A 72,089-nucleotide genomic window follows, 5' to 3' on the forward strand; every position below is an offset into this window, starting at 1 on the left:
ACATGCAATAAAATAAAAATCTTTTTGTATAAATTGAATAATAAGGAGTTTGTGTGTTGTGGTAAACTGGTGAGCATGATAACCAAAAGCAACAGGCTGCAAATCATGAATACAGAAATATGTCATTATATTTTTATATTATTAATACTGGGACTCAAATATAATGTATACAATTACTTAGAGGCATTGTAGTTCTTAAATCGCAATCACATTTTAACAGCATACAAATATTTGACACAATAAAGCAATGTTTTTTTTTAACAAAACAAACTGGTCAAAGCAATACTCTGACCTCTTAAACCACAAAATCGAATCAGAAATGATCTTTTTTTTTCAACAAATAACATAATCTTTCGCCAATCTGGCACTTATGATCCAATAAATTTGGTATGGATTGCACCTGTACACGTTTTGTCATGTCAATTTTTAAAAACAAAATATTTATTCCATTCATCCACTCCTTTCTGGCTTCCCCTTAGGGTTAGCTCCATGGTGTGGTGAATTGTGCATGTGTATTAGCATGCTAGTGTTAACCATTGCTGCTCAGGTTTGCAGACCGTAGTCTGGACTCCAGAATCCAGAGGCTTCTGGAGATCTTTGTATAACCCCACCAAAGAGAAATACACAGCGAACAAGCACCAAAGCAAAAACAACCATGTTGCAGCTATTATAGACCCAAGGGCAAAGAGTCATTGTCTGTTTTGTTGTCATGAACAAATTCAGCAGCTCCTTTGGCTCAGCTGTCTCAGTTTTACGTTTTCTTTTTGCTGCACCCTTTGGTTGAAGTTTTAGGGGAACTCGTACAGCACAAACCGTTATTTTTCACCAAAGTCCCAATCCAATTGTATATTTTGGTAAATCTCCAAAATAATAGGAATGGTATCTACAGTTATATTCATATTTTGACATCTTATAGTTGGTATGTTAAAAGTAAAATGTAGATTTTCCTTAATGACATGATTAATCTGCTTTTATTTGGGCTATGCAAGTATTACGTATATGTACAGTAATAGATTAATTTCTTGTTTTATTGACGAATCCATGTCATTTTCATGTAGTACTAATATGCCATATGTTACGTATTCATGACGTTGTTTGCAATTGATCAACAATGTTATCATTTAGGGGAAATATTGAATTTTTTTCCCCGTCACACACAGCACCAGAAGTTGGGCTCTGGGTTTTAAAGCTAATTGTCAGTCCTAAAATATATTTTTTCGAAAAATGTCAATATTTAGATTTGCAGGTGGCATAGCCATTTTCATTCCATTTCATTTTATTTCATCACACTCCTCGTACGATATATGACTTTAAGAAAGGCATGTCATGGTTGGGCTTATTGAAATCAAGCATGGCAAGGCAAAAAAACCATGGAGGATCCAAGTGCAGGGAAGCAAAGCAGGAGTCTCAAAATGATATTTATGAACAAGAAAAGGAATAAAAAATAACACACAAAGCGACAACTAGAAACAACAGATGGCTGGTGAGATAAATAACCTGACACAGACATGTACAAACAATGGACTGACAAGAACTGAAAGAAACCAGGGAGGTAAATACACAGAGATTGATGAGACAATGAGGAACACCTGGACAAGACACGAGTGGCTGGAGGGAGTAGATTGGTCAACACAAGGTAGAGGCTAAACGCAAACATGTGGATACAACCAACAAAATGAGCCCACGAAACATGGAAAACATGTGGAACAAAGGAAAACGTGAAAAAAAAACCAAGCCAACCAAAACGTAGACCATGACAAAGTAGACACATTAAAAGTGTATGTTTAAAACTGCTTCATTGGTTGGCTGGTTCTTGAGGTAACTAGAAAAGTGGACATTAGCAGCACACAAAAAAACAAGAAAATCACAAATACCCAACAAGAGTACATATAATACAATGCAAGGCAGCAAGAATACACAGCAGCATTGCATGTGTACGACAGCGATGCATGAAAGAATTAAAGTATGTGTACCGTATAAATATAAAGTTAAGCCTGTATGCATCAATTTCTCTATAACGATTACACACGTGGAAAAAGTTCTTGGTACTGCTCTGTTAAAGAGTTTGCCATGTCTAATTTCTAACACAAATTATACTATCTAGATGAAAATATATGTTCAACTGTACAATAAAATGCATATCTGGTTCAATGTATTTACCAAAAAATATAAGTGCTTTTGAATTAAAGTCTGCACACTTTGGTCTAGTTTCCCATGTCTGAAAAACGGCTTCTTTCAGATCCATCGTGCTGTACAATGAATGGCCGGGTAGTCTCATACCTATTTACTCAATACATGGCGTTTGCATAATTTTAAAACAAGATTGAAAACTTTGTATATACATTCTGGATATCGAAGCCTTTACTATTTATCAGTTTATGACTAACTAAACCAAACAAGAACTTCACAATTGCTTACTAGTCTTTGTTTCCAACACGAGGCATATCCTGGTCCATGCTCGGCACTTCCTTTATACCCAGACATTTCATCTACATTCGAACGTGTAAGCTGTCTAACTGGCTCAAATTGATAACCTTTAACGCCTTTATAAACCTCATATTCTTCAAACGTCTTCGTGGAACCCATCAGAATAGTGTTCATCGCTCGAAGTATCAGAAAATTCATCGTGATTTTTAAAATGTATTCCAATGCTCGCCTTTATTGTTGCTGGGTCTGACGTCATGTTCCTTCTCGGGCTTTTCCGCTTCGTTTCCATCTTTTTCTGGCGAATCCAGCAATGTGGCAAAAATTTTGCTGCTAATCAAAAAATTAAAATGATTCCTTCATAACGGATTTCGGATTCGAATTCTGCATAAAAAACTATATTAGCAAAAAGCTGCATTGAGGACCTTCCATACCCTTTGATAAAAGAAAAACCCACAGTGGTCAGAAAGAACTTCAGTTTCATGATAGCAATAATAGATTAAAAATTAAAATTAACCCATAAATATCAGACTGGCTTTTCAAGAGATTTAAAAAAATCTATATATTTTATGAAACAGCCCTGCACAAAAATGATGGCATCTGTAGAAATGATTGAAAATAATTTGACCATAGGGACATGTTTAAACGATGTTCTGTCCTTTAATTATCGTCAAGGTGTCTTCAAATTTATTATCAGTGAGTCGGCCTATTTCAAGGGTGACATGTAATCACAGTGGGAATTCGTGACATGGTTTGTACCACACTAAAAATGAACCAAATGTAGTGGAGGGTGTGTGAAAATAAATGTGAACTCCAAGCCCTAGGTAGATCAATGTTAGATTGCAGCATCTGCTGTTGTTTGAGCCAAAATGAATTTCATAGGACACGGTCAAAGAGGCCACTACTATTAGAAAAAATAATAATAAAAATCAAGACTGGAATTTGTCAAAGTGCATGTTTATGAACCTCAAAGCTTCTGGTGTTTATTCACAGATGCAAAAATGAAGCATACCAAGAAAAGAACACAATGTCTACTGTGAAACATGGAGGGGGGTCTGGTTTTTCAGGGGCTGGCAGAGAGTGTCTTGAATTTGTGCACGGTACAATGAAATCTCAAGACATTCAAGGTATTTGAGAGAGAAATGCGCTGACTCACAGTATCAAAAAGCTGAAGCTCAGTGGCAGGTCACGGATCATGCCACAGGATAATGAGCCAAAACACCCAACAATGGCTATGGGCAAAACATTGGACAATTCTGAAGTGCCCTTCTATGAGCCCTAAAGCCTAGTTAACATCTGTGGAAGGAACTAAGATGTGCCATTTGTAGAAAGCACCTGTCAAACCTGAGACAACTGAAGCACTTTACTTCACTTTGGTCCAGAGTAGGCCAAAATACCCACTCAAAGGTGCAGAAACCTCATTAAAAGTTCTAAAAATCATTTGATTTCAGTGATTGCCTCAAAAGGCTGTGCAACAAAATACTAAGGTTACCATTATTTTTGTCCAGGCCTTTTTCATGAGTTTGTATTTTTAAAATAATTCTGTTGGACTACAATTAACAATTGTCTGATTTTCATTGATTAATTAGCATTACATTTTTTATTCATTATTACTTTCACTTAAGATTAAATTTACAAGTTAAGTTGGCCTGTGACCACTATCATTAACAGAGTGGTATCAATAATTTAATCCAAGGTTGTTTGTTTCCTTAAGTAATTTAAGGACTTTCTTCCTTGCACTACTTCCAAACTTGAATTACTTGAAATTTGAATTAGCATCGTATCCATTTGCACCACACGATACCAAGAAATATAGTTATTAGTGCCTGAACTGAACATCTTTTTGTCATCCCATAACTTTGATCCCTATGGCAACCCAGGCTACACCGATTTTTGCCATCACTGTTCGAAGACCATGTCATTGCTTGAAGCGGTGTAAATTCAAAGTAGATTATCTCTGTTCATGACTAAAAGGCTTGCCTCTTAAGCCATTCCACCTGCAGTACTCTGCGTTTAAACTGACTCAGCTCCTCGTTTCCTGTCTCTCATTTTAGGGGGACGGATAATCCCATGTCACCCTGTGGAAGTTCCCTCACATTTTTTAAGCGACCTCTCCTCAATGTGAAATGAAAGAAAGGAGACATCAAACTTGACCCCCTGTCGGCATCAGAGTGACGGACGTGCAGCCTGTTGGGCTATTGAAGAATAGAGGCTTACATATACAAAAAGCAAAATCCAAGTGGTACATTAGCTACCTGGGAACTTCCGTTCTATTAGCACAAAGAATCAACGAGAGGGCACAACCGCTGTGCTGTGTCCTCATTAACAATGTGGTGTTTTTCAGGCAACCACCTGTAAATATGTACACCAAACTGTCCCGTTCGCCACTCACACTCGTGCCATCGCTCTTTTGCAATTTCCATCTGTTTAGATGCAATATATTTGGCATCTGGAGAATGCCCCTTAGCAATGAGAGACCATATATCTTTCAAATATCAGACATCCAAGCGTGGCTCATGTAATATTTATAAAAAAGAACGTGGCAGTGGGTGTTGTCAACAATGCTTACTGTGAGCAGGTTGAGCATCCAGGTTGCACCAGCTGCACATTCTGTGACAGACGAGGTGCTCAGCCAATGCTGACGCTCATTTACATGTTAGCTAACCACTGCACCTGACCTGAGCACATCTGGCGTGCTTGTCCAATCCATTAATTACGGGTTGTTGAGGCCAAAATCAGGGTTTGATCACACCTGCCATATTGTTTTAAAGCGAAGTTGCGTGGGGAGGGGCCTCGGCTGTCAAGGGGCCAGATGGACAGGTAGGGATTGTGATGGATTTATTGTTTAACATTTTAGATGTTTTAAATAACCGATTGTCACTAGTTGTCACCCATGGACCTCCATTTTCCAATTGTTGCTTCGTTGCGACCCACTTTTATAGATGTGAAGAATCGGAAAGGAAACATTTTGTTAAAAAAATAACCTCTGAAATAATATGGACAGCTAATGATCTTAAACATACAGTAATTATACGTGCTTACCATACTTGTTCAGTGTATTTCAAATCACCTTATAAAGAAGCAGAGGATAAACATTTGCACGTTCAAATAAAGGTGTAAAGAATGCAAATATATTTAACATAACGCCCCAAGAAATATGGTTTGACACATTTGTCTCAATATTCCAAAAGAAAACAGCAGTGTGTGTTCCAGTGTGGGCTTATAGTCAAAATGATTTTGACAAATTAGCATGTAATAATTCTAGTTACGATAATGCTCAAGGGTATATTAGTCGACAAGTGAGACAGTCTGCCCCTGTTGGCAGCCTGTGGAGGCAGATGAACTTTTAACCTTCACTGTTTATTACATCATTGTCTCCACGAATAAATATTTATTAACTTTAATGCTAATATTTTACAGCCTTTTTCTAGTCATTTGTGACAGGGACACTCAAAACATGCATTCTCCCAACCCAGAGGCTAACTGTGGGCTATTCGCTTTGTGTTGTAAGGTCAGCTTTATTTGCAAGCAAAATATAAATGCTTCAGAAATAACCAGAGGGTTTATTTTGAGTCCTCGGTGCAGATGGCTTGTCCCAAATGGCTGTCACTGTTATTTCGGCTTCCCTCTTCGCTCACAGGCTTCTTAATGGTTTGTTGTCCAGCAGCCCCATTTCTGCTAGGCTGCCTCCTCAACTGACATTATACTTCTATACCGTGAAATATTCTCATCTCCAACTTTGGAAACATCGCACTTGTAGTACTTGTCAGAAAAAGCCCTCAGAGAGGGCATCAGAGAAAATCAAAGAATCGTATTCTTTTCCTTTCGCTTGCTCCAGTTAGGGATCCCCACAGCGTCATCCTTTTCCATGTAAGAACATCTCCACTACCTTCCACTCTAAGACCACCTGCCCTCATGTCTTCCCTCAACCTTCTCTTTGGTCTTCTTCTAGCTCTCTTGCCTGGCAGCTCCATCATCATTACGCTTATACCAATGGACTCACTCTCTCTCTCCTCTGGGTGTTTCCAAACCATCTAAGTGTGCTCTCTCTAACCTTGACTCCAAAACGTCCAACTTTGGCTGTTCCTCTAATGAGCTCATTTCTAATCCTATCAAGCTTGGATACCAAGCAAAAACCTCAACATCTTCATTCCCGCTACCTCCAGGTCTGCTTCCTGTTGTCTCTTTAGTGGCAATGTCCCTAATCTGTTCATAATGCCTGGCCACACCACTGCTTTACAAACGGTGGCCTTCATCCCATCAGAAATTCTTCCATCACAAAACACACCAGACACCTTCCTCCACCTGTTTTGGCCTGCTTGGACTCATTTCTTCACTTCCTTACCAGACTCACCATTCCTCTGACCTGTTGACCCCAAGTATTTCCAATCCTCTTCCCTTCCACCCCTCTCATTCATGCACATATACTCTGTTTTACTTCAGCTAATATTAATTCCTCCATTTTCCAGTCCATACCTCCACCTTTCTAAAATGTTCTTCCACCTGCTCCCTGCTTTCACTACAGATGGCAAGTCATCTGCGAACATCATGGTCATGGGGATTCCAATCTAACCTCTTCTGTCAGCCTTTCCATCACCACTGTCATGATCCTGCCGCTCCAGCCCGGGCTGTGCGGGTGTCGGCGGTTGCTCTGATTGGGAGGTGCAGCAGCGGTAGTTGGGACGTCGGGCGAAGAGAGCAGGTGAGCGGGCAGGCAGGAGTCGGTATACAGGAGAACGATCAAAGCAGGCAGAAGTATCAAAGGAGTCAGGCTTACAAGGTTGGTCGGAGAACAGGCGAAGGTCGGTACACACAGGTTGTCGATCAGGGATACGAGTGTGCTGGAACGGCACATGAAGCTCAACGAACTGGCCCCGGCCAGTCGTCATCGGGGTCATATAAATACATAGCATAATCAGGCTCCGTGAGGCGCAGGTGTGCACCTCCCAATCAGAGCAACCGCAGACACCCGCACAGCCCGGGCTGGAGCGGCAGGATCATGACAACCACTGAAAACAGCGAGAGGCTTGGGGCTAATCTCTGAGGCATCTCCATCTTAAAGTGCCACTGTCATAAAATGCATGATTTTTAGTATGTTATCAATGAAAAAACGGCAGCCGTCATGGACCCATGCGTTTTTTCACCACAAAACATGTGTTTGACGTAAAGAGCTTTTGTAACTCCCGCCATGAAAATCCTCCCGAGGGATTTGTTTTCGAGAAGAAGCAGGAAGTGACGTAAAGGACAGACCCGCCCTCAAGTGGACTGCTTTGTTTCCATTAGTTTTACCTCTGGGAAGGTAGATCGTTGTTCCTTTTTGTTAGCCAAAATGTTGGCTTGTTGCATTGCTGGACATTGCTTGAACACTCGGGAGGATGGATTTACCCTTCCTTCATAAATTTGCAAGAGACCCGGTTTGTCGTGAAAAACAGATTTCTCGGGTGCAGAGGACAAGTGGGTTCCAAATGAAAGGTAGGTGTGTATACAGCTACTAAAAAAAATAATAGTTTGGGGCGGACCACGTAATCCGTCTCTCATAATGTAACAAAACATCCGCGTACGAAATGTGTTGATGTGCGCGACAGATTGCCCCGGTAACTTCACTCGGTTGTGTGATGTTCTCGTTTTTGAAAAGGGCTTCCGTGTCAGAAGGGGCGTGTTCGTCTCCCATAGTTAAGTTGCACCGCATGTTTTCATTGGCGAATGTCCAGGTGACGTCACGTACAGAGGATGCAGCCAATATGGCGATCACTTGGATATCGTAAAAGGACACTTCTGCAACTTTGCGCTTGGATGACGTGCTCTCCTCCCACATTTATTTTTTCGTATGGACATTGAAGTGAAAATAGTTATGTGTATTTTTCATTACAATATCTATAGGGATGACACTTAGCCTTTAAACTCCTCTGTCACACCTACTGCGCACCTCAGCACTGTTCTGCTCCTTCTGGATGAAAATGTTCACTACAGCCATTTCCATCCTTTTTACAAAATCAACCACCATCTGCCCCTTGTTGAAGTTCTGTTAGAGGCGTGGCCAGGCCACTGCCCTGGGTGGAGCTGCCTCCGGCAGCAGCTACATACCTGGACCGTATTGACACTCATTAGGGCAGGCATATAAGCCTTGAGTTTGTCATTGTCAGTTGCCAGTTCACTGGGTTTGAGACTGCATTATTCTGCTGAGTATACGAGCCTCTTGTTGTGTTTTCACCTCATTGTCACAACCAGCGTTCCTGTGCCACCACAGCTAAGTCAAGTCTTGTTTTTTGCCTAGTAGTAATTCGACCTCATTTTCATGTTTTCGGACCTTGTCTGTTGCCACGTGTTTTTGTGCTTCCGCCTTTTTGGACTGCTTATCTGTGTGTGACCTCTGCCTGGAATAAAACACCCTCAACATCATGTCCTTGCCTTGGAGTCCTTCATTTGGGTCCGACCCCATGCCCATGACAGAATGAACTGGCGAATGGGAGTGACAAACTCAAGGCTTATATGCCTGGCCTAATTTGTGTCAATACAGTGCAGGGGTGGAGGTGCTGCCAGAGGCACCTCCGCCCAAAGCAGTGGCTGGCCACGCCCCTGACAGGTTCCTTACCTGGATACCAAACTTACCCATCACTTCTTCATCAACATGTCCACTACAATCTGCACCAATCACAACTCTCTCTCAGTCTGGTATGCTAAGAACTACTTCGTCAAGCTTCTTCCAGAATTTCTATTTCATCTCTAGGTCACATCCTACCTGTTGGGCATAACCACTAACTACATTGTACACAACTCCCTCAATTTCAAATTTCACTCTCGTCACCCAATCTGATACTCTTTTCACCCCCAAGATATTCTTAGTTTATTCTTCCTCTAAAATCACCCTGAACTCCATTTCTCTTCCCATATATATTACAGTAAAAATAATTAATCCCTGCCCCTAAAGTTCTAACTTTGCAGCCATTCCACCTTCTCTCCAAGACAAACAATATATAGCATCTAGCTTTTTCCAACCAACCGACCAACCTCTGAGCTTTTCCTGTCATAGTCCCAATATTGAAAGTACACATTCAGTTCTAGGCTCTGTGCTTTCCTCTTCTCTTTCGACCTAAGAACTGACTTTCCACGTCACCTTTGTGTTCAACCCACAGTAGGTGAATTTTGGATAAAACTTAAACGTATGAAAAAATCTTCAGACATTCCCAACAAATTGAAGTGAATTTATTCCAAGTAAAAATAACCCATTAACAACATGTTTTACATTTAAAAAAAAAACACATACACAAATCTCGGTTTTGGAATTTTTTCCTTGATGAAAAAACTATTTACTGTGCTACCTTGTCACATCCAAGCGGTGCGGAGGCGGACCCAAATGCAGGACTTCCAGGCAAAGGCATAATGTTCAGTGGGTTTTATTCTTAACTAAAGAGATGCACAATTACACAGTCAAAGAAACCCAGATCCAAAAAATGAGAAACAGGGTTCAATGACTATGAAGCTAAGTAGCGAAGTAACCCGGGATGAACCATACTTACAAACACAAAGCAACGAACTGGCAAATTTCAGTGACAAAACTCCAACTTAAATACTTGCTCCAATCACAGTGCCTCATGCAAAACAGCTTTGACCGGTAACAGCTGTTAGAGATGACACTGCCCAGAGGAGCGGCCCGTCCACGCCCCTCCTGGTAGTGGCCAAGCCTTGCTCATGAATTCGTTTCTGGGGTAGTTTGTATGAAATATGAAACACTATAGCGTATTAGAAAATATTTGACCTCGAAAGTGCAGGTAAAGGACTTGAATTTGAAGCAGGAAAAGATGTTGAACAGTGCGCCAGGAGTGTGATTATTTTCATTAAAATTATTTTCAGTCGGCAGCTTTCATCATACATGACCGATAGCGGTGATGAATAATCCAACAACAATGACCAGAGTTGCTGTCAGTAGCCACCACTGTCTTCTGAGTGAGCATCACGTTAGAAGCTTTTTCTTCTTCAGGCAACAAAACGATGCCATTTGTGTGTGGTGCATTTCACTGGGCAACAAAGACATTTTGTGCGTTGCATGCTGCAACCTCCACATTGCTTTCCTCCTCTTAAATACACTTGTGCTTTTGACCCAGGGCATTACAGAGATGGTTTTGGCAAGCTTGTGTTTCAGTTTCTAACGTACATGTCACACTCTGAACATATTGATGCTCGGTGGATCGAATGTTTCTCATCTCTTTGGCCTCTCATTCCTTATTTTTGCTCTCTCATCCTTTCTTTTACTTAAGAAATGCTCTTTTCCTGCTTTGTGTTTGTCACAATGTACTAATTTCCCCCACTTAGCTTTCCTGGTAATATTCACAGAGGTTGTCTATATACAGTATTGTGCATCTTGCATTCTCTTCTCCTCCTTGCCCTTTTATATTCACAGTGTGTAGAAGATTAAAGCGGGGAGCATCCCAAATTAGTTTCATGCCTCCTTGAAATAACAGAAGGTTGTGGGGGGAAATCAGAATTATGAATACCATTTAGTAACTGTATTAGATAAAACTAAAATACCATATCATGAATTGGGAAGGGAGTCAAGTGTGAATTTCATTTTAATTTTATTTTTTTTATCATACACAGTTGCAAGTAGGTGCAGTGTACGATAAGACTGCAGAGGACAATCTCAAATAATCTAATATTTGCTGATATTCCGGGAGTCCCAAAAATCACTGTACAGTTCCTTTATTCTATTTCATTTCAGGTATAATTCAGACAGATGTGAGATCATCAGCATAAAACTCTATTACTTTCGTGTTCTGAAAGGACATCCCATTTGTATGGCTGCATTGGGGTCCTGTGTTATGTGTGTGTTTTCAGCTATCTGACACTCGACACGACCTGTTAAAGCTGGTGACAGTGCAATTTTTAGTGTGGCCTATAGGTTCTATTTAATAAAGAAAAAATTTCTACAGTGGTGTGAATACACACAATTTCAACATGTAATATACATGGAAATATACAATGCACCGTGTAGAGAGAAGATTAATACATAGCAGGATTCACAACCACTTTATTATCGTTTGTTGTTGCTGCATCCTATGAACCCATTTAGTAGAGTGTTGAATGTTTTACGTGCAAAACAATGTGGAAAACCGACAGTGCATTTCCTCGCTGTCTGCGGTAATAAATGAAATGTATTTCAACAGCATTTCACATGTGTCGTATGTTTCTTTGTTCATATAAGAATGGTTATCTTCACCTATACATAAATTAATGTAATATCAAATTGTAAGAGTTAAATGCAGCATCGGTCAGCCAGTTATGCCTGGAGAGTGACCTGCGAGGACAACCTGGAAAGAGGTGACGTTGTTATGAGGAACATTTATGAGTTTGTTTTCATACTTTACATATTTTTTCTTTCCAGACAAAATCTATGTAATATAATCTTACTATTTACATAAAGTACATTTCTATCAAGACCTGTTTTCTTTTTACTTCAACAAAGACGTTTAAGTGCTTGTCACGTTTGAGCAGACATTAAATTACGCACAAAGGATGACATCATCACAGCATGACTGTGTTTATTTTGGTGCGATACACGTCTGCTAAATGATAACTCTATTATGTGGCATATGGGATTCCTTAATTAGAAATTGTAATTGAAACTCAGTGGGATGGTAATTTTCAAGGATATTCAAATCGAGATATGCTGTGAGAAGAATGATTAAGAATCACAATGCAAAAATGTAACTAACAGGGTAATTACACCAGTTTACAATTTGACAGAATCCATAAGATGAGAAATATTTTGAAATATAATGCTGGTGATTCTGAGTTCACTTTAGCTATCATATGCAATTCTCATTGTTTTTTTTTGAAACAAAACAAAAAAATATATATGTAGCCCATAAAACAACGGCTGGTTTATTGGAACTGTCCCACATCATTTTTGACTTTAAATAATTAACACACACAATGTTGCCCCACAGTTAATATCAACTTTTACAGCTTGTATCAATAGTAAATATTGTGATTTTTTTTTTTTTTTGTCTTTGTCTGGAATTGGAAAATCCAGTGCCAGTGTGCCAGTAAGAAATCCAGGTCCAGTTAAACACATTTGTGGAAATGATCTTTCATTGCATTTCTCATTCACTGGCAAGCGTTAATTACTGTACAAGCTCAAGTATTCCAAGTACAGATAATTGCACCATTTGTGGGAGAACAAGGCAGTAAGAAAAGTAAGAACATTTTCTGACAACTAGAAGGAATGGTTAAAGCATGAATATAATAAGACTCATTAATTCATTTCCATTCTACTCTCCAAAAATTGCAAGTTCAGCTGTGTAGAATAGTGGATTGCACATGGATAGTATACTTTTTACATGTTGGACTGTTATTTGGGGCATCATAGAGCGCATAGAAGAATAACAAAAGTCTAAATATAGCAGTGTTAGTTGCAGTAAAAGGTTATGAGTTTGTGAGCTAGTGTGTTAAACTTGTCTGCAGTTTTTGAATGTGACTTGAATTTAAAAATGATTCTTACCATGTGAAAAAAAGTGCAAACAATTTTACGTTTCATCTTTAGTTCCGCTAAAAACATTTTATAGAGTGGCTCCAAATACTTACAAACAGCAGTCCTCTTTTCATGACTGTCAAAAATAATGGCAATTTGATGAGACCAAACATTCAATCTGTTTTGTTCACTCCTATCTTTGGGCACAAGCAGGTCTTTGTGCGCATTGTTCTTTGTCGTTTTCACTGCTTTCTTCTTCAGGGACGGCAGACTGTAGGGATCTTAACTTGGAACCAAAAATAATGATAATTTGAAAGATTCTGGTTTAACCTTAATGTTAGTCCCTGTTCCAACCGGTTCTTGATTCTTGATGCCCAACCCTAGTGATTAGTGACAACTATTCAGTGATCTTACGGAACCTCGAGGAACAAACAGTCAGGTTTTGGTAATCATTTTGATGAATTAGGAATACCAGAATGATTCATCACTGTTGATGGCATATTTTACAGCAATGCTTTAAATGAATGGTAGTCATCAGAACAAGCCTTTCTTTGTTACATTACATGAATCTTTTCAATGACAAGTCATTAATTTTCAAAATTGATGTGAAATGATTTAATTGTCAGTGTGTGTTTCCAGCTTTTGGATTGCCAATTCAAATTGTTTGGATAAACAATTGAATAATTTAATGCTAAACAGTTTGTGTACTGGACTGATTACAGAATTCAAAAGGTTTACAAGGACCATTTTTTTGATTATTGGTACAAGAAAGAAAGAAAGAACATCCAAAATAGTTGTAATAGTTTGCTGTGAAAAAATTAATTTGACCTAAATTTTGATTTATTTTGCAGATAGATATTTTTTTCCTGTGATGGTTTCCTCTTTTGAGCCACACAAGTTTGACATTTTATAAAAACATTTGCATGGAGCAATGCAACACAGTAAATTAAGAATTAATCCTCCCTTTACCTACAAATTCCTTTTTGCCCTATGGATTTGTAGTATGATTTCCATCATATGTGTGTAGATTATATTATACAAATAAATTTACCCTCTTCATATCAGCTACAAAACTAAGCAACATCAACTTTGTTGCTACACGAAAGCAACAACATTCAGAACACTCTGCTAGCTTACTGCTATTTTCAACCTTCTAAATGCAAATACAAAGGGAATACTTGGGTTTATGGGCACCTGGATCTGGGGAAGAAGAAAAACGGAGGCAGGGAGAAGAAAACATTAAATTAATCCTCTAAAAGCCTTTTAGCAATATTGCTCTCCCACGGAGATCTGGTAGCACACGTCGAGCCCACTTCCCATCATTTAATTCAAGCTGAAATTTAATTTAGTCCGAGAGCTATTCATTTTGCTAAATGAATGTACCACCCACCACCCCCAAAACTCATACATATGCAGCGCATACACACCTGTACATGCACACATGCACGCACCTCTTGTACATTGCACATTAATATTTTGGGGGCATTCTGTATCTAACACAATAAATCAAATATAGTTGTGTGTGACTGTAACACCCTTCACATACACACACACACACGCAATGAACTACACTTTACACAATCTGGATTTATGGGGCTGATCAATCATCAGGGACTTTAAAAAAAAAAACATAACCGAGCATGATCCAATGGCAAGATGGAACAATGGCCCTATTTACCATATTTTCCCAACCATAAAGCACACCAGTTTATAAAGCAGAGTCTCAATCATGGGGTCTGTTTCTGTACTTGTATATACAGTCCATATACTGTATATTCTGTAGGCGGCACGGTGGCGTAGCTGTCAAGGGTTAGCCTCACAGTTCTGAGGACCCTGGTTGCAATCATGAAAGATCAAATTTGTCTTTTACTCTGATCCATGCATTACGTATTATCTGTCTCACCCCACCCATTTTTTTTTTTTAAATAACTTTATTGGTTGTCGGATATCTACAGTACTACACCAAAAGTCATGCGACACGGTTTAAAAAAAAGATATCTTTTGGATTCGGATATACTATACATGATGGCGAAGCGGAGTAAATGCCTTTTGTAGAGCCGATCAATGACTTCATTGATCAGATCAGTGAATTATGACATAATAACCGAGTGGCCAATCATCATAAAATGCTAATTATCATCTTATACCGATCGAATCGATCAGATTGGTGTAAAGTCTAGAATGACGATATGCACTGTGTTAATCAGAAAGACATTGTTCTGAGTCATTCTGCATTTTTGCAAAAGTGCACATCCAGGAAAGCTTTCCACATTTTCCCACACAGGTCCATTTGAACTCTATTAACTATTCCATGCGTAATACCACAGATATGTTCCCCTTTTACTCCAATAAGCAGAATGTTTTGATGTTTGCTAATAAGTCCTGACAGTTAAATAATTTATATATCCATCTACACACAAAACGGTGACCAAGTATGTTGACAAGAATGGGGTCCAAAGTGCTGGGCACAGTCCTATTGGTCGACGTTGACATCAAGGTACAGCGTCAGAGAGTTGTTGTTGATATGTTACGCTAGTTGGAAGATACCCAAAAAATGTTTATTTCAAATGGACTTTTCATTTCTTTTCAATGCATCATTGGGCTATGGTAGGGCCAAGTCATTGGTCGTGGATTATCCAGCTCTCCCATGACCCTTGTGAGGATAAGCGGCAAAGCAAATGGATGGATGGGTGGATATTTCAATAATATTTCAATATCTACCGTGATGACTTGAGCTAAATCGAATGCTATGCAATCAAACGTTTGGTAAATTTTAAAATGACATGCATTGGACATGACTTGAGCAAATTCAGTCTCCATATTGTGCTGCTACCATGAATAGGTTTCCAAGCCAAAATGAATTTGAGCTGAGCTTATGCAATACAGTATACTGTATGGCCTATTGCCATGCCCCCCTTTTTGGAAATGAAATTTTCAGTGACCCCCACTAACCCCTCTCCACTTGTCAATGTTCATATCGCCCCCGAGTTCGAAACCCACTGGCATATTGAATGACTAAGTTATGCGCTTACCGGTCATGTGGTCACAGCAGTGCCTGAAAATGCTTGAAGGTCATCAGCCCAACTGACTTGCCCCACAGTTGGTGTGGTGCCAGGCCCTGTGTTGGCTGGGATGCTTAAAATGCACACTAACCCACTCAACCGGCCTGCCCATTAGGGCGGGGCATTACAAAGGTGTGATTGCTGTAGGCAACATGCCCCCTTTCCCCTCCACGGTTTGTCATAGCATGTCTCAGGAAGGGTCAGAGAGTGTAAACATTTTTCTGACGGTACAGGGGAGTGCTAGACTGTGCTGTGCGAGTTGATGTTGATGTCTGCGTGAGCTGGATTCCTGATTGTTTTGGACTTACCTTATTTTCCTATTTTATGTACGAGTATGTATGTCTCAATTGAATTGTTTTTTTAACGTACCTTTCTCCTCTTGGACTTCATCTTAAAATGCCTGATGGTGAGTCTCATGTAAGACTTGCTAGTATGTCGATGTTAAGTGAATCTATTTATCCATCCATTTTCTTAGCCGCTTATCCTCACAAGGATCACGGGAGTACTGGAGCCTATCCCAGCTGTCAACGGGCAGGAGGCGGCGTACACCCTCAACTGGTTGCCAGCCAATCGCAGGGCACATGGAGACAAACATTCACACTCACAATCACACCTAGGGGGAATTTAGAGTGTCCAATTAATGTTATATGTTTTTAGGATGTGGGAGGAAACCGGAGTGCCCGGAGAAAACTCATGCAGGCATGGGGAGAACATGTAAACTCTACATAGGCAGGCCCGGGATCGAACCCTGGACCTCAGAACTGTGAGGCCAACACTTTATAGCTGAACCACCATGCTGCCAAATCTATTTATTAAATAGATAGATAGATAGATAGATAGATAGATAGATAGATAGATAGATAGATAGATAGATAGATAGATAGATAGATAGATAGATAGATAGATAGATAGATAGATAGATAGATAGATAGATAGATAGATAGATTTAGCTTTTTAAAATATACATTTACATTTCTCCAGGTACACTAAACAGCATATTTTGTTTTTGTTTTTTTTACTATCTTAATAATTTTACTATTGTCAGTGTGGAATATATTTTATGCTAGGAAGGCTCAGTGAATTGTACCATCGGATTTTGAACTTCTGTCGCTCATTGTGTGCTATTTAAATTTGTGTGCAATATTTTTTAACTTGAAAAATAAAGTATAAAATAGAAATGTTTCAAGTTTTTATATTTTTTAGTGTTTACATTATTTTTATGGGTACATAGGAAATACCCAAATAAACTCATAACTACCAGCCCTTTGCCTGGCAGTGACCCCATATGCATTATATATATATATATATATATATATATATATTTTTTTTTTTTTTTTTTTGGGGGGGTTTATACACAGTATAATTGCATATTGAAATAGTGAAGATTCTAACAAAATGTTTTCCCTCCTGTCAACTATTTAGAAGAGCTGTTCATGCTATCAAACTGTGACTGTGCCATGACTCTCAGCAACATTGCGGGGATAATTGTTTTCCACGCAATCTTGCCTTGGTGAGAGCGCGAGCAAAATTCGGCTCTACCGCTGTGCTAAGTCACAGCGACTGATCAGTTTGGGTGGACACAACAATGTCTCAGCCATTGATATTAGGCCTTAAGGTTTGTACACCTGTCAATTTCACTGGGTTCCACTCTTTGGAAACATAGTATTTTCTCTACATATCACTCCCCCATGAATGTTAGTCCCCTAAGCCTTTCAGTGGCGCTTGTAAGTTATAAGCTAGCTATCATTAGATCTGCCACTTTCTTGCTTCCATTAAAAGACCAAAACCTATACAGAAAATGCAAGAAGTGCAAGGAAAATGGAAAACACATACAAGGTTAAATCAGCAGTTTAAATTTTGCATGCGGTTTTTACTTTTCAAATGGTCTCGTATGTACAGCAAATGGACAGATTGATCCACAATTCCAAATACAAATGTGATGGGCCCTACTCACAGCGTAGTACAGGTCCTCACCGTGATGGTTTGACACTAATGAAGACCAAAACATTTTGTGGTAATGTGTGCAATAATTGTATGGAAAACTATGATGACCACTGTGACATAAATCTTGTCAATGTCATGATTTGAGATTACATTTGTTCTCAATATATCTGAGAGAATGTGTATTTGTGCGTTGGAGCTTTGGGGGGTTTGGAGTAACATGAATATTTTACGTTGCCTCTATGTCCAGACTGTTCACATTAATTCTTTGCTCACACGCACGGTCGAGTCAAGCCTCATTTTGCAGAACAGACACATCGACAAGGGTATGTTCTTTAGTTTAACCTTGTCATACTACCTAGACAAAAGCTTTGCAGTGCTGGCAGGGGCCAATTCCAACATCATTGTTTTCTTTGGCAAGATGGCTTTCAGACTAGCTCAACAATACTTCTTAAAATAGTTTAAAACACGCTCTGAAGATAAACACATGGAATACAACACAACTTGACTATGAAATGTGGATATTATATGAGCATCTATACCAATGGCACTCTGTAGCCTATGTATCTTGCTTATCCTCCATCAGTTAGTATACGTGGGAAAACACATCTAAACTGTTTTATTTTTTGCAAACATTTGACCTTTTTCCTTAGTCAGTCCATGTAAACTGCCTGGCCAGTTATGGTCATCATTAAAGAGGTTCACTTGAGCTTTAAATTAGCTAATTAGGTGCCTAATTGGACAAATTAGAGCACCGATCAGGAATGCGTTGTCTTTCAGAGGAACTGTTAGGTGCCTTTTAAATCGCCTGTCGTCTCAGTTGGCGATATGGGACAAATTTGCCAAGTGAAGCGAATAATTGCTTCAATTGAGCAGTAAGGAGAGGTGGCAAACAAAAGGCTCATGCATCCAGCTACCAGGCAAGACTGTGCACAATCCCTAGGCCTTGAGAAGAGTGATGATTCAGTGATTGATTCGGTTGTCTTCCATTCAAATAATTCAGCTTTTCTTTCAGTTCCATCAGATCACAGGAGATAAAAAAAATGGAAAAACAGAAATAAGAGAAATCTATCCTTGTGAGTCTGATATGCGCAAAGCCAATCTTGTGCATGATGTTAATCAAAACATACGTTTTATTTGATATCATCCATCCATTTTTTAAACCGCTTATCCTCACGAGGGTTGCAGGAGTTCTGTTGCCAATCCCAGCTTTCAACGGGCAAGAGGCGGGGTACACCCTGAACTGGTTGCCAGCCAATCGCAGGGCACATTGCGACAGACAACAGTCACAGTCGCAATCACACCTAGGTACAATTTAGAGTCCAATTAATGTTGCATGTTTTGGTGATGTGGGAGGAAACCGGAGTGCCCAAAGAAAACCCACGCAGATACGGGAGAACATACAAACCACACACAGGTTGTTCCACCGTGATGGCTTTTATATTATAGTTATTATATTATTTATATATCTTATATTTTAACAATAGCAATTCATCAAACAGCCAAAGTATTAAGCTTTTTGTGTAAGAGTTGTCCATCTTGTTGGAGGATGTAAAAATACCTAATCAACAGCGGCAGACTTTGCAAACATGGCAATACCAATAAAACACAAGCGAAACAATCAGAAAAAAAACACTGTTCTAAGGCTTTATGAAAGTCCTTTCCTGAATTTTTTTGTATTTTTTCTTCAATGAAAAATTACCAGGAAATTTCTTTTCGCTAAAGTTCCCATGGTAGCAGGGATCTCATTTGATATGCCTCATGTTTCTGAGGAGCACAGAAATGTGCAGCGAACCATAAAGTACAAGCAATCTGCATCTTCTGATGCAGAGCTATGCCTATGGCTTAATATATTCCCATGGGACTCACCTAGTCTCAAGTGTAAAGTGATCATAAGAAAACATAAAATTCTTTCCAAATTTCCTAGGTGAAAAATAATAATATATCCATCTATCCATCCATCCATCCATCTCCTTAGCCGCTTATCCTCACAAGGGCCACAGGAGTGCTGGAGCCTTTCCCATCTGCCAACGGACAGGAGGTAGTGTACACCCTGAACTGGATGCCAGCTAATTGCAGGGCACATCGAGATAAACAGTCGCACTCACAATCACACCTAGGGGCAATTTAGAGGGTCCAATTAATGTTGCATGTTTTTGGGATGTGGGAGGAAACCGGAGTGCCCGGAGAAAACCCATGAAGGCACGTGGAGAACATGCAAACTCCACACAGGGAGGACTGGGATTGAACTTGGGTCCTCAGAACTGTGAGGCCACTTTCCTGCTGACCCACCTTGCCGCCAATATAAATACATACTGTAAAATATAAAACTACTGTATTTACTGTACAGTATTTTATAATATTTCTCTTCCCTAATATAAACAGTCAAGAATCATAAATGCATTAAACTCACCAGCTTTACAATGTCCATTGAGTTCAACTGCGCAGTTCTTGCCTTTGTTCAGAGGCAAAATGTCAAGCTTAAAGCATTTATGCATCAAGAAATTGGACTCAGTGCTTGCTCATATCAGCTACTCTACAAGTAATTTCCTCTCTGGGGACATGGTCGTTCTGTGAATGAATAGATGCCAGCAATTAATGGGAATTATTCATGACTAAGCGAGTTGAATACAGTATAGTGTTCTTTTTTTTTTTACCTCCTGAAGAAGAAATAATTCCCTGCAGTGCATCTTAGTGAGTGTGCAACCGGACTTACTGGGACGCTCAAAGTTCAAACAGGAAGGCATTCTCAGCTAAGGTGATAGAGCTGTCAACCAATTCCATGAATTATATTGGACGCCCACATAACTGTTGTTCGGTATTCGAGCATTTACCTATTTGCATATTCATTAATTCATTGATTTTCTGTGCCACTTATCCTCACAAGGGTCATGCGCATGCTGGAGCCGGTAACAGCTGTCTTTGGTAAGGGGGGGGGGTAAACCCTGAACTGATCACCACCCAATCGCAGGGCACATGTAAATAAACAACCATTTGCACTCACCTACAGGCAACTTAAACTCTTCAGTAAAGCTACCATGCAAGCTTTTTAACCCATCCAGGCACAGGGAGAACATCCAAACTCTACAAAGGTGAGCCCAGATTTGAACCTGCTTTTACCTGTATTTTCCTGCTTATTTTCGCCTCCTCAAGCCTTATTGTGGTGGAGGAGTTTGTGTGTCCCGATGATCCTAGGAGCTAAGTTGTCTGGGGCTTCATGCCCCCGGTAGGGTCACCCATGGCAAACTGGTCCTATGTAAGGGTAAAATGGGTCCCCCTTCCCATGGACTTACCACCTGTGAAAGGGGCCATTGGGGTTGGGTGCAATGTGACCTGGGCGGTGGCCAAAGGCGGGGACCTTAGTGATCCGATCCCCGGCAACAGAAACTAGCTCTAGGTACATGGAATGTCACCTCTTTGGGGGGGAAGGAGCCCGAGTTGATGCGTGACGTGAAGAAGGTATGTGGGACTCACGAGGTAGCTGGTAGGTACTGGCTGGCCAAACGGAATGCAGCTTCGGTGGTCGCTGAGGCAAAAGCCCGGGCGTGGGAAGAGTTCGGTGAGGCCATGGAGAACGAGAACAGCTTTGAGGAAATTCTAGTCCACCATCTGGCATCTCAGGAGGGGGAAGCATTGCACCGTCAACACTGTGTGTAGTGGGGACGGGGCGCTGCTGACCTCAACTCGGGATGTTGTGTGTCGGTGGGGGAGTACTTCTAAGACCTCCTCAATTCCACCAACACACCTTCCCACGAGGAAGCTGAGTCTGGGTGCTCTGAGGCGGGCTCTTCTAGTTCTGGGGTTGAGGTCACCGAAGTGGTTAAAAAGCTCCTTGGTGGCAGGGCCCCGGGGGTGGATAAGATTTCCCAGGAGTTCCTAAAGGCTCTGGATGTTGTGGGGCTGTCCTGCCTGACACACCTCTGCAACATCGCGTGGACATTTGGGACAGTCCCTCTGGATTGGCAGACTGAGGTGGTGGTCCCCCTTTTCAAGAAGGGTGACACGAGGGTGTGTTCCAACTATACAGGGATCACACTCCTCTGCCTCCCTGGTAAGGTCTACTCAAGGGTATTGGAGAGGAGGGTCCATCGCGAATTCGAGCCTCTGACTCAGGAGGAGCAATGTGGTTTTCGTCCTGGCCGTGGAACAGTGGACCAGCTCTACACTCTCGGCAGGATCCTCGAGGGTGCATGGGAGTTCTCCCAACCAGTCTACATGTGTTTTGTGGACTTGGAGAAGGCATTTGACCGTGTCCCTTCTTCAGGAGTATGGGGTACCGAGTCCCCTGATACGAGCTGTTCGGTCCCTGTATGACCGCTGTCAGAGTTTGGTCCACATTGCCGGCAATACGTCAGACTCGTTTCCGGTGAGAGTTGGACTCCGCCAAGGCTGCCCTTTGTCACCGATTTTTTTCATAACTTTTATGGACAGAATTTCTAGTCGCAGCCAAGGCATAGAGGGTGTCCAGTTATGTGGCCTCAGCATCGCATCTCTGCTCTTTGCAGATGATGTGGTTCTGTTGGCTTCATCAAGCCATCATCTCCAGCTTTCAATGGAGCGATTCGCAGCTGAGTGTGGGATGAGAATCACTACCTCCAAATCTGAGACTAAAGTCCTCAGTCGGAAAAGGGTGGAGGGCATGCCACCAGGTCAGGGATGAGATCCTTCCCCAAGTGGAGGAGTTCAAGTATCATGGGGTCTTGTTTACAAGTGAGGGAAGAATGGAGCGTGAGATCAACAGACGGATCGGTGCAGCGTCTGCAGTGATGCGGACTTTGCATCGGTCCGTTGTGGTAAAGGGGGAGCTAAGTCGAAAGGCGAAGCTCTTAATTTACCAGTCGATCTACGTTCCAACCCTCACATTTGGGCATGAGCTGCGGGTCGTGACCAAAAGAACAAGATCTCGGATTGGCCTCCTCCGCAGGGTGTCCGGGCTCTCCCTTGGAGATAGGGTGAGAAGCTCGGTCATCCGGAAGTGGCTCAGTGTTGAGCTGCTACTCCTCGGTATTGAGAGGAGCCAGATGAGGTGGCTGGGGCATCTGATTCGGATGCCTCTTGGACGCCTCCCTGGTGAGGTGTTCCGGGCATGTCCCACTAGAAAGAGACCCCGAGGACGACCCAGGACATGCTGCAGAGACTATGTCTCTCGGCTGGCTTGGGAACGCCTCAAGATCCCTCCGGAAGAGCTGGAAGAACTGGCTGGGGAAAGGGAAGTCTGGGTAACTCTGCTGAAGCTACATCCCCTGTGACCTGACCCAGAAAAGAGGTAAATAATGGATGGATTGACATTTGCTTCCTTAGATTTATTTCTTTTCTTGAAAATTAGAATGGCTGTCAGTTGTTCACATTTAGGCCCAGTCCACATCCCACTGTGCTTGTTCTGATCTCTCCAACTTTGTGTATCCTTCAGAATGGTACTTTTTCAAATTCCTGATAACTGATTTTCATATGTGTACCAGGAAAATGCAACACCATAATTCCCAAGAAATGGTGCTATGAAATCAGAGGGGAAACAACTTTCCAGCCCAGAACCTATTTGCTATTACACAATATTTTTATATACAGACACTGCACCACTGTACCACGCAACAAATGTGTTTTCAGTTATAGCCTGACAAATGCCAATAATTACAGACTTGTGCTGCCAAAAGTTGTGAAGGCAACGAAAATAACAAACCCATATCATATCACCTTGTGTAAAGGAGATATGTATGTACAGCAGGCACCTTGTGCAGGGTTCCTGGCACATGAAGCTTAAATGCAAAGACTCAAAATAAAAGAGGTTTTTGAGAAAATGTGAATATTCAATCTAGAAAATATAGGGTTGTCATCTGATTTCTGTGACATGAAGCCTACCCTTTTTTTTATGTCTTGCAACCATTCAGACCCAATTGGGCTTAGCAGAAATACAGTATATAATACAGTGGAGTTCGAATGTCTGAACGACTCGGGGGGTCGTACAAAACGGACTTTGATTAAAAAAAATAAAAAAGTCTGTGCAAAAAAATTAATTGGTGTTCGACCCAATTCTTGGTGTCCGAACACACAAGCAAAGCTGAACCCATGTTGACCGGGTAGCCGAGTCAAGCTGAGCGATGCCGAACGCACACAGGGCGGTGTCGAGACAAGCCACTGCCACTTTGAGTCAAGCAGGCTATCATAGTGTAAGCATGGATATTTGCAAGTGCTTCTCAATGTTGTTTTTTATTATTTTTCCAGTGTTTCCTTTGCTATGGGCTCAAAGAAAGACAGCGGTGCTGCCAGCAGCAAAGGAAAAGGAAAGTTGTGCGTACCACAGTGGATTTAGGAAGGAGATAATCGCTAAGTGCAAACATGGGGGACGAAGGGGACTATTTTGACTACCCTAAAGAATAAAGATGTAATAAACGGCAGGTAGTGTTGCCAAAGGAGTGACTAGTATTACAGAGCAAAGGACACAGAAAATTAAGGAAATGGAGAAGCTACTGGAAAATTACAAATCATGGAGGGTGACTTTTTCTCTCTCCATCCATCCACAGATGCCATCCCACTGCGAGCAAAAAAGTAAATGATACACATTTAAGTTGCTTTCAGTTTATGCATTGATATATTGTTTTAATACCAGCTGTACATGTTTTTACATAAATTAAAATAGGAATGAACTATTTGGAGATTGGGAACCGATTAAACTCATTTACATTATTTCATATGGAAAAATATTTCGGAGGATGAACAAATCAGACTTTGAACACTTTACAAGAATGAATTATGTTCAAACTCTGAGGCTTCAACGACACTGGAACCGCAGAGCTCTGTGTCAAAGGTCAAGGTGACTGCAAGATCAGGTTTCGCATGCACAAAAAGGGACTTTTTTTCAAATTTAAATCTAGTTATCTGCAGCCATGGTGGACACATTATGTCACTGTGATGAGGGAAGATCCCCCATGAATGAATTGTTGTTTTATCATTTCAAGCGAATGTGTAAATGTATTTATATTAGCCACTAACAATGACATACAGATAAAGAATCAACAGAATAAAAATAAGAAAGACAGTTGATCATTTGCATATGGGCATGTTACATCCTGTCGAAGTACTATATACCACGTCTATAACGTGGATTGCCAAACCAAGTTTTAAGTGAGTTGATACACCAGGCCGCAGCGATGATCACCCTCAGGCCTACGCAGGCCACAGCAGTACAAAGTAAGCAGTGGCCAACCCACTGGGTCCGGCACCAGCAGCTAGCGCCACCAGTGACTAACACTAGGTCACAGCTAATCAGCAGTTCTTTAGTGGCAGTCCCGACTAAGACCATTTAGCGCCGGCAGAAAGCAAACGATGATGAATATGCAAGCTTTGACAAACTGGGTTTTCAGAACATTGGCGCACAAGCCCCCCAAAATAGAAGGCCCAGTTGGTTCAGGTGGCATTTAAGAGGTATAATGCCCACTTTCACTGCCTCAGTTCTTGTAAAACTAAGACATATTTAATTTAGCCAATGCATCCCTGTATGTTGTGTGTGCGAGGACATTCATTTGAGAATTCCCCCTCGCCTCCCCTCTTATGAAGACCTTTCAGTCCATACATTGGAAAAAAAATCTTGAATATGTCACCCAACTAATCCACTTACTACTAACATAAATGAAAAAAAAAATCATCTGATATTCAAAGTATGGGTCTTAATTATTCCATTTTTTTGTTTGTTGGAGAGTCTTCCAGTCACATGACTGTTTCCCCAATCCAATTTATCTCTTAATGACCCATGACTCTATTTATCTAATCAAACACAGCTAGGCAGTGACATGACCACACATATACTACGCAACACTACACAGAACCAACGTTTTCTGACAGAGTCATTTGCATGAACCCTACCAGAAATCGATATTTACCTTACAGCTCATTCCTAACCCGGGTGCGGATAAGCAGAAAAATGAATATATATTTTTTATTTATTTGGGCTACATGAATATTATTTTGCACCTTTTACCTCTCTCATCTTGTTTCTAACTTGCAAAAACTCAATATATTTGTCTAAGAAGCATTTTAATAATCAGAGGAGAGCCATTTCTCCCTATTCTAACGCCCTGTCCGAGAGGTATGGATGGTTAGGTCCTTCCCATGCCTATGTAGTGCCATCTGTTTATATTATGATGTCATTTATAGTTTTATAAAAAACATCCATTATTAAGCATAACCTTATAGTGTTTTAATTGCTTTGATATGTGAGGAACGCGGACTTGGTGGGCTGAGGAATTGATGATCATGGCGGAGAGAGTGAACCGGTCAAAAGTGTGGTTGCATGATATAAAGGTCGATGGTGACCAGGCACGTTGCCACCAGCGCAATCAATCATTTCAATGTAAGCTAGTAAAACCCACATTCACATGGATAAATGCACCATTTTCTACTCCCGAACCACTAGTTCTGCTGGACTGGTGTAGTATTGCTCTACAACAGTGTTTTCTTTTCATTATTTCTATAATCTTTAAAATATTTTTCAAGACATTTTTCTGTAAATTATTTTTTACATATTTATTTTACACAAATGTATTTGCAGCTGCAAAAGAAATTAACTTATATATGAAAAATAAAGCAGTGTTAAATCTGACATTTGTCGTGATGTTTTTTTTTTTTCTAAAAAAGTAAAAACTAACAAAAAAAAATAAAGCAAGACTTAAGTGTGTGGCATGGACAAAGAAATTGATCTTTATTGTTTGGTCCAGGTTCAGCTATTATTATTTTGTTTCTGGTTATAAAAATTACTCAAACTCATCTCCAACATTCACACGTACAGTAGTATATGAAGCTGATTTATATCTATAAAGTTTGGGCTCGGGGAAGGTGTGTACACCACTATTATATATACCGTAACTACTTTTTCCATTTAATCTCCTGTGCAATAATGAAACAGGACCTTTTCCAAATTAGGGTGGCCACTCATTAGCACTGCACTTGTACCTCACAAAAGAGTCAGACTACAAAGAACAAATCTCTCTCTATTGAGAATAATGCCACTAGGTATCCAATGCCAATGATAAAGCTTTACATAAATCCTCCACCTTTATCTTTGGCTTCTTATGGAGTAGGCAACACACAAACTCATTAAGAGAATGATAACTCCCCCTTATATTTAGATCGGGAAAGATTGGATGGCTGGTGAGCCACTGGGCAGACCCACTTATGACATAATCACTTTCCCTACCACGGAGGGGCGTCTTGTGCATTGTCAATTAACATAGGTGATAATACTGTAGTTAGCTGGGTTTCTGCTTTTGTCGGTCTTGACAAATAATTGAATGTAATTTGCCTCTGGTGGAAATTGTGAGCCAAAGTCTGGATGGTACTACGGCTTTACTGGTGGGCTCGCATTTGGAAAGAGCCTCTCTTAACCCTCCCTTTGCTTATAAATTGAAGTATGTGGTTGTGATTGTTAAATCAAGGCAAATATCTGACAATCTATTTCCCTTTTGCAGAAATTCCACAAATCTATTTATGTGAAAGTCGCTGATCTCATTACTGGGAGAATGGCAGGGACTCAAATTACACGTAAATGTAAGACATAAAATGTAATTCACAATGAAATGTTACATCTACACAAAGCAGTCTATTGAGTTTTCTTCTAGAAAAAAAGGACTTCTAATGACACTGGCCTGAGAAAATACTCGCTATTCACTTCCTCCTAACAAAAATTATATTGGTATCTGTAAATCTGCTGTAAAATGCTGCGAGCACACCACCATACAATCCAATCCTATTGAATTAAAAAAACAAACAGTGAAGCCTTTAGATTGGAGATACAATGCTGCTCCTGCCAGTTTTCACATTTCAACCTGGTGCTCACGGTAGGTAGAATTGATCGATGAAAGTCAAAAGAGTAAAGTCATGCTGAGGCTTAACTCCAGGACAGAGAACAAATGCGGGTGAGTACAGTTGTAAATTCTATTGTTATTGACATGTTTGTTCAAAAGTAAGTTTAAGTGCTACTTTGTAATAGTATACCATTGTACGTTACTATTAGGGTAGTTTCCTAATGTTATGCGAATAATAATGGAGATGGTGGTGTGTTGAAAGTCCTTAAATTAACATTTTTGATGAGAAATATAAAGCTTCAAGCAAGAACACTTTGCCACTCATTTGGAAATATTTTTGCTATCTGCTGAACTAAAGACTGCACAATTGTGCACCAATTGCCGATGGTTTAGTGGTACGCTTGCCTGGGTTAAGTTTCCACTCAGTGACGGTGTCTCTATCTGCCCCCTGACTGACTGGTGACCAGGTCAGGATCCAGTCCATCTTTTGCCCAAAGTCAGCTGGCATAGCCATCGGCGTCCCAGGACCCTAACCAAGGATAAGTGGCATTAAAATGTATGGATGAATCGAATCATTAAATCTGTATGTGTGGGGGTGTGGGGTTTGGATATGGTGGAAAGTGTATATCCTTTTATTTAAGTTGGATTCTGCCAGGGCAGACATTTGGGTGACCTCAAAGACTTGGGACGTCTAATGGATTCAGGATGTGTTCCTGAAGCCAGAGAGTATTAAGTGTTCTTGTCTTTCTCCACACCCTCACTTTTGTTTCTTGCTCAGTTATTGATGAGCCATTTAGAAACAACTGTCAACCAGACGGATGAAGAACGAAGGGGTCGTGATGCCAGAGATAATAATGGCAGTATCAACAACGAGTATATGACACATAATGCATAGTGTAGGTCTCAGGGTCCAGCCTGTTCTTAAAGTGATCTATCTTCAGTAGCCATGACATCTTCACGTTGAGCTTTTCTTTCTGGAAAAGGCATCAGGCACACTTGCTTCCTTGATGACCAGTTTGAATTATGTTAGCAGCTGGAATGCATCGAGGGAATGTATCCATTTAATTGTACTTCATGAAGAAGCATTATGAAGTTCTCAGACCATTTGATTTCTGATTAAGATCCAGTAAGCAAGCAAGTGGTTACATTTGAAAATAATCACTAAAAGGTAAAATGAAGCTGACAAACATGTTTTTTTTTTTTCATTTGAGTTGTTATTATTATTAAAACATGATAAATTGGCTAATCAACTTTTATGGTATGTGTGCAATTTATTTCAAATAAATGTAGCTTTAGAATCCATGGTAAAATAAATCCTGACAGAGAGAGAGAGATGAACTAACCACTCAATTAAGTAGTTGATCCACGTTAGCATAAAGTAGTGGAACCTTGCCAAGATGCCCTTCAGCCTTGAGTCGTGTTCTGTCTTGGGCTTTTTTTTTTTTTTTTTTTGTAACCCACCAGTTTACAATGATTTTTCCATACCAGTGACCAATATAGTAACTTCATCCAAAATGTCCCACAATAGATATGCCGCACTAATTAACAGGACTAAACTAATAGAAAAGATGTTTTTTTTTGTGGCATTATTACAACTGACTACTATACTGGTTCCAGTACAGCTCTTGCGAATGTTTACATTCCAGACTCATCCATCTTCACCCTGAACTCTCGTTTTTCCTCTAGCTGTACTATTAAGTTGAAGGCAATCTGATTTCAATATTTTGTGGAATACATTTTTATGCATTCCATTTTACACATCTCTATTTATTTATTTTTACCTTGCTTTTATGTATGCTACGATAAAGGAAAAGTTCTCGTATCTCATTGTACGGTGGTATGATGACTGTAAATGGCATTAATTCATTTATCCTATTACATTGTTTTGTGGATCTTTAGTATTTCATGCTGGTGCTCTTCATCCCATCATGCGAGCGCTATCAGATTAGCAAATGTAATAGTGTAATGTAATGGTACTCCAGCCATAGATTGAACCCCAATTGACCAAAGCATTGAGATGTGGCCCATTCCCCCAGTGCATCATGGTGCTGGTTATTGAAACCACAAGTACCCACCAACAGCAAAATGCTTTCCCTTTGTATCAGTTGGTGTTTATTTTTAGAGCAGCTAAATCTCTGACTGTATACCATGTCCACCTTTTTATCTTCGGCCATCCAACCCCTTTCTAAACAACAGTAAAACACATGCTATTTATTTTTCTTTGACAGTTAAAGTGTATATAGTAGGTGTAAAGTGTATATAATTAAAGTGTGTAAGTGCAAGATAGGATTTAGATTGATAGTGTTTAAGGCCCCATTCATGTATTGATTAAAGTATTTATACTGGTTAAAGTGTATGTAATGTCTAATTTCAGACAAAAATTATCTTATCTAGATGAAGATATATGTTCAATTTTACCATAAAATGCAAAACCTTTTGGATGTTTTTACCCAAAAATATAAGTGTTAATGAATTAAAGGCCGCGAACCTTGACCTAGTTTCCGGTGTCTGAAAAACGACTCATTTGGGGGCGGAGCCTCGTACGTCACCACAGGTGCTCATGGCATCAGTTTACCACGTGAAATTATATTTATGGTGAAGCAAGATATCACCAGGTATTGCTCTCAAATTAACGTGGCAAAATTTTAAACTGATTTAGTCCATTAAAATGCTTATTTGTGAAAATATAACAACTTAGACTGTGCACTACGTTATCATCTTCTGTTTGTTTTGGTGCAATAATAAACGAAACTTGCACACCTTTTACCTTTTATGAGTCTAATCTAAAGTAAATTTGCAAAATATTGATAGGAATCTCATTGACATACAATTGCAAAGTTCTGTATGCTGCTAATCTAATTTCTCAGTACATTTTTCAATTGAACAATTGAATTCAGTGGAAAGCTGAATGATGCTGCCAAACACTTTTAAGATTAATGTTATGTTGCCTTTAAAATACAGAATTTGTTTTTTGTGCACTGTATTGTCTGTGCCTTCATCCTCGATCAGGCTGTGCCAAGGTGAAATTTTAACATTATACATCTCATCCTGTATTTTCTACTTTGGCTTCAGACCAGACCTTTTTTAGAGAAAATGTCGTCCAGTTTCTATTATTCACATTCCCCGGCATTCATTAAAGCAACAGCACTTTTTTTTTTTTTTTTTTTTTTTTTTTTTTTTTTACTGTTACCATTATTATAGAGAGTAAACATAGGTAGCATGTCTAACTCTCTTTGCACTACGTTGTCAGATTGTGTCGCTAACTAAAGCACTGGTGATGGGCGATGTTTGTAATTATGAGTGTCCCCCTTTAAGAGCGGAAGGGGGCGGTGTCAGCTAAACTAGGAAGTAGAAGTAGGCTGAGCAGTAGGTCGTCGTTAGAGCCTATGGGCTTCTGTGTTAAAAAAAAAAAAAAGACATCAAACTGTGGTTCACTGCACTGGATCGGTTTTCATGTGCGCTGAGAGTGTGCGACAAATGCGCAATTGCGCAGTGGCACAGCGTAGAGGGAACATTGGTCAAGACTACACAAAATAAGTGGCGTCTTTCAATGTCTATGTATTTCTACTTGTAACAAATTTTACACGCGTGATTTTTCGCTCTTGACTGTGCAGATTTGCGAGTGAGATGGCGCACCGGCACATACGCGCCCGTCAAATCACAGTGACTGATGCTCTAATTTGGTGTTGGTGTACTGGGAGAAGACCCTTCCCATTCTTTTACATTCAAATTCCCCAAAATCATTTGTGCATTATCATTCAAACATGTATGTTAATTATTATCCAATGCATAAACTAAAGAAAGATTTTACTTTTTTTTTTTTTAACAGAGCATGTTAACAATGAAACAGAGTTTAAGGCTTCAGAAAGTTCTTTAATTAGCACCTCCAGCCAAGGGAATTACACAGTACTTTTATAATTGCATGGAGGTAATTGCTTTAGTTTGTTTCACACGTAGGTGTATACATTCAGAATGGATAAAAATATGACCTGACAATCACAACTTTTTCTTCATTGACACATCTGAGCAGAGAAGTACAATACACATCGAGTTAGCAGTGTGTCAAGGAAAATTGTTTGAAAATAAATATGTATATATCTGTTCATAATGAAACACAATTAACACCTTTACTGACATTTGTATACATGATGGGATGAGGCTAGTAAGGAGTAGGAGGTTAAAAAAAAGTGGACATTTTATGAAACAATATATTTAGACTTGCACTCATTTCAAGTTTGTTTAAATGTTACTCTCAATTACTTTGCCGACCTTTCAGCTAAAGCAAATACTAGGTGTGCATTTAATATTAAGATATTTTTCTTGTTGCTGGTGGACACTTAACAAAAGGGAAGGAAGAAAGATGTAGAATGGAGACTTGTGTGTAGGTACAAGTGGCTGATATTCTGTTTGTAGTTTGATCATTTTCTTATGAAAAGGAGCCGTTCTGAGGACGCCACGACCCAGGAGAAGCTGCATAATAGCTGGATAAAATTCCAAGAACGTTTTTTTAAAGATAGCAATGACCCAAAAATAAACCAAACCTTCATAATAACATTTTTGTCTTCTCATTGATTATTTACAAAAGCATAATGAGTGTTTGCTTGTTATTAATACCAGTGTTTTTGTCACTTTATTAGGATATATATTGTAAATGACATTTTTTCCACAATGCATTAAAGCAATCAGAACTGGATTGTCCTGTTTGTCTTGTTTGACAGCTCAAGTCCTACTTTTTTATTACATTGTAGGAAAATTGTTTTGCAATGTGGGATCTGTTAGCCATTATCGGTCTAGCTGTATTCATGGACAATGTAAACAATGCTGTCAACTGACTCCTCGCGATCACACCGTTCCAGGTCTCAAAGTCTTTGACCAGAGGCACAAACAAGAGTCACGACAAAGGTGGACATAGGCTTCCCCTCCTATCCATTTGGGTGAAATCCTGACACAATCACGCACAGCAAGACAGCTATGTCCACCTCTGTTAGTAAGGCATGTCCACCTATTTAAGAGATGCTCCAACACTTTTCTCCAAATAGATCTTCCATTGTCGATCTTGTTTACCACTTCTTGCATGCATCTTTATTCTTACAAGAATCCCCTCAGTCTTCTGCACTAGACCATAAATTCTGCCTTAGCTTGTTTCCATGCCCACGTGGGGTTGTGCTACTACTAAATGTGATATTTCCCATCCTCCTAACTGTTGATTATGGAGCATTGCATGATCCTTCAAAGACCCACTTCCTTCTTCTTCTTCTTCTTTTCCTTTCGGCTTGTCCCGTTAGGGGTCGCCACAGCGTGTCATCTTTTGCCATCTTAGCCTATCTCCTGCATCTTCCTCCCTAACCCCAACTGCCCTCATGTCTTCCCTCACCACATCCATAAACCTTCTCTTTGGTCTTCCTCTCGCTCTTTTGCCTGGGAGATCCATCCTCAGCATCCTTCTACCAATATACTCACTCTCTCGCCTCTGAACATGTCCAAACCATCGAAGTCTGCTCTCTCGAATCTTGTCTCCAAAACATCCAGCTTTGGCTGTCCCTCTAATGAGCTCATTTCTAATCCTATCCAACCTGGTCACTCCGAGCGAGAACCCCAACATCTTCATTTCTGCGACCTCCAGTTCAGCTTCCTGTTGTTTCTTCAGTGCCACCGTCTCTAATCTGTACATCATGGGCGGCCTCACCACTGTTTTGTAAACTTTGCCCTTCATCCTAGCAGACACTCTTCTGTCACATAACACACCAGACACCTTTCGCCAGCTGTTCCAACCTGCTTGGACCCGTTTCTTCACTTCCTGACCACACTCTCCATTGCTCTGTATTGTTGACCCCAAGTATTTGAAGTCGTCCACCCTCGCTATCTCTTCTCCCTGTAGCCTCACTCTTCCCCCTCTACTTTTCTCATTCACGCACATATATTCTGTTTTACTTCGGCTAATCTTCATTCCTCTCCTTTCCAGTGCATGTCTCCATCTTTCCAATTGTTCCTCTGCATGCTCCCTGCTTTCACTGCATATGACAATATCATCTGCGAACATCATGGTCCAAGGGGATTCCAGTCTAACCTCATCTGTCAGCCTATCCATTACCACTGCAAACAGGAAGGGGCTCAGAGCTGATCCCTGATGCAGTCCCACCTCCACCTTAAATTCCTCTGTCACACCTAAGGCACACCTCACCATTGCTCTGCTGCCATCATACATGTCCTGTACTATTTTAACATACTTCTCTGCCACACCAGACTTACGCATGCAGTACCACAGTTCCTCTCTTGGTACTCTGTCATAGGCTTTCTCTAGATCCACAAAGACACAATGTAGCTCCTTCTGACCTTCTCTGTACTTTTCCACGAGCATCCTCAAGGCAAATAATGCATCTGTGGTACTCTTTGTAGGCTTGAAACCATACTGTTGCTCGCAGATATTTACTTCTGTCCTGAGTCTAGCCTCCACTACTCTTTCCCATAACTTCATTGTGTGGCTCATCAACTTTATTCCTCTATAGTTCCCACAGCTCTGAACATCCCCTTTGTTCTTAAAAATGGGAACTAGAACACTTTTCCTCCATTCTTCAGGCATCTTTTCGCCCGCTAGTATTCTGTTGAATAAGTTGGTCAAAAACTCCACAGCCATCTCTCCAAATTGCTTCCATACCTCTACCGGTATGTCATCAGGACCAACTGCCTTCCCATTTTTCATCCTTTGTAGTGCCTTTCTGACTTCCCCCTTAGTAATCATTTCCACTTCCTGGTCCTTCACTCTTGCCTCTTCAACTCTTCCTTCTCTCTCATTTTCTTCATTCATCAACTTCTCAAAGTATTCTTTCCATCTATTTAGTACACTACCGACACCAGTCAACACATTTCCATCTCTATCCTTAATCACCCTGACCTTCTGCACATCCTTCCCATCTCTATCCCTCTGTCTGTCCAACCTGTAGAGATCCTTTTCTCCTTCTTTCGTGTCCAACCTGGTGTACATGTCTTCATATGCCTCTTGTTTAGCCTTTGCCACCTCTACCTTTGCCCTACGTCGCATCTCGATGTACTCCTTTCGCCTCTCCTCAGTCCTCTCAGTATCCCACTTCTTCTTCGCTAATCTCTTTCCTTGTATGACTCCCTGTATTTTGGGGTTCCACCACCAAGTCTCCTTCTCCCCTTTCCTACCAGATGACACACCAAGTACTCTCCTGCCTGTCTCTCTGATCACCTTGGCTGTCGTCGTCCAGTCTTCCGGGAGCTTCGGTTGTCCATCGAGAGCCTGTCTCACCTCTTTCCGGAAGGCCGCACAACATTCTTCCTTTCTCAGCTTCCACCACATGGTTCTCTGCTCTACCTTTGTCTTCTTAATCTTCCTACCCACCACCAGAATCATCCTACATACTACCATCCTATGCTGTCGAGCTACACTCTCCCCTACCACTACTTTACAGTCAGTAACCTCCTTCAGATTACATCGTCTGCACAAAATATAATCTACCTGCGTGGTTCTACCTCCGCTCTTGTAGGTCACTATATGTTCCTCCCTCTTCTGGAAATAAGTGTTCACTACAGCCATCTCCATCCTTTTTGCAAAGTCCACCACCATCTGCCCTTCAAAGTTCCTTTCCTGGATGCCGTACTTACCCATCACTTCTTCATGTCAAGTACTCTTGAAAGGCTCTAAAGTTAACAACTTCATATCTGGACTTGTTCACTCTGTGATTCGTCACCCATTTGTCACGTGACTTGAAACAGTTAATTTTAAAAGTCATGACTAACTATCACTCTGGTTACGGGCACTGGACTTAGGTCCTATGCATGCCTATGTCACTTTTGTGTACCACACTGGAATTCAACACATGCCTGTGACAACCCCAATAAACAGGCGCCAAGCTTGGAAGCCGTAAGTATGCCAACACCTTACAGGGGGATACTCTAGAATGGAATAGAGTCAACCTATGTAGGGCGGCAAGCAAGCAACCCCTCAACCTCACACACCAGCTCTCTCTCTCCTCACACACCAGTTCAGAACTAAGGCTTCATGGTCTTGAAAATGAACGTGAAATATGGTCCACCCAAGCAACATCCTCCGGTGATTCTTGCCAATCAGCTTGGCTACATCTATCAGTTGGCATCTGCCAAAAGCAACCAGTTAATTTAGTATGTACATCAGTGGAGCAAGGACATGGCTACAGGTTTTGATACCTAAGTTTAAAATATGCTTATTATCTTGACTCTGAAGCAATAAGTTGTAGGAGGGAAAGACAGCAGTGGAATGGTAGTTGTTATCGACCTTTGAAAAAAACAGTATGAGAAATTGGTTACTCATCCAAATTGGTTCATAACAAAGCATTATATTTCAACTTAAAATGTATTCCATCACTGAGCTAATTTGGGCAAGAGATAAGTGATAGTGTAATTGTTTTCAAAGTCAGATGAACCTGAAGAATGATCTTGCTTATCTAAGGTGGGTCAAATCCCAGCAGAGACAGTTTTAGTGCAGCCCACTGGCTTTCTCTCATCAACCACTGATTAGTTTCTAATGAAATTACTGCTGTGGTGTCATAACTGTCTCATCACAAAGTAACAAAAGTAATTCAGACAATTATATTTTTACACCTGAGCAGTTGAGCGCCATGGTGGTGAGAAAATCAAGTCTCTTAGTACAGCTAATATTTTCAAGTTTTTGCACCTTTCGGTGGAGCATTTGAATTAGGCCTTTGAAATCTCCACACTAACCTGTTTTCCCCTTGGATACTGTTTATTGATTTAAAACATATCTAATATCCTTTATAATTGATTTAACTTTTGATTTAAACATTTCTAACATGTAAGAATTTCTTCGGTACATTTACAAGTGGGTGCAACGGCTGTAGAGCGTTGGCCTCACAGTTCTGAGGTCCGGGGTTCAAATCCCGGGCTCTGTCTGTGTGGAGTTTGAATGGTATACTCTACCTCCTGCCCAATGACAGCTGGGATTGGCTCCAGTGCGACTGTGACCCTTGTGAGGATAAGCGGTTCAGAAAATGGATGGATGGATGGATTTACAGTGGATTTACAATGGATTGTGGCAGCAAGGTAGATGACTTGTACTCCCATCTGCCTTATGTTTGTAAGGACCCAACTTCATACCCGACCTCATCTGTGTGGAGTTTGAAAAAAACATGCATGGTAGAATAATTGAAAACTCCAAATTGATCATACGTGTGAATATGAGTGCAAAAGGGTTGTTTGCTTACATGAGCCCTGCAATTGGCTGGCGACCAGTTCAGGGTTTACCCAGGCTTTTCCCCAGTCACCCTATAGTGAGAATAACTGGTATGAAAAATGGCCGGATGGATAGAAAATGTATTGTGGCATCCCCCGAGCTAGGTACCCTGCTAGACGGGTTTGCTGACTCACCCTGACTTGATGTGCCGGCTGAACAACTCCATATACCAGTTGACCAACATGCACGTGATCAAGTGTATATTCACTAATAAGTTTGATCGACACACTTTAGGATTTAATTACTTGCACTGATCCCATGAACAACAACACAAGGTATACTAACAGGTCCTTACAGATGTTTAGACACTAAAAAAGGGACCCAGTCTTCAGTGGTACTGCCGTGCTCATTTCCTACATCTTGTCCTGCCCTTTACTGTCCTCTCTTATCTTGTTCTCTTGGTTAGTTATTGAATGTACTCAACGAGTGTTCCCCAAACTCTACAAATGACTGTTGTAATGTTACTTGTGTTCAAATGTCTAAACTTTCTCACAATTGTTCTGTTGTGGTTCTCAACCCTTGTTGACACCAGCAACGCCATCAAGGCTTGTTCACTCCATCCTTCTGTCTGGTTACCATTTACATAGAGATCAAAATAATGAGAACATTTAAAAATAAGGAGAGGGAGTACTGTATTTCTAACTCCTCTGTTGCAAAACTGTTCCAGCACAAAGGCTTATTTTGCCATGTTAATAAACCTAAAATCTGTTATGAGGTATTTTTAAACAAGTGACTCAGATGACTGAGGGAAGAACGAAAGATCGACAGGCGGATCGGTGATGTGTCTGCAGTCACGTGGAGTTTGTAGTGGCCATTGTGGTAAAGAAGGAGGTAAGTTGAAAGGCAAAGCTCTCAATTTACCAGTCGATCTAAGTTCCTACCCTCACCTTTGGCCACAAGCCATGAGTCATGACCGAAAGAACAGGATCCCTGATACAAGCAGCTGAAATAAATTTCCTCTGCTTTGTGTCTGTGCTCTCTCTTAGAGATAGGGTGAGAAGCTTGGTCATCCTGGAGGTTCTCTGCTCCTCTGCATTGAGAGGAGCCAGATGAGGTGGCTGGGACATCTGATTCGGATGCCTCCCCGGTGAGGTGTTCCAGGCACTTCTCACCGGAAGGAGACGCAAAAGATGACCCAGGACGGATGGATGAATCTGCCTTTAGTTCACATCACATTTCTTTACTGATCAGCCATTATTTTGTGCACATAAAATATAAGATTTTTTTTTTTTATGCATTGTGAAATTGGATCAGTAGCTCCACTTTTGAAAATCAACCAAAGGTCTTTAAATCTTATGGGAAGAAGAATACTTGTAGATCTGCAACGCTAATCCAGTGGAGCAATTGTGTGGATACATGAGTCTTTGCTTGAGCTAGCACTTCACTGCAGGCTAAAGCGTAAAACAAACGCATAGATGAGGCAACCCTTCCTGGATTGTGTGACAGGCTGCAGTAGTGGAGAGATCCCATCACTCTGACAGGCGCCTTCTTGCAGGGGAAGAGTTAATTGCTGTGGGACCAATGTAGCCTTCAACATCCGTCAACAAACCTTCCAGCTCGGTGGGGTTTGAGGTTTAGAGGAAGCATTGAGATGGCATGCAACCACGGAGGGCCGTGGAGGGCAAAGAGATGTGGGACAGCTCTGATTTCCTTTGACATCTTGCAAATAACCTTCAAAATAAAATACTGGGGTTGAGCTGCTTCTCAGAGTGAAGTGGCACTTTCTCTCCACATTGAAGATAAATATTTCAGCATTTAAATCACACAGCAACAAGGAAAGCACACCTAAGTTGTTGAATATTTTCAGGACTCATGTATCTGATAGTGGCCACCTACTTTTTACACGACTGTCTTTCCTGTAATTTACAGAATACCATTTCATGAATCTACTTCACGACTGCAGGATAGAGAAGGCTTATACAGCAGTTTTACAGCATATAGTCTATGATGTCACCTGTGTGGATTGTTTAACGACCTTGTTCAAAGAAAATGGGAACATATCCATCCAAGAGTGAAATCCAGCATTCTGACTTGTGTCAACATCTAACTGACTACTGCTTCACTTTTGCTTTTTCACATTTCGCTCTAAAATTCAAAGCATTTTGAAACATGCAAACCTCTGAAGACCTTTTGTACGGTGACAGATTTAGAAATGTTGACATTTTTTTGTCATCTGTTGAAAAACATAATAGTTTTAAAGCATTTGAAGTATTAACACTTTAGTAGGCTATAAAATGAGACAGATTGTGTATTTCTTACCATTTAAGATAGTTCTTTAGTATGCTTTGGTCAAATTTGACTTCCTGAATAAAGCATCACAGCAATTTTATCACTCTTTTAACAACCCCCTTGAAGATTTTGGAGGGTAGAATTATTTAATGCAAATGAGAGACTACTCAAGCTGCCTCATCTACTTCGGGGTTTTCCAACAGCAGTATGGTATTGCATGACACTGACAACTAGTGGATTACATTTTCTGAGCATCTGACATTTTATTTTTGAAGACAAGTAACCTACATGTCTCCAGAGGGATAAAGCTTGATTGTGTTTTCACTCACAGAGATGCCACATTTTCATTAACAAGTCCTTAGATAGCACCTGTCAGTTTCTCTTGTGACATGCAGTGCTCTAAAAGTCTGTGTGATGCTAGTGTTATTTAAATGCCCGTACCAACGTCGGAACAAACACATTTTTGGAAATAAACAGCCCAAAAATTTCTTAGTGTTTGCATAAAAACAAAAATGGCATAATTTCCATTTTTTTGGTGTCAAAATTTGGGTACAGATAGTAATTGATCCAATTTTAGATGTATTTTTCTTGGCAAAGGTTTGAGAGTGACACCTCACTCTTCCCTGTGGCCCCATTAGTGCAGGTAAATGCATCTTTTTTTTTCTTTCAAAATATATTCTTACTCCGATTTCAGTGTATCTTATGTAATACTTAAAAATGGCATCTACAAGTTTGTTTACTGTAACCATACAGTATGGTAGGAGCTTGGATAAATATTGTTTTTCCTGAGTTGAACACTACTTGTTGGACTATGCCAATGCAACCTACCAGTATGCTACTTTGTAGAGCTGATGCTATTTTATTCTGTCTCACAGGACAATAACAACCTTAAGGTGAAATGACATAAATCGCTGCAGTGCACTTTGCAACCTTATTGGAGTTCAAGGGTGACAACATGTGAAAATATTTTATTTCTTTCTCAATTCCCACTTTACCACTCTTACCTCATCTTACCTCCGCCCACACATGCAAGGCACAGAAGCATCTTGAAGGTCTGTAGGTGCTGTCTCCTTGTTTTAGCGGGTCCGGAGAGTAGGTAAGCCACTTAAACTGTCATTTCAAATTATGTTCACAGGAGCAGATAGGAGTGGGTCCTCTATTGGCTTAGAACAGAGCGGAGCACTCAGGCTGTGTAGAATCAGTGTTGATGAGGGCCATAGGGAGGCTCTGTCTTGTAGTTGTTGGTACAGGGACAATGGCTATTGTAAGTTTAGTTGTGAGAAGGCTGCAATGAAAATTAAAAAAAAATCTAGATTGGTGAAAAAAAATGTATACAAATGCATTATTTAACATCAGTGAATTAGGAGCCTGCGAATAACAAATTTTACGTTTGCTTATGTTTGTACGTTTTTCTACGCTGCATGAGACAATTTGCAACGATTGCAAATTCCACAACAAATGCAAACGATACAACCCAACGACATAAGCACACATCGGAAATGCAATAGCCACAACATAAAGACATTAATCCGTAACAGTGACAATCGGCAAACCAAAAGGGGACTCCCCCCCCTCACCTGACTGTATAATTCGTCCAGGTTATCAGGGACTCAAATTACAAATGGACCAAGTGACTAAAATTGAGCTGTTGATTTATGGCCGTCCATAAGTGTTGACTTTCTGTGTAGCTCCAAATTAGCTTACTTTGACTTATTTTTTCAACTTTGTGCATACTTGTCCAAAATCTCATTTTTTCCTAAAGATAGACAGAAGCCCGTTGGTCTGACGGCAACGAGTTCCTGGTAACATGAATGGAGGGACCAGGAGCTTGAGCATGAGAAATGACAGTACTTTATATTGTGCTTCTTCTTCTTCTTTTCCCTTCGGCTTGTCCCGTTAGGGGTCGCCACAGTGTGTCATCTTTTTCCATCTAAGCCCATCTCGTGCATCTTCCTCACTAACAGTGTTAGTAACACCCACAGTCTTCATGTCCTCCCTCGCCACATCCATCAATCTTTTCTTTGGTCTCCCTCTCGCTCTTTTGCCTGGCAGCTCCATCCTCAGCACCCTTCTGCCAATATACTCACTCTCTCGTCTCTGAGCATGTACAAACCAGTCTGCTCTCTCTAACAAGGTCCCCAAAACATCCAACTTTGGCTGTTCCTCTAATGAGCTCATTTCTAATCCTATCCAACCTGCACACTCCAAGCGAGAACCTCAGCATCTTCATTTCTGCGCCCTCCAGTTCTGCTTCCCGTTATTTCTTTACTGCCGCCGTCTCTTATCCGTACATCATGGTAGGCCTCACCACTGTTTTATAAACTTTGCCCTTCATCCTCTTCTATCACATAGAACACCAGACACCTTCCGCCAACTGTTTCACCCCGCTTCTTCACTTCTTTACCACACTCTCCATTGCTCTATATTGTTGACCCCAAGTATTTGAAGTCATCCACCCTCGCTATCTCTTCTCCCTGGAGCTTCACTCTTCCTCCTCCGCCCCTCACATTCATGTACATATATTCAGTTTTACTTCGGCTAATCTTCATTCATATCCTTTCCAGTGCGTACCTTCATCTTTCTAATTGTTCCTCCGCCTGCTCCCTGCTTTCAGTGAAGATCACAATATCATCTGCGAACATCATAGTCCAAGTGGATTCCAATCTAACCTCATCTGTCAGCCTATCCATTACGACAGCAAACAGGAAGATCCCTGATGCAGTCCCACCTCCACCTTTATATTGTACATTTCATTCAAGATCCAAGATGTTTATTTTCATATGCACAGTAAAAACTCAACTATAGCACTGAACAATGCAAGTCTTACTGTGCTTCCTTCCTCCACTTATACAAAGAATTTAAAAGATAAAAATAGAACACTTTAAATAATGAAAGATGAAGAACGATAATACAGTAAGTTTAAAATCTGCAAAGATGCAGATTGTATTGCATTGTAATTGTTTACTGACTTCAAGTATAATGGGTTAGAGAGGTATCGCCTTGTAAACCACCGTGTGAGCAGTATTACAAAGAAAAATAAAACACTGCAGAGTGCTGTTTGTTGTGTCATTTGTTCAGGAATCTGATGACGTCTGGATAGCAGCAGTTTTTTTTTAAATCTTGTTGTTCTGGCTGTGAAGCTCTCATAGTCTCTGCCAGATAGAAGAAGTTTGAATAGTGTGTGTTGTGGATTAGTGTCATGTGTTGGCATGTCAACGAGAAGCATGAGGTACTGTTTGCCACGTTAAAATAATGTGTTGTGGGTGGTACAATATTTTTTAAGCGCTTTACATTGCCATGGTGACCAAAGCTCAGTTCATGGTCTCTAATATTGGTGCAGCAGCCAGGAAGATTTAAAGTTTAATCAAATGTAACTGTCACTTTATTAAACCTAACCCCATAATTATTGAGTTGTCTGTAGCATTAATGAAAGTTTGATGCATTTTTTTTCACAGTTTATATTACTTCCCGGGTTAATAACTTGTATGTCAAATACCCCATATTTGTGTTTCTCTGGCTGTGTGTTCTGACTTATTTTTTTTTTTTTGGTCCCTCGTCTCCTTGGTGAGCATTGGTGGGCGGAACCTCCTGCGCTGCACCTGCTGGTCATAATAATTAGTTGGGTATTTCGGTGAAGCAGAAGGAATACGACAGATTATCGTATTCCTTACGTTTATCTTTTCTTTCCATCCTTCCACATTCATACCTGGTCCCTGTATATTTTTTTGTCTTTCATCTGATTATGCTTATTGTTAGTGCTATAGCGAATGTGAATGTTACCATGTCATCTATACACTCATATTTCTTATAACATGGAGGTGTAGTTTTGTGTGTTATTTCTATTCTTGGAGATGTCCTTCCTTCTGCTGTAATCTCTTTAGTTTTTTTTTGTATTTGATAATTACTTTCCATTGACCTTTTGTTTTTTTGCTGTTAGTTACTCAGTATTGTTACCCACATGTTAATTCCTTCCTTGGTTCAATAATTGTTACAAGATTGACTAATTATTCCCAAATTTGCTTTGGGGTCCAAGATTCTGCATTTCTGATTTCCTTACACCTCCACGACTAATAATTACTGCATACTTCCCAACCTATAATTTCTTATGCAAACATAAAATCCCAGCCCACACACTACTAGTCACATTTTGGCAAAGAAGTAAATATGTAGATGCTTCTTATAAGAAAATACTCAAGACTGTAGTTAATGCTAATTTGGTAACCTTTTAGCTTTATCATAGTGTTCAATTGTGACATCACGATTCACCTATATTACTCATCAACAGCTAACAATTTTGGAAATAGCCAACTTCCATAAGATTTACGGCAATTGGTTGTGTAATTTCACACCAGAAATACGACTTGTTTTTTTTAAACAACAAGTTAAATAGTCCGCTTTCAATGGCATTATATGTCCACCTTTAATACTTTCCCAAACATGAATCCCTCATTATTTGATGTTACATGCATGCCTGTTTTGATTATCGAAGGACGGCAAGTGAAATGTAAATATACAATAGGTTGATGTAAATGACAATTTCTTTGAGATTTCATTTGTTGAATGTGTCTGCTGCAAGTCTTGCTGTTCCTGTTTTGTGTCAATCTCTGTGTTGGGCTCAAACTGCTCTGTGTAATCCTCAACATTTTAAAATATTTGAATGAAAGAATGGTTGTGAGCAATAAGATACTAAGACCCACCACTGCACAGACCTTTTGGAGGTCGATGTTTGCATGACTTGAATCCTTGAATGTGTTATTTCTTGTCCTCCTCCTGAGCTTTTGGCATCGTCATCAAAGTATCAGTATCTGTTCTAAACCACAGCATATTATAACCACAATTATAAACATGTTCCATAAAAGTAATAGCAGTCTGATAGTGGTGATTAAAACTGATAATAATTATGCAGAATTTAACATACAGTGCAGACCTTGCCTTGGATTTCATTAGTGTGTAAGCGTACCTAAAGGTGAGCATTTATCAATGTGTCTTTGTCAAAATCAAATTACAGTACGCAATTATGCAACTTGTGTACTAAATTGTCTTTTCTAGAGTTCATCTGTACATTGATTAAATGACAGTGACATTTATCCGCCCTCCACGCATACAACCAAAACAACCTCAAATTGAATTAATGAAGTGCCACAGTGTGTCTAGCCCTGAATTTCAGATCATTATCAAACCTGTATTTTTATTACTTTGCTTGACAAATATCGTGACAGGTAGAATTACATGCTTTACCGTTGGATGGCAGACGGTACAATAAACCTGTGTATCCAGCGGTTGCCATTCGTACAACAAAATAAATCAAAGCTTCTTGCAAGTACATCAGCTCAATTAAACGAGCCCAAATATCACACTGAGAAAGTCAATTTGTGAGTAACGAAGACGAGAAAGTCATTATTTTATAAGCTCATACCTTTAGTGACTTTGTGTTTGTAAAATGGATGCGTTGACTCAATAAAGGTTGGCCACTATTGTCTATGCAATACGCAATATGCACTATTGAAAGCATGTGTCCATGGACACAAATTCTGTAGCATGCTCTTGTTAATTGGACTCGGACCAGGTTTGCTTTTTCCAATTTTGCAGTTTGCTGCATCCAGGTGCCTCATATTATTCCCTGCCTTGAGCTGCCAGGCCTGAACTCCCGCTCGAGTGCTAGATAAGGGCTCCTTGCTCCACTGCACCTCATGACAGCACTACATATACAGGCACTCTCTAAGCTCATAGGAATCTATAAACGTTTACTTTAAACTGTCAAGGCCACAGTAGCAGTACTGATGTTGTACATGAGAGAGAGTGGTCCAATGAGTTTTGAATGGGATCATTATAAGGCTGTAGTATGCGTCAAAAGTCAAACAGTGTTGGCTTTTAGTTGTTGGTTCAAACTGTATTTACTCATTTGAAAGTAATTCACAATAGTAATATTCATTGCGCTCATAGGCACCTTTCAGGGGACTCGAGCCCACACTACGAATATACAGTGATTGAAAAGTGACTTCCTATTTTTAAGAACATGGAATTGATTTCTGAACGACAGCAGTCTTCAAAATAACAGCGGTCCAATCTGACAAAACCGGATTATTCCACATTTTCAGTATATTTTTTATTGCTACATCAGACAAGTAAATAAATTAAATAAGTTACAGTATATGTGGTTTTTCACAGTCATTTACATATTTATCATTATTCATGAGCCGACTCATTACACCCATCCATTTTCTGAGCCGCTTATCCTCATGAGGGTCACAGGAGTGCTGGAGCCAATCCCACCTGTCATCGGGCAGGAGGCGGGATACACCCTGAACTGGTTGCCAGCCAATCGCAGGGCACATGGACACAGAGAACAGTTGCACTCACAATCACACCTAGGGGCAATTCACTGTCTCCAATTAATCCATGTTTTTGGGATGTGGGAGGAAACCAGAGTACGAACTTTCTTTCAGTTTGTCCCGTTGAGGGTTGCCACAGCATGTCATCTCAGGTGAACGCTTGTATTTGTTTGACACAGTTTCTGTTGTCCTCACAACACGTTATTATGTGAAGCTAGACAGCCAGCGAACTTATGAAGAAACTCCTTATACAAGGCGTTCTTTTCTTGCTTTTATGGACATCTCTCGTGGTAAATGATTTAACAAATTTGTGAATGAAAGATACAGAAAAATATATATTATGTGGTGTTTACATAATTCACCTGCGGGACCTCGAGTCGGAGTGCGGGGTTCCGCACGGACTCTTTTTGTTGTTGCTCTTCCGAAGTGAGAGTTCACAGAGTTCCCGCCATTATGCGAGTAGTGTTTTGATGTCTGCCAATAAAATAAGTTTTGTTCCTGTGTCCGACACTCCGCCTCCGACTCCTTTTCTCCGGCGCTACACTGGTGACCCTGACGTCCGTCACGGCGTTTTTGAGACAGTACCGAACATGGCAACCGCCATCCTCAAATTGACGGAGTTTTGGGAGACGTCCGCGGCAGCGTGGTTCGCGCAGACGGAGGCTCAGTTCGCCCTCCGCGGGATTTCGGATGATTCCACGCGTTACTCCCACGTTGTCTCAGCCCTCGGGAGCTCAACGGCGGCCAGAGCAGTGAACTTCATCACCTCTGCCCTGGCCCGAGATAAGTATGCTGGGATCAAGGCTCACCTTCTCAAGGTTTTTGAGCCTTCACGGCCGGAGCGTGCCCGACGTCTGTTGGCTATTAATGGACTGGGGGACAGCAAACCGTCCGAACTCATGGAAATGATGCTAAACCTGCTGGGCACGGAAGAGCCCAATTTCATTTTCATGGAACTGTTTCTCAGGCACATGCCACCGCATGTTCAGACGGCGCTCGCTAGCAGTACTGTCACTGAGCCCCGGGCCCTGGCCGAGGAGGCCGACCGTTTCGGTGCGAAAGTGAAGAGGTGCCGCGCCCCTTGCAACTACGACGCGTCGGGAAACGCCAAAGCCCGCGCTCCGCGGCGGTAATGAGCGTGGGCGCAAAGAGCCGGCTGCTGTTCTTCAAGGACACTCTTTCCGGGCGCAAATTCCTTTGCGACACGGGTGCCCAGAGGACCGTCCTGACGGCCACTGCGGAGGATGCCGCTGGCGGGACTCATTGGCCACCCCTACTGACCGCTAATGGCTCCACTATCTACTCTTATGGCATAAGGACTGTGGACATGTGTTTCGGGAGTCAGCACTTCACATGGGACTTTGTCACTGCCGATGTCTCGTTCCCTCTCTTCGACGCTGGTGTTTTTTGTGCCCACGGGCTGCTGGTGGATGTTAAGAGGGGCCGTCTGGTGGATGCACTGACTTTCTCCACGGTTGCCTGCGTCCGCAATGAGTTCGCTCTCAGACGGCACCAAATACCAGCTCCTCCTTGGTGAATTCCCTGGCTTGACACGGCCCACTTTCTCCTCTGCCACGACTAAACATGGGGTCGAGCACCACATTGAGACCAAGGGCCCCCCGATTCACGCAAGGGCCTGACGGCTTGACCCAGAGAAGCTAGCGGTCGCTAAGTCCGAGTTTGCCAACATGGAGCGCCTGGGCATCGTCCGCCACTCGGATAGCCTGTGGGCCACACCGTTTGGACTGTTCGAGTTTCTGAGGATGCCATTTGGTCTTAAAAACGCGGCACAATCTTTCCAACGTTTAATGGATTCTGTGCTCAGGGACTTGCCCTTTGTGTTTGTCTCTTTGGATGACATCCTTGTCGCCAGCTCCTCGGAGGATGAACATCTGATGCACCTCCGCGACCTCTTCGCAAGACTCGAGCTGCATGGCCTGATCATCAACCCGGCGAAGTGTGTTTTCGGGGTGCTCTCTATACAGTTCCTCGGGCACCTCATTGACAAGAACGGCGCCGTCCCCCTTCCGGCAAAGGTGGAGGCCGTCTCCGCGACCGACCTCGCGACCTCCCGACCTCGCTTGGCTCGGGGGCTCCGGGAGTTCCTGGGGATGGTGACTTTCTACCACCGGTTCATCCACCGGACTGCCCACATCATGCGCCCACTCTATGAGACTCTTAAAGACAAGGCCCCCAACCGGGACGTTGAATGGACGGCCGAGAGGATGGAAGCTTTCGAGGCTACGAAGGCCGCGCTGAGTCGTGCCGCTATGCTGGCCCACCCGACCCACGGGGCCCCTGTCGCTCTCACTACCGACGCATCGGACTACGCTGTTAGAGCTGTATTCAGTGGGTCGGCGGCGCCTGGCAACTATGGACATCCAACACATCGCCGGCAAATCCGATGTGGTGGCGGACTGCCTCTCCAGGGCGATCGTCGGCACTGTGCATCTGGGTCTCGACTACTCCCGCATGAGCGCAGACCAGGCCTCGGACCACGGGGTGCAGGCCCTCAAGACTTCTGACACGGGTTTGCGCCTGGAGGAAGTCGCGGTTGGTGACTCGGGCGTCAGGTTGCTGTCCGACCTCTCGGCTGACCAGCCTCGGCTGCTGGTCCCTGCAAACTGGCAGCGGGCTGTTTTCGAGGCGGTCCACAACCTCTCCCACCCTGAAAGGAAACCGTCCTTGAGGCTGGTGGGCCAGAAGTATCTTGTGGCGCGGTCTTAAGAAAGATGTGCAGGCCTGTTTCGACTCGTGCGTGGCCTGTTAGCGGGCCAAGGTGCATCGCCACACAAAAGCCCCCTTGGAGTCCTTCGCTGTCCCCAAGAGGAGGTTCGACCACGTCAACGTCGACTTGGTGGGTCCGCTTCATCCCTCGCACAGTTTCACCTACTTGCTCACCATGGTGGACAGGACAACCCGCTGGCCTGAAGCCATTCCCCTCTCCTCGACAACGTCGTCAGATGTGGCCCGGGCATTCATCGGCACGTGGGTTGTGCACTTTGGGACCCCATGCGACCTTTCGTACGACCGTGGCCCTCAGTTTACCTCTGAACTCTGGAACGCAGTCGCTGAGAGTTTGGGGGTCAAGCTGCACCGCCTATCACCCCCAGGCGAACGGTCTCTGTGAGCGGTTGCACCGCTCCATGAAAGGAGCCCTGTGTGCCGGCTTGACGGACGGCAACTAGTTGGATAAGCTCCCGTAGTATCATGCTCGGCCTCAGGTTCGCCCCCAAGGAGGACCTGTTGTGCTCATCCGCCGAGCTCATCTACCGCCAGCCACTGCGGGTCCCCGGCGAATTCATCCCAGACGCCACAGCGCCGTGGTCTGCAGCCAGGCAACGGTCTTCCCTGCTGGAGGCCGCAAAAGGGTTTGCGCCGGTTCCCAAGTCGCAACATGGCACCCCAGCTGCCCGGCTGCCCCGTCACCTGCGCACTGCGGATTTTGGGTTTTTTAGCACGGGGATGAGAGCCTGCTCTTGGACATTGGCGGCAGACCCGAGACTGTTTCCGTGGACAGGGTCAAACCCGCGCACCTGGACATTGCCCAGCCTTTGGGGTTGGCCCTCCCCCCGCGCCGGGGTCGTCCCCCATTGCCCTGCGCCCCTGCGCCTGCCGGGGTGCCCTCGACCCCGCCTGGGCCCTTGGCCCGTGACTCAATGGACAGTGCGGGGTTCCGCACGGACTGTTTTTGTTGTTGCTCTTCCGGAGCGAGAGTTCACAGAGTTCCCTCTAGTGTTTTGATGTCTGCCAATAAAACAAGTTTTGTTCCTGTATCCGACACTCCGCCTCCGACTCCTTTTCTCTGACGCTACAACCTCAACCTAATGTCTGTGAACATACAATACTTACAAAGATGAAAGTTTCACAAGGTTCAAACGTTTAGAACAGATTCAACGTAGTTATGAGTTCCCTTCCGACTTAATGTTGACTTAATGTCCTCCATGCACATATTCTCATGGGAGATACGCCAAAGATCTTCTATAACGTACAGAGTACTCACTCTGCATAGAAATTGAATGATCCTCACAGGTCAAGAGGTGTCATTCCGACGCTTTTTCTTTTAAAACATTTTAACGCACTGCATCATGAAATAGACATATTTTTAACTAACTTATGAAACATACAACTCTTTCAAAGAAAGACATTCCACACTTTTTACGCATGATGCCCTACCTGGTGCAACCCCTCTTGGGAGTGGAGGCCCCCAGTGAGAAACAAACTCACGACCCCTTGTTTACTAAGCCAATGCTCAAACCACTGAGCTATGGGGCCTCCCTGGAAGCAAACTGGAGTGCCCATAGGAACCCCACGCAGGCACATGCAAACTCCACAGTGACGGGACTGGCATTTGAACCCCGGTCTTTAGAACTGTGAGGCAAACGCGCTACAGCTGCTACAGTTGTTAACACACAACTGATGCTTTGGAACAAAAGGTTCGGCATTTGAAAAAAAGACAATTGCAACAGGTTGTTAGAGAGATGCTTGTTTGCATCCTACCTACTTTCGAGTTGACCTTGTATGGTATCAAATCGCCTCACACTCAATCTTCTATCCTTGCATTGCTGTATGCGTGTGGGCTGCAACTCTGTGTGGTTTACTGTCCTGTAAAATGTACTCCAGTGTGGGATTAAAATGAGTACAGTATAATAAATTGAAAAAAATAAAACAATTAAACAAAAGACGTATACATAAAAAAACAGCTGTACGGGCTTTATACAGTACATTTCAAAACAACAACAATCAATCTGTTCTTCAAATCAAATATAATAATGTATTACTCAAGTTATTGAAAAATAAATTAGTTTTGGTTTGTGAAATTAAGGAATTTAGTTTTAACAAGCCCAAACTGCTTTCAAATAAACATTGTGTGACCATTTGGGACATTTTGTACAAGAACTGCACATAAAATGTTTAACGAGTTACTACATAGACAAATGAGTCAAAAGTCACTAGGTTTTTTAGCCAGGCTATTTTTGAAAATTAGCCACTATGAACTTTCTTTCGGCTTGTCCCGCTATGGGTCGCCACAGCGTGTCATCGTAGATAGAAGGGTTGTAAAAGTCACTAAATATAACAAAAAAGTCACTTAGTTGGCAACACTGCAATGATCTGCATTCTCTATTGTTGACATGCAGTGCATATGCACAGCTTCACTTAGATAGTGTGCTCATTGAATCAGCCAGCAGGAGCTTCAATTGAGTGCAGATGTGGAGGTGGTCTTCATCTCCAGCAATTACAACCTGTGCGTCTCAGATGAAGTCTCACAAGCTGATAATACCAGAAAAAGACACTATCGGAGACTCATTTAAAAAGATTTTGCAAAAGTTACACTACTTCTGGAAGTTAAAACTCGTTTGAAATTGTAATAATACAGTAATGACAATTGAAATGTTCACCATAAACTGTTTCATATCTAATTCAAATTGTGTGACATAAGCACATTTTGTCCACCAAAAGTCCTCTTGCGTTTATGTCCACTGGTAAAAATCTTCACACTGAACAAATAATTTGTGTTCTTTGCACTGTATCTGTGTTGCGAGAACTTTTGACCTGAATGTACTTTTTGCGTCCCGTACTGTACGTTATTTAGAATTAAAGTAAAGGCAGTTTCCAGTCGGCACTCATTTGTAAATTTAAAACATTCAGCTTCAAATATCAAATTTGAATGTCGCTGTCCATATCTGATGCATAAGCTGCTTTATTGCTGCTGTGGCCATTAATTTGTTGTGAATTTAAAATTTCAAAGCATCCCATAGCTACCGCAGCCTCAGAAAGGTCAGGCAGGTTGGATTTTATTTCTAGCCCTCAGAGCAGATGGGAGTTAAGTATGATCCTCTTGATTAGTCCCATTTTATTACTTTCCTCTCTTAAAGGTTGTCTTGTAGCTCCTTCCCGCCAGCACCTGTTTGCATTCATGTGGGAGACAGTTATTACAATATGCTGCAGACATTTTGCATCCAATCTGGAATCAATTTGTTTTCATCCAAATTCTTATTTGCTTCCTTACTTAATGCAGTTGATGCTGAAAAACACATGCAGCAGATCCGAGGGGTGGCGCACTGAGGGCATGTACCCCCCAATTTTTATCCTATGTGCCCCCTATGTGCCGCCTATGTGCGTGAAGTGCTCTTTACTCTTCCACCATACACTTTTCAGCAATGGTAAATTTCTATCATGCCAGTGACAATTGGTTTTCAGGATGACAATTTTCATTCATTATTATCTCTGGAACTTGAAATAACAGTAACTGTATTTGTGGACCCTTGGGTAATTTAGGTGGTACCGTGCTGTGTAGTCACAGAAGCCTTGGTTTCAAGTTACTTGAAAGTAAATAGGGAACTCTTAAGTGATATCGTCATGTAGGGAGCCGTCACCAGCCTTCTTTCTGTGACCGTGGAACACATCGCCTGTCAACACCCAGTTAGAACCGGAGGGGGAAAATTAACACAACAGACGAGAAACTCCAATTAACGTTGACACATTGATTTGGTGGTAGGCTGATCATTGTCTTAAAATTAGAATTAATCAACGCAAAGGCTGTTACCAAGTCAGAGGTTTGCCTCCAAATGTGTCATTGCTTGCAGGAGGAAAATGAGCGAATGAGTGAAGGTACATTTAAATGAAAATGACATTTTGTTTAGCCTCAAGCTCAACATTCCTACTGGCTGTTCTCTTTGCATTTTCTTTTATTACCCCCAAAATTATTGTATGAAAGTTACTGTAAAATATTACAGTATTCTTGAAACAGAAATGTCTGTTCAAACATTTTTAAATACACTTAAAATGCGGTTAAAAACGGCCCAACCATAATGCACATTAATTAATGACAGATTCATACATCTGTGGTGACCCACAAGAGGGGAACATGCACCAGGGATGTATCTTAAAGGGAGGGGCAGGAGATGATGGGAGTAATAATGGGTGTTCTTGCCTTCAAAGAGAGTGGTTGGCTGTTGGAAGTAACAACATTCAGTTTGTATCTGGAAAGTAAAGTGAAATGACTTGTTCTGGTCCCCCATCTTGTTATTTACCGCATCTCCACACATCATTGCTTGTACAAACAGCAGAGGAAGGAAGGAGGAAATCTTGTAATACTGTAAACCTATCCCTACTTTCTTACTTATGCCAACAGCCTTTTTTATTAATTCGTAGCTAAGACACAGAGTATGTCTGGGACTCTGTAAAGTATTTCTTTTCTGCAGCTCTGCAAGCTGACATTTGGACATATTAATTCATTTCACCATGCCTGGCTGTTGCGTACTAATGACGTGATGTGTCCAGCTGGTTGGTTCCATAGAAAGTAAAGGTGGCTTGCAGAAAAGGTCAAATGAAAGCAGGTGATTTCTTTTATATGCATATAAAATAAAACTATTTAAAATGTGGAAAGATTCCGTCATGTCTTGTTATCTATGTTGCAGTTTTGTTTTTCTGCGGTTTGTTGCAGAAGGGCAGAATCTCCTAAGCGCAACTGATTCCAATCACAGTCAGTCAGGTTATCTATCTATCTATCTATCTATCTATCTATCTATCTATCTATCTATCTATCTATCTATCTATCTATCTATCTATCTATCTATCTATCTATCTATCTATCTATCTATCTATCTATCTATCTATCAAAATCAAGCCCCTTACAATAGGTGCCCCCACACACACACAAAAATGCATACACAAGTTAAAAATGATGACCTACCTACATACTGTATGGCATATTGGTGACAGAGGTTACAAGTGAGGAAACACAATCTCAAGGAGCTCTTTGCTCATTACACAAACCACAACACACGCAAAATAACCTTCCTGGACAAAGTGTCCAATCAAGTCCTCCTTCTCGTCCAATCACTGATGAGTCTTTTCATCTCCATCAGTACCTAACTTTACCGTTAGCTAAATTTCTTTCTTTTTTTCATTTGCTGTTTGTGTCATGTTTAGTTTATTTGGGTTGTGTTTTTTGATCCACTCAGTTGAAATGTTATTTGCTGGTTTTTTTTTGTTATTGTTTTTTTTTACTATTGTTTTCACAGCAGTTTATTTTATTTTTTCTTTTTTTGGTTGTTGGGGTTATATTGAAATGTGGTGTTTTTTGTTTGCTGTTGTGTTTAGTTAATTGCTGTTGTTATAATGTTTTTGTTGCATAGAATTGTTTTCTGTAATTTTTTAAAAATTTGCCATTGTGTTTAGTTATTTTAGAGAAAGGAAGAGATTTGGAAGAACAGATGCACGCACCTCACAACTGGTTTGATTAATATTTACCCATCAAATATAAGTATGATGAAATATAAACACAATGGGCGGCATGGTGGTTCAGCTGGTAAAGGGTTGGCCTCACAGTTCTGAGGTCCCGGATTCAATCCTGGAACTGACTGTGTGGAGTTTGCATGTTCTCCCCGTGCCTGCGTGGGTTTTCCCCGGGCACTCTGCTTTCCTCCCACATCCCAAATAGATGCAACATTAACTGGACACTCTAAATTGCCCCTACGTGTGATTGTGAGTGCAGCCGTTTGTCTCAATGTGCCCTGCGATTGGCTGGCAACCAGTTCAAGAAGTACCCCACCTCCTGCCTGTTGACATCTGGGGTTGGCTACAGCACTCCCCGCGGCCCTCATGAGGATAAGAGGCAAAGAAAATGGATGGATGGATGGATGGATAAACACAATGAGTTTGTCTCTATGTCCCCTGCGATTGGCTGGCAACCAGTTGAGGGTGTGTACCCTCCCTCCTGCCCGGTGGAAGGTGGGATAGGCTCCAGCACGCACGCGACCCTCGTGAGGATAAGCAGTTTGGGAAATGGATGGATAGATGAATGGATAAACACAATGAATGATATTTTGATAACTTTTACACAATAAAAGTCAGTTTGTGTTATTTAGAATATGCGTCAAGTTTGGAGTAATACAGTATATCAATATTGATGGCCATACAGACATATTTAACATATTGCCGACATAATTAAAAGGATTAAATATTCATTGTCCTTTTTCCTGTTTACCATTTGTTTCAGTCATACGCTCTTGAAAGCCTCTTAATATCCCAATTTCTTTTGTTTGGTTGAATAATGTCTCTGTCAATTTGATTTTGCTTAAATGTAATTTGTCTTCTCTCACTACCTTGCAGCTCTTTTCTATTTGAGTTTCGTGCCAAACCTGTCTCTGTAATTTACTTCTATTACCCTTTCAACATTATTTCTTTCCTCCCTGGTGTTCAGCTGTGAGTTTGTCAATGTCTGCATATGCCGTCGAGAGAGAGAGGGAGGGGGGGAGAGAGAGACAGAGAGAGACGACGACTGTGAATATATGTTTCTAGTGTGAAAACGTTTTTCAAATGACCTGACAGAACATGTGTTTCACCGATTCTTTGAGAAATGCATGAAAAGCTTTCACCTCAGTTTTGTGAGATTTTACACCTGGCCACTACATCTGCCTCCTTACTGCTGTTACTGCTTCCAAAACTGGTGGAAACATCTTTTATTCATGGACGGGAGAGATGTTCTAATATCAACACAGCATGCACACCACGGACAAGTAATCTGGCATTTACCTCTGAGCACTGTGGTGTAAAGGTCGAACATACAGAACATGTCCAAGGTTTCATGAGAGTCATAAGTGTAGAATGTTGCTGAAAAGCCACCAGAATCACATCTGCTCAATTAAGAGTTGTTGTAAATGTGTGTCTAATCCAGAGGACCTATATTTTATTTTTGTATTGTAGCGCCGGAGAAAAGGAGTCGGAGGCGGAGTGTCGGACACAGGAACTGAACTTGCTTTATTGTTCGACATCAAAACACACTCGCATAACGGCGGGAACTCTGTTAACCTTTACTCCGGAAGCGCAACAACAAAAACAGACCGTGCGGAACCCCGTACCCCAACTCGAGGTCCCGCGGGTGAATTATGTAAACACCACACAAGCCCCCCCAGAATTCACCCATAGTCAAAATCCTTGTGCCGTGGGGGGATGATGACCCGACCCCGGCGGGTGTGCACTGTAGGGGCCGAGGGGGGCGGGGCCGCACTGTCCATTGAGTCACGGGACAAGGGCTCAGCCGGGGTCAAGGGCACCCCGGCAGGCGCAGGGGCACAGGGCAAAGGGGGACGACCCTGGCGCGGGGGGAGGGCCAACCCCAAAGGCTGGGCAATGTCCAGGTGCGCGGGTCTGACCCTGTCCACGGAAACAGTCTCGGGTCTGCTGCCAATGTCCACGAGCAGGCTCTTATCCCCGTGCTCCAGGACCCTGAACGGCCCGTCGTATGGGGGCGGAGAGGTCCACGGTGGGTGTCATGACGAACAAACACAAAATCCGCAGAGCGCAGGTGACGGGGCAGCCGGGCAGCTGGGGTGCCATGTTGCGACGTGGGAACCGGCGTGAACCCTTTTGCGGCCTCCAGCAGGCAGGACAGTTGCCTGGCTGCGGACCAGGGGGCTGTGGCATCCGGGATGAATTCGCCGGGGACCCGCAGTGGCTGGCCGTAGACGAGTTCAGCGGATGAGGTCAACAGGTCCTCCTTGGGGGCGCACCTGAGGCCGAGCATGACCCACGGGGGCTTATCCAACCAGTTGCCGTCCGTCAAGCCGGCACGCAGGGCTGCTTTCATGGAGCGGTGGAACCGCTCGCAAAGACCGTTCGACTGGGGGTGATAGGCAGTAGTGCGGTGCAGCTTGACCCCCAAACTCTCAGCGACTCCGTTCCAGAGTTCAGAGGTAAACTGAGGGCCACGATCTGAGGAAAGGTCGCACGGTGTCCTGAAGCGCGCAACCCACGTGCCGATGAATGCCCAGGCCACGTCTGACGACGTTGTCGAGGAGAGGGGAACGGCTTCGGGCCAGCGGGTCGTCCTGTCCACCATGGTGAGCAAGTAGGTGAATCCGTGCGAGGGACGAAGTGGACCAACCAAGTCAAACCTCCTCTCGGGGACAGCGAAGGGCTTCAAGGGGGCTTTTGTGTGGCGATGCACCTTGGCCCACTGACAGGCCACGCACGAGTCGACCCAGGCCTGCACATCTTTCTTAAGACCGCGCCACACGAACTTCTGGGCCACCAGCCTCACGGATGGTGTCCTTCCGGGGTGGGAGAGGTTGTGGACCGCCTCGAAAACAGCTCTTCGCCAGTTTGCAGGGACCAGCGGCCGAGGCTGGTCAGCCGAGAGGTCGCACAGCAACCTGACGCCCGAGTCACCAACCGCGACTTCCTCCAGGCGCAAACCCGTGTCAGAAGTCTTGAGGGCCTGCACCCCGTGGTCCGAGGCCTGGTCTGCGCTCATGCGGGAGTAGTCGAGACCCAGATGCACAGTGCCGACGATCGCCCTGGAGAGGCAGTCCGCCACCACATCGGATTTGCTGGCGATGTGTTGGATGTCCATAGTGTACTCAGAGATGAACTACCACGGCTCGGCCACCTTGGACATGGCGAAAGTGAGGGGTTTATGGTCCACATATGCCGTGAACTCACGGCCTTCCAATAGGGAGCGGAAGTGGCGGATCGTCAGCCAGAGGCCGAGGAGCTCTCTATCGAACGTGCTGTATTTGCGCTCCCTGGGGACCAGCTGACGGCTGAAAAAGGCAAGCGGTTGCCAGGCGCCGCCGACCCACTGTTCGAATACGGCTCCAACAGCGTAGTCCGATGCATCGGTAGTGAGAGCGACAGGGGCCCCATGGGTCGGGTGGGCCAGCATAGCGGCACGACTCAGCGCGGCTTTCGTAGCCTCGAAGGCTTCCATCCTCTCGGCCGTCCATTCAACGTCCTGGTTGGGGGCCTTGTCTTTAAGAGCCTCATAGAGCGGGAGCATAATGTGGGCCGCCCGGCGGATGAACCGGTGGTAGAAAGTCACCATCCCCAGGAACTCCCGGAGGCCCCGAGCCAAGCGAGGTCGGGGAAAAGCGGAGACGGCCTCCACCTTTGCCGGAAGGGGGGGCGGCGCCGTTCTTGTCTATGAGGTGCCCGAGGAACTGGATAGAGGGGACCCCGAAAACACACTTCGCCGTGTTGATGATCAGGCCATGCTGTTCAAGTCTTGCGAAGAGGTCGCGGAGGTGCATCAGATGTTCATCCTCCGAGGAGCTGGCTACGAGGATGCCATCCAAATAGACGATCACAAATGGCAAGTCCCTGACCACAGAATCCATTAAACGCTGGAAAGATTGTGCCGCGTTTTTAAGACCAAACGGCATCCTCAGAAACTCGAACAGTCCAAACGGAGTGATTACACCTGTCTTGGGAACGTGTGGGGGTGCACGGGAACCTGGTGAAGTAACCAGGTCGACCTTGGAGAACAGGATTTTGCCCGCCAGGTGGGCTGAGAAGTCCTGAATGTGTGGAACAGGGTAGTGGTCGGGCGTAGTGGCGTCGTTAAGGCGGCGGTAGTCACCACACGGTCGCCACCCACCACTCGGTTTAGGGACAATGTGTAGTGGCAAGGCCCACGGGCTATCCGAGCGGCGGACGATGCCCAGACGCTCCATGTTGGCAAACTCGGACTTAGCGACTGCTAGCTTCTCGGGGTCAAGCCGTCGGGCCCTCGCGTGAATCGGGGGGCCCTTGGTCTCAATGTGGTGCTCGACCTCATGTTTAGTCGTGGCAGAGGAGAAAGTGGGCCGTGTCAAGCCAGGGAACTCACCAAGGAGGAGCTGGTACTTGGTGCCGTCCGAGAGCGAACTGGAGAGACCGCCATAAGTCGCCTCACTGCGGACGCAGGCACCCTGGAAAAAGTTAGTGCATCCACCAGACGGCCCCTCTTAACATCCACCAGCAGCCCGTGGGCACAAAAAAAATCAGCGCCGAGGAGAGGGAATGAGACATCCGCAGTGACAAAGTCCCATATGAAGCGCTGACTCCCGAAACACAAGTCCACAGTCCTCATGCCATAAGAGCGGATAGGGGAGCCATTAGCGGACAGTAGGGGTGGCCCATGAGTCCCGCCAGCGGCGTCCTCCGCAGTGGCCGTCAGGACGCTCCTCTGGGCACCGGTGTCGCAAAGGAATTTGCGCCCGGAAAAGTTGTCCTTGACGAACAGCAGCCGGCTCTTCGCGCCCACGCTCACGGCCGCTGCGAAGCGTGGGCTTTGGCGTTTCCCGACGTGTCGTAGTTGCAAGGGGCACGGCACCTCTTCGCTTTCGCACCGAAACGGGCATGGAAGTAGCACAAGCCTGTGCCAGCACGGCCGTCGGTGGCGATGGGGCCCCTGCTGGATGCCGCCCCGCGCCCGGAGGCGGGTAACTGCGCGTCGTGGCCAGCGTCTCAGGGGAGAAGCGCTGGGTTGCCAGGAAGAAACGGTCGGCCTCCTCGGCCAGGGCCCGGGGCTCATTGACAGTACTGTTCGCGAGCGCCGTTTGAACATGCGGTGGCATATGCCTGAGAAACAGTTCCATGAAAATGAAATTGGGCTCTTCCGTGGCCAGCAGGTTTAGCATCATTTACATGAGTTCGGACGGTTTGCTGTCCCCCAGTCCATTAATAGCCAACAGACGTCGGGCACGCTCCGGTCGTGAAAGCTCAAAAACCTTGAGAAGGTGAGCCTTGATCCCAGCATACTTATCTCGGGCCGGGGGAGAGGTGATGAAGTTCACTGCTCTGGCCGCCGTTTGAGCTCCCGTCTTCACAAACCTGGCCCATAACCTGACTATCTGTTCATCTTTCGGCCATTCATGTAAGCTGACTCCGTCAGCGTTTCACGCAAAAAAGCCGTATACAAGACACTTCCTCACAATCTTTGCTAGCTTTTTCACTTTCTGGCTAAATGTTGTCTTGGTGTGACGTCACATTCCGGGGAGTTCCGGAACTTCCCAAATCAAAGTGACATTTTTAACAACATTTTGAGACTGAGTTTGGCGCTAATTTATTTCATTTCTGTTGAGTTGAGAATTTTTAAAATATTTTTTAATGACATTTTAGCTACATTTGTATGATGGACAAATAAAATACAGGTCCTCAGGTTTAGATCTTTAGATGCATAAATAGATGCCGTGTCTGTTCTGAGGAAACTGATCTATGTTCATGAATACAACAACTTATATATTGTTTTTGGGAAGTGCTTTTGCAGTGCTTTTATCGGTTTTAGAGAGGTTTACTCTCATCAGTGTATCTTTTAGTACATTTTTCTTCCTATGAGAGTAGATATACAGTAGTAACTTGAAATAAAGTTTGTATACCAGCAAAATTGAAAAAAAAAATCCAAATTTGACCCATCACGCTAACATTTGGTTCACTTCAGCAGGGCTGCGGTGTGTCTCTCCTGTTGTGAGTTAATCTTTAATATATTTAATAAAGACGACAAAGGAGGACTCAGTGGACCCAATTTGTCCCAAATATAACATACAGACACACACACGCACATGCACACACACACACATCTGAACTGAATATTTCATTTTCATCTCCACCAAAGACATAAACTTAAATCAAATGTCATTTATATTTTGACATGGATTAAAATGAATACTTAAATGCACTAAAATATGACCTGTCAGAGGGGCACAGATCAAAAGCCCCTGTATTGGGGGCACTGGCTGCCCCCTAGAACCACCACTGCATGTCCTTTTTAAATTGACCACTTTTAGGATCAACCAGCATGACCAGTTTGTGGGCCTCCTATTGAGTACCCCTGGTTGAGAGCACGTTTTCAATAAAATTAATACCCAAAGTGCTCCTTGAACAAGATACACAAAGCTCAAGTCCAATAAACATCTTCCTGTAGTGATAAATGATCAAATACTGCTGAGTTTGGCTGACGCACGAGCACATTGACACTCCGAGGCCTATTTGTATGCAGACGTGCTCACCGCCTTCCACAGACGAGTGCACACTGGTACACTGTATGTCAGCACATGTGCTGGAAGACGGGCAGTCTCTTGTCACCACATGATAAGCGACAGGTAGCTAAGTTGCAGACGCATATTCTGGTGGCATTTTTGCAATTAAAGTGGGCCCCGTGGCTATCTTTCCACTGAGTGCACAAGCCAAATATCAGGGCATGGTGCAGTGCTGCTTTGCTCCCCTAGTGGAACTAATTAGATGCTCCCAAAGGATAGCCCTGTCATCACATTGTTCGCGGTACAATACGGCGCTAGTGGCTCTGCGAGCAGGGCAGAAAGAACCAGACCACTCACCTAAAAATATAAAGATTTACATTTTGAAACTGGCAGACATTTATGAATGGATCTTTCACCACAAGGTTTTGCAAATCTCCTTTGGAACAATTATCAGATAACCACTAAAAGAAGTGGCAAACAATACAGTAGTTGCCCATAAAATAGCATATGATCAATTCACTGCAATTATAATTACTGGGCTTGTGTGCTTTTGTGGTATAGTCAACCTTAAAATTAAGATCTAAGGGCTGAGCAGCTCCTAGCAGATCCAAAGATCCCCTCTGCAGATAAAGCAAGATACAATATATAAAGTATTCATTAATTCTACGTGAACCCATTCATTCATTGTAAATTCAATGTTTACTGAGGTCAGTTCATTATTTGAAGTGTCTCCCATTAGCTCGGCAAAATAGGATGTTCCCCAGCTATGCTCGTGCTGTGACTCATGTTGGCTGAAATAAAGCATCAGCAAAGTGAGAGGACACACAATGAGCCCATTACTCCTTGAGACATTGTTATTTTTTAAGTGAGGAGTGGAGTTTGAGCTCATGATGTGATGTGCAGTTTCTGGCTTATTGTTACAGAGTATTTCCACAGAAATCCTGTACTTCCTTTATCGCCTCATTAGCAGTACGCCATTTTGACATCTTGGCTCGACAAAATAAACACGCACAAAAAAATGAAACGCCATAATTCTCACACTGAGTTCAGATAATGTTTTAATGAATTTGAATGTGTCAGGAAAATAGTGGTCTTCGGACAAACCAAAGAATCAGGAGGCTGAAGGGAGTGGGAATGGAGATTCTACACAGCATTTGTGATGGTATGCATGCGAGCAGACACCTTTCGTAGTCCTTCGCAAAATACACAATCACACTTTCAAAGTTGTCATGTTAGTCGGATACAAGGTATGTCAGAAATGCTCCAGTTTGTTTTTATGAGGATGTATTTCAAATCGAAACTACCAGCTACGAGTTTTCCCTTTCGGAGTAATAGTATAAAATAACAACTCAACAAAAATGTCATAGCTCATTGGGAGACATCTTAATGCGGGAGTGTCAAACTCGTTTTTGTCGAGGGCGACAGGGTTGTTTCAATTTCCCTGAGAGGTCTGTGATGTCAGTGAAACCATACCTCATCACAATCGTTCAGATACATAATACATTGAGGAATAACTAGATTTAAAAATAGGAAGGATAATAATACCAAGTTAGCTTAGAAATCGGATAGTTGGCAGAAAAATGCCAGATCTCAACGTGATAATACATATTTTTGTTCGGATGATGTTTTGTTCAGACGCACGGAGCTTGATGCTCAAGATTTACTTTCGTGGGCCACATAAAATGATGTAGTAGGCCCCATCTGGCCCATGTAACTTGGGTTTAACACCCATGTCCTAATGGGACTTGCAGCAACACCAGTCTAGGCCAGAAACACCTTGCACAACAGATGTTCCTCAACAGCCAAATAGACTTGGATCTTAGCACATGTAACATTGTTATGTCTCCATTTACAACATTTAATCACATAGTACCTTACACAGACGCCACAAAAAATACAAGCTTTACTAATGACAAAAATAGTTGAAAATTTTAATTTACTTCGTTCGATTTTTTATTTTTAACCACTCCAAACCTCATTACAAACATTCAGATGTATGTTTCAGTAGATGATGGTACAGATGGAAATATTCATTCACTCATTCATCTATTTTCCATACATCTTATCCTCACTGGAGCCAATCACAACTGACTCTGGGCGAGTGGTGGCTACTCCCTGGACTGATCCCCAGCCAATTGCAAGCACTTATGAATCCTTACTTTTATTTCTATCCTGTGCATTATAGTTTTTTTTTTGTACCTTGTATGTCAATATCTATATTCTAGTGCTTTCTGTCTTCTGTGTTGGCAAGTCAAATACATTTTTCCATCTCGGTGGTGAAATTATCGTTGCCGCTTCTAAAAGGTTGTTTTTCTGTAAAATATGGATGTGGCTATCATCCAATAAACGTTACAATCTATGTATTTCATGAATAATGTAAAGAAGAAACATCGTCTACACACAGGCACACATACACACACACACACACACACACACACAGTTGCAGATGCAAATAGTGAACTGATTTAAATCACAAATATTTTGAAAATAATTTTAGCGCCTTAATAAGGTGGTTCAGCTGGTAAAGCGTCAGCCTCACAGTTCTGAGGACCCGGGTTAAATCAAAAGTTTGCATGTTCTCCGCGCGCCTGTGTAGGTTTCCTCCGGGCACTCCGGTTTCCTCCCACATCCCAAAAACATCCAACATTAATTGGACACTCTAAATTCGTGTGATTGTGAGTGTGGCTGTATGTCTTGATGTGCCCTGCGATGGGCTGGCAACCAGTACAGGGTGTACCCCGCCTTCTGCCCCTTGACAGCTGGGTTAGGCTCCAGCGCTCCCTGCGACCCTTGTGAGGATAACCGGCAAAGAAAATGGATGGATTGATGGATCAATTTTAGCACCTTAATATCAGGCGCAGACATTTTCGTCTGGTAGTTGACGATTCCATCTTGTTTTTATTTCATTGGCTAGTGAGTCATGTGATATATTATTTCACAAGGGCACCTTCAAAGAAAATCCTTTAGTTCTTCGTTGGTTTTAAAATAATCAACTTTTGTCACTTGTATTAGATTAACAGTTTTTCTCATGAAGTCATAAACATAAAATAAACATATTTTTTTACCATTATTGAAATGAAACGATGTAAAATATTGGTAAATACAACATGCATTCAAAATCCTTTGCTCTATAGCTACAGCAATGATCTTTAGTACAATGTTTGAGTAATTCAGTGTGCAGAACAGTAATTGTAGTATAATAGTATAACATGAATGCAATTTCGAATCCTTTGAGGAATATATGGCAGATTTGTAAAATAAAAGCTCAAAAATCTAACAGCAGGCAGCTTCTACAGTACATGAAAGCATTGTCCATGGCATTGCGGTGCAAAGATTTATGCGTGTGCCCTTAATTGATAACAGCCAAATAATAGTGTCTTCAACTCATTTTGGCTCTACTGTTTCAGCTTATTGTTTTGCTCTCCACCGGCATCTCATTGCATCATTTTTCACCTCCAGTAGAGCGTTCGATTATATCAGAGTGTGTTGTGACCAGGAAATCAGTGATTGCCCTTAACATCATTTTAATTAATTTTCCAGAGTTAACCATAAATTAAAAGGTAAGTTGCTCTTTATGCTTGCATGTATAAAATAACACAAAAAACCACATATATTTTCAAGATGATAAAAGTATAATTATTACAAGATTAACCAGGTTTCAAGATGGTTATTCGGTCTCGTTTGCAAATTTCTCCACAGAGACAAGCAGCATTTAGTGGTTGAAGGTAATGAGATATTCAAGCACGAGTATTTGGCAGCCCCCACCTTTGTTCAGTGCCACCTTAGAGTAGCAGAATCATATCCTACTTTTAATGATTCAAACCATGCACAAAAAGAGTTATAAAAACTAAGGGTGCTCATTGGCCAACAAACCAAACATGAATGTTGCAGGGAAATCTGCACACATGGCCCTGCAAGCAGGCGGGGTGCAGGACTCTGCAACCTTTTTGAGGCTGAGGGTTACTTCGTGAGCACCGATCGTATGATGGGCTATGTGACCTCTTTGCTGCAAATTTCAGACTCAGTTCATTACACCTACATAAAATATTTTGGTTTTCATTTATTGTAGTAAATGACATTACAGGTATTTTAAAAATTTAATTCACGTAAGAAAGTCAGATTCAGAATTTAAAGCACAAAGAATAGTAACAATTTGTGGCCTATGGTATTTTTAGAACATACCTCGCAGGTGACTTATATGGTCCTCGCGGGGTACCATTCGCCCGCGGGCACTGCGTTGGTGACCCCTGATCTATTACATGTAGTCCATTTACATTAGTTGTCATCACTATCTTGGTTCTTCAATGATGCAGAATCCAAGCGAGCCATAGCTAATTGCATTGCAAAGCTGCCACAGTCGGTTGAGTTGGCCTGCCCGTTGCTGTCTCGCCCACATGTCTTCATTTAACCTACTATGAATGTTTTAGGAAACCTGAGTAGCTGGAAAAAAACGGGGAGAACACGGCAACTCCACACAGGTGCAGCTGGAATTTGAACCCCAGACCTCAGAACTATAAGGCAGCAAACGGCAACACAAGGACTACTGCATGGGAACTTTTTTCTTTTTGTTTTTCTTCCTCTATTTCCGCCAAATACTTATTTGCTATATGGATTGCCATTCCACTCTCACATCACAAGTGCAGCCTCTTCCTTAAGAATGTTTCTCTGTCCTTTCTTTCCTACCTTGCTCCCACATTTACATTCCCATGTTAGATCTTATTACATCTATAAAAATTCACTGCCCGTATCATTTGTGTGCATTTAGGTTTGACAAAAGAGCTGTGCTTATTGGCAAATCATCTAATTCACATAGCAACCTACAAATTACGAGACAGATAAAAGGTTTGTCATCACTTTCTCTTAAAAGTTATACATACAGGAATACAAGACAAAATGGCTTGATTTATAAAGCTAAAAAAATTACGCTAGACCGGGAGTAATGCAGGTATCGCTTCTTTTCTCTTAAATCAATTGTGTTTTTATCTAAACCAACATCAAAGACACGCGCCACGATGGCGCAGCTGTAGAGCGTTGGTTTCTCACACACCGGGGTTCAAATCCCGGCCCCACCTGTGTGGAGTTTTCAGGTTTTCCCCATGCCTGCGTCGGTTTTCTCCGGGCACTCCGATTTCCACCCACATCCCAAAAACATCCAACATTCTTTGGACACTCTAAATTACCCCTGGGTGTGATTGTGAGTGCGAATGGTTGTTTGTCTGTATGTGCCCTGCGATTTCCTGGCTACCAGTCCAGGGTGTACCCTGCCTCCTGCCCAATGACAGCTGAAATAGGCTCTATCCCTACCGCGACCATCGTGAGGATAAGCAGCTCAGAAAATGAATGGATGGATGAAAGACATGAAGATTTAACACTGATGAAGAATTCAAGCCCGACAACATTTTTCCACAGTGTAAAAGAAGCAAGGATTCGGAATTCACTTGTTGACCAGTGAATCAGTGAATCACTGAGATTTGGGAGGATACCTATAAATTGATCAAGGTGATAATTTATGCCACCCACTGCGCTTACAATCTTGTGACTCCAGCACACCACGGGTGAGGAACGCGGCCAGTCGGGCAAGCAGCAACAGCTGGTTGTCGGAGTTTAATTGCGTCAAAAACCCTGGGGATGGCGGTGGAGATGCTAGGAACGGGGGATAAATTCTCCGCGTCTGTGACACCAGTGATGCCAGCACTGAACAAAAGAATCCTTTCCATATAATTTGAACATTTACATTGGCTGTATATGATTCAAATCTGTTCAAATCATGTTTTGCAGAAAAAAATATATTAAAATTATATGTACTGGTTCAAATTAAGTAAATTCAAAGGACTACTATTTTTCCAGTGAGGGACGCTGAAGGAATCCTCCACCTATGTGGCACCAGGGACACGAAGGACAGTGGACAAATTCCCGAGCATGTAGGATGTGGCTGTGACTGCATGTCCTGTCCTGTGTATTAAAATAATAAATCGAGTCGTCTAACAGGAGTGATAATTTTGGATATCCTCTTTGCCGATGAACGTCTATTTGAATTCAAAATATTCTTTTTATAAATACCATACAAACAGTATTTTTGCATGAAACCTTCTCTCATAGGGCTGAGTGGAGGTTACTGTGTGAACAAGTTTTTGGGAGTTGTAAAAATACTTGGAGGTGATCAAAGACTCACCCCTGATTGCTGCGATTCTCTCCTCGAATTGTGTGAGGCGCTCCACGCCGGTTCTTCCGCCTGTTTGGGCCACACTTTGGGCAGCTGTCTTCCGCTTTTCACACCCACCTTAAAATCTGACCACTTCTTTTTTTAGTTCAGCGTGTGTGTGCGCTGTTCTGACGCCACAACCATTGATAGCGGCATACACGCTGTCCCATTCACTTCTCCTTTGCTTGTTGTTAATGCCGGAGGACAGCGTGCCAAAGAGGATTTTCTTGCACAGCTCTACTTCATTCACCAACTTCACATCCAGATTTTTTTTCATTTCCTTGCTTGTTTCCCCTTTTTTTCCTGATCAAGCAGTGATCAGCATCTCAAGGACAGGATTCATTTAAACATCATTTGCATATTTCATTGTGGAGTAACTGATGGTGTGGTGGTACACAAGCTTGATTTTGGTATCGACGGTCTAGGTTCAATTCCCGCTCAGCGATGATGTCGATATGTACCCTGTGATTGACTGACGTCCAGTACAGGGTGTACTCTGTCTTTCACCTCAAAGTTAGCTGCAATAGGCTCTGGCACTCCCATGACCCTTGTGTGGATAAATGACTTTTAAAACGATGGAAGGATATTTAAATGTGGGCGTGGACAGACTGTGCTCAATTCTATTTTGATTGGGATGCAGAAAAGAAATCTGCTTGGATTCTTTGTTACCCACAAATTTTAATATTTTCGTGCGTCCGACTTTTTCCCGATCAGACCATACGCCGTGTTTTAGTAGGAAATCCACGCAAGTCTTTGAACATGAGGCCCCAGGTCATCATTAAAGTTGTTCATTCCTGCTTTAAATATAACATAATTTAAATGACAGAAATGAGCATAACTGTTTTCCAAAGCTGCCCATCTGCACTGGTGGCCAAAAGAATCATTTGTATTTGTCACTCATTCTCCTCTCCCATTATCTTCCCTGAAGTTTAGCTTGGAAATGTCAAGAGTGGCCTTGTCCAATTAAAGCGGAGTCTTCTACATCCAGTTAATTCTTATTCCAGGCGTCGCCTGTCTGAATAGGTTGACAAATTACATTTTGTTCTCTCTGATTCATTCCTTTTCACCACTTAAACTGCTCTCGCACTACTTTCAAACTGTCCTATGTCCCCCTCTCTCTATCTCATTACTTCCAATAAAATGATGAATGTTCAGTGAATACTACATTAAAGATCTTATTTAGAAATTATTTAATCACCTAATTATCTAGATCTACATGATTCTTATCGGTTCTGAACTCTTTAGCTTCTACGTGCCTTACCGTTGATAGTCAACATTTAGAAATGGGACTCTGGTTGACCTCCATTTTGTTTGTACTTAAATATAAATACATATTTCCCTAGGAAAATTAGTCAAATATAATAGAATAATTAAGTTTCAGGGTCAAACTGTTCTCATCATATGTACAGCACATTGTACATATGGATTTTCAGTTCCCCTTCTTTCTTTATTCTTGGACCCTCCGGCATAATTACAGCCAAAATTCTAATTATAGCTACAATAGTTTTTTAGTGATTATGATCTTGGATTCTTGTGCGATGATATGTACCTAACTTGTACCTACCTCAATGCAACAATTGTTACAACACACCTGTTCCCTTAAATTCTCTCACTTGAACTACCAGCTTGCTTTGGATTTAGTTGTCTGCAGTTTTGCTTTATCCAGTATTCATATCGAAACAGTGCAGAGGTTAAGTATGATCAGGCTTTCTATGTAGCTTCTTACAGACAGTTGCCGAGTGTTGGCTGATACTGAGCTCATAGATAGCACATGCGTGACATTTACGTAACATGTCTTGTGATTGGCTGACTCCAGGAATCGTACTTAAATTTAGGCAGCACAACTTTCGATTGGTGGACAACTTTTGGTCAGACTGGAAGTTGGCACACCAGTGTGGCTTTTGGGATGAGAAGTTCTTAAGTTCGACACCTGCAATTTCGAACATCTTCCGTGAAAAACTTGCCATGCATCAAGACATCGATTCAGGAGAGAAATCACTGCTCGTTTGGACTGCATGTGACCCAAGAAGAAATGGACATTGTTATTTGGCACAGGAAAGCCTGAGCAAAGATTATGAGAGCAGAGGCGTTTCTGCTTTATATTGTGCAAAGGGAATTGCTAACATGATTAAACACCTCTGGATAAAGGAGTGTGGTGCCTTTGATGTGTTAGCCCACATACAGACTTAGCACTGTGACAGTATCAGGTAACTAAAACAAAATTCAGCTTATGCCAACGTTGAGCTAGCTAACAAGTTGCAGTATATTAGACCTAAAGAGTATAAGGACAACGTGCTAAAGAGGCAACAGTTATAACTCACTGGTCATTTTTTTTTTGAGTCACGTTCACTAAACAGAGTCTGTGCAGTGTGCATAAGCACCAAGAGAGTCGAAGTTGGTTAGGTTTTGTGGGAGAAGAACAGGATTAGTGTGATACAGATACAAATAAGTATTTGAACACCCGTCTATCAGATAGAATTCTGACCCTCAAAGACCTGTTAATCAGACTTAAAAAGTCCACTTCCACTAAATGTATTATCCTGAATCAGCTCCACCTGTGTGAGGTCGTCAGCTGCATAAAGACACCTGTCTATCCCATACAATCAGTAAGACTCAAAATTGTATCATGGCCAAGACCAAAGAGCTGTCCAAAGACACCAAGACAAAATTATACAACTGACAATGACCCAAAGCACACATCCAGGAAAACCAAGGAGTGGCTCCGTATGAAGCATATCAAGGTTCTGGCGTGGCCGAGCCAGTCTCCAGACCTAAATCCAATAGAAAATCTTTGGAGGGAGCTGAAACTCCGTGTTTCTCAGCGACAGCCCAGAAACCTGTCTGATCTAGAGAAGATCTGTGTGGAGGAGTGGGCCGAAATCCCTCTTGCACTGCGTGCAAACCTGGTGAACAACTACAGGAAACGTTTGACATCTGTCATTGCAAAACAAAAAAGGCTCCTGTACCAAATAGTAACATTGGTTTTCTCAGGTGTTCAAATATTTATTTCCAGGTGTATCACAAATATAAATCGTTAAAAAAATCATACGTTGTGATTTCTGAATTTTTCTTTTTAAATTATTTCTCTCACAGTGGACATGCACCTACGATGAAAATTTCAGACCCCTTCATGATTTCTAAGTAGGAGAACTTGCAATATAGCAGGGTGTTCAAATACTAATTTCCTTCACTGTGTGCGTGTGTGTGTGTGTGTGTGTGTGTATATATATATATATATATATATATATATATATATATATATATATATATATATATATGTATAAAATCTTTGTCTGGATATTTTGCCCATATTCCACAGCACCCCATGGGGCATTCTTAACATTGTGTTGAAGTTTTGATCATTAGAAAAATACAAGTATAAAAATGTTCATTGTTTTGAGTTTTTATGGTGGTATACATGACAAAACCATAAAGGTTCCTCACAAAACATTCTGAATGTTCATGAGAGGTGTTGATAAAACTTGACATCACTGCATGCTCCTCCTTGTTTTCCAGTGGGTCTGGCGGACACCACCCTCGGTAACTTGGCGTGGGTGGTGCACCCTGATGTTCGCGCCGTGTTGGGCTGAGCCCCCTGGCATGCCCTTCTTTATGGATGTGTGTGGTAGGATCCCCTGTCTTCGTTACGCCTGCAAAGCAACTTTAGGACAACTCTGACTTTAATTGTGCACACATGATAGGATTGATTCACTTCCATGTGTTGTTGTGTCTATAGACACACAACCATGCTTAGTTAGCTAGTTGCTTAATTGCTTGTTGCGGGGCGACTCACAATTTTAATTATTATGATGATTATAGTTCTAACACAATTCCATCCCTTTGCAAACTGGACTCTCCTCTTACTTGGACTGTTTCTACAGATATTTAGATATTACACAGCCACTCCCACTATACCCCGATTTCACTACGAGATTCATAACCACTGTCCTCTTCGCTTCCCGTCCTCTCCTCTCATAACCTACCCTATTCTTTATTGTCCAATTTCTCCCTTACAGGGTTCAGGCCTAGTGGCCTGTATAAAATCTGAATCCAATGTAAAATTGGTGTAGAAGTGTAATGTTTTGTCTTAATGTTTCTCTTATTACAGCTGGTGTCCTGTCTTCACTTGTTTTTTTCTGTTAGTCTCTCCGATCCAAAACATCAATCTGTCGTAATACAAATAGCCTCCAAACCAGTATATAACTCCCTCTCCTCCCCATTGCATAGAAAACTGTTACGATCTTCAAGATATACAGATCCTCCATTATGCATGACCAAGCAGTCGAGCAGGACACGCAAAAAGCAACAACAACAGAAAAAACACCCCCACAACCAATGTTATATGTATGACTTAGTGCAAATGAATCACTACAGCTCTAAGCTTTTACGAAGGATAATAAAAAAAACACCAACAGTAAACACTTCAAATCTTGGTAATATGTGCCTAGTGTACCCAAACTATATCTGTAAATAGGTTTTAGGTAAGAAAACTTGGAAAATCTTTTGTCTCTGTCTCAGGCCATAAAATATATTCCTTTCAGCTTCCGAGACATTGGCAGAAAAACAGCCGTCTCTCTTTATGTATGCAGGCACTGGCACATGATTATTTCCATTACAATCATTTGGGTGAAAATGTTCAGCATGCATAAACATAGCATTAATTTTAATGTGATGGTGGAGCTCTGTTCAATTACATTCCATAAAATATTTACACAGACTATATCTGCCAACATTTAAGTTTCCAAATGCAAGAGGTTTTGGGTATGTGTTTGTCATAATAGTCCCTATTCACCTCAGTATCTCATTCCAGATATAATCATCATCATCATCATCATCATTACCATCATCACCAGCAGTCGCCAAATTCTATCCACTGCAGGATGAAGGCTTCTTCTTCACCCTTCCAACTACTACGGCAGTTTACAATTTCTTACCAGTATATTCTGATGTGTTTCATAATCTATTTATGCTTCATGGTTTGTTCTGGCCGGTTTGTGCCTGCGGCACGGTGACGTAGCTATAGAGTGTTGGCCTCAAAGTTCTGAGGACCGGGGTTCAAAGTTTGCATGTTCTCCCAGTGTCTGTGTGGGTTTTCTCCTGCAGTCTGGTTTCCTCCCACATCCTAAAAACATGCATTAATTGGAGATTCTAAATTGCCCCTAGGTGTGATTGGTATTTGATGTCTCTTGCTCTTGGTTCTTGCTGCTATGTTGTTCCTATTTCTTTGTTCTGAATGTCATACCAGGCCAGCACCGACTTCTGGAGAAAAATTCCGTGTGTGTTTTTACACACTTGGCCACTAAAGCTGATTCTGATTCTGATTGTGAATGTGAGTGTGACTGTTGACTGTCTCCTTGTGCCCTCTGATTGGTTGACAAACAGTGCAAGGTGTACCCCGTCTCCTGCCTGATAACAGCTGGGATAGGCTCCAGCACTCCCGCAACCCTAGTGGGGATAAACGGCTAAGAAAATCGATGCATGTGCACTCAACGCATGCACTCGACTTTAATTTTGTGTAAAACTAGTGGGTATTTCATATACTGTATGTTGTTAATACCTTGTTGTCAACTGGTGGTTAGCACATTTCCCGCTCAGTTCTGATGACCGGATTCAAATTTTCTTCCTTTATGTGTTTTTTCTCTG

Source organism: Syngnathoides biaculeatus, chromosome 7, assembly GCF_019802595.1.
Source record: "Syngnathoides biaculeatus isolate LvHL_M chromosome 7, ASM1980259v1, whole genome shotgun sequence".
In the NCBI taxonomy this organism is placed as follows: Eukaryota; Metazoa; Chordata; class Actinopteri; order Syngnathiformes; family Syngnathidae; genus Syngnathoides; species Syngnathoides biaculeatus.